Below are 72,089 nucleotides of genomic sequence, written 5' to 3' on the forward strand. Positions count from 1 at the left end.
TATATATACACACACATACATACACAATGGAATAATACTCAGCCATAAAGAATGATAAAATTATGGCATTTGCAGGCAAATGGATGAAATTGGAGAATATCATGCTAAGTGAGATAAGCCAATCTCAAAAAACCAAAGGACGAATGATCTTGCTGATAAGCGGATGATGACACATAATGGGGGATGGGAGGGGGTTAGTGTTAGGTTTAGGGTTAGGGTTAGGTTTAGGGAGGGGGGCAAGAATAGAGGAAGGAAGAACTGTATAGAGGGAAAAGAGGGGTGGGGGGAAGGGAAAAATAGCAGAATGAATCAAACAACATTACCCTATGTAAATTTATGATTACACAAATGGTATGCCTTGACTCCATGTACAAACAGAGAAACAACATGTATCCCATCTGTTTACAATAAAATAAAAGACACTCTCATTTTTCTATTTTAAAATGAGAACACTGTGTATAGCAGAGGCTCAGGTATCCCAGAAGATAAGCTCCCTGCGGTATAAATACTCTGAATATCCTGGGACTGTGAATATCTCATTACTATTGCTTTGTAAATATTTAAATTATTTAACCTCCATTTATTGTAACCCTGCCATATGTTAGGAATTCCCATGTATACTGTATGATGAACACAAAAGACTACCAATCATGGAGTCATAAGTATTAGATTTTTGTGATATTTAATACAAAGGAATACTTTTCTAATGTGTCGTCTCTTCAAGAAGCACAGATAATTTTATTAATATCTCAACTTTTCCTTTTGAACCCTTTTTGAATTGTCTGTCTTAGAAATTTAACAGTCATCATCCACTTATCAGGGAAACATTCAGCATTTGTTTTTTGGTTTAATTCACTTAGCAAGATATTCTCCAATTCCATCCATTTATTTGAAAATGTCATAATATTATTCTTCCTTATGGCTGAATAATATTTCATATACCACTATTTCTTTATCCCTTCATCTGTTGAAGGGCATCTAGGTTGACTCCACATCTAGCTATTATGAATTGAGCTGTTATAAACGTTGATGTGTCTGTGTTACTGTAGTATGCTAATTTTAAGTCCTTTGGGTATAAACCAAAGAGTGAGATAACTGGGTCAAAAGGTGAGTCCATTCCAACTTTTCTGAGGATTCTCCACACTGCTTTCCAGAGCGGCTGCACCAATTTACAACTCCACCAGCAATGTAAAAGGGTGCCTTTTCCCCCACATCAATGCCAATATCTATTATTGTTTGTGTTCTGAATAATAGCCATTCTAATTGGAGTAAGATAAAATCTTAGAGTTGTTTTAATTTATATTTCTCTAATTACTAGAGATGTTGAACTCTTTTTCATATATTTATTAATTGCCTGTATGTCTTCTTCTATAAAGTGTCTGTCCAGGTCCTTGACCCATTTATTGATTGGGTTCTTTGCATTTTTGGTGTAAAGTTTTGTAAGTTCTTTAGAAATTTTGGAGATAGGTGCTCTATTTGATGATATATAATGGGAGAGAGGGAGCGGGGGATGAGAACATGGAGGAACTTTAGATTACGTAAAGGGAAATGAGGGTGGGTATGAAAAATGGTGGAATAAGACAGGTATCATTACCCTAAGTACATGTGTGATTACACGAATGTTTTGAAACTACATCGTGCACAACCATAGAAATGAAATGATGTATCCCATTTGTGTGCAATGAATCAAAATGCAGTCTGCAAAAAAATAAATAAATAACTTTAAAAAACAAATTTAACAATCATGGTGATGTTATTAATGATGATTGTTAATGACCATCCAGTATGATTTTTTACTTTTCACATTTTGATCAGATACAAATGATCACCATGGGACAACTAGATTGATGGTGGGGTCTTAAACTGTAGCTGAAATTACTTGAGAAAAATTGATGGTGAACACTGAATATTGCCACATGGGTGTGGGGAACATAAAGGGGAAAATATTTGTATATCTATGACTGTTCTTTGTCATAATATAAGAAAAATGAAACTAAATAAAATAAAGTGAATAAGAATTATTAACCATTTGGACATTTTTTCTCGGGAAGGGAGCAATAACCAGGCTTCTAAGTGAGGAGAATCATGAAATAATGACTACATCAAATTTTTAACTTTATCTTCCTCAAGCAAGAGCATAAAGAAGAGAAATTTGAGTATAAATAAATGCCTATTATATGTCTATTATAAAAATAGGTTAAAGGAAACAGAATGTTTAATCATATTTATCATTTTTAATCATATTTAATCATACATAGATTTTAAAAGCATGATTGTCAGAGAAGGAAAATGACAATGAATTGACTTAATTATTTGTATTGTTTTTGAAAGATTGTTCAGGACTAAAGAGAAAGTATGAAATTGAAATAAATGGTATGATATAAAGATTATAAACTAAGAATAATTTTTCTATTATTCTGAAAGTAAAATAATAAATGAATCAAACTTATGAAAGGATATATTTGCAAGTACAGTGGAAAATTTTACCAAAATTTTATAGAATTAAAGTATATATTCATTTTATAAGATAAGCATATCACATCTTATTTTTAGCTTTATTCAATTGAGAGGATGTAACTTGGCTCATGGTGGAGTTGGTAAATTAATTGGACAACATTAAAATTGTATTATCTTTTTTAAAAATATTGTTTTAGTAGTAGGTGGATATAACTTTATTTTTTATGTTGTGTTGAGGATCGAACCCAGTACCTCACATGTATTAGACAAGTGCTCTACCACTGAATAACAACCTCAGCCCTAAAACTGTATTATTTTAATATCTGTAATGATGACTATTTGAATTGCCTCTTTAATTTTCTTATTCTTCAAATCTTAACTAAATAATTTAAGATGCTTTAATTTCTTATGTTTACATAATAATTATTTTTTATCGCTAAGTGATTATAACAGAAAATAGGACAAATGTCTTCTTCAAGTTTAGTTATATCGTACTTAAACTTTACAGTGGATAATGGTATATTAGTTTGACTACTGTCCAGTTGAGTAAAATGTACTTATATATTTAACAAATACTGACCATGAGAATCAAATCTATTAAAGATTTTACTCCCTACTTTTACAGGATCTGAAGTCTTCTTTGGGTTGGAGGTGCATGTCTCCAGTAAACATAATTATCATAGGTTCTTGATACTAGGTGGCAGATTTTCTCCCTGGCTCCCATCGACCCTCCTTCCCTTTCTTAGTCCCTCCATCCCCTTCTGTCTTCATTCCCTCCCTTCCTCCCTCCCTCCCTTCCTTCCTTCATGTGTTTAATAGTTATATAATTTTAGAGCTTCTGCCTAGATTAAAGACAAACAGCCACTGAACTCTTCAGATGATAGGGAAGGATGGGTTCTTCGAGACTAAAACAGTCCTATTTATTTTTATAACTAAAGCAAATTAATGAATTCTCCCTTCTACTTTATTTCCAGATGGTATTGTTAATTTTCCAGTAATGTATTTTCTTTCATGATAAGAAAACTTGACTGAGACATGTGCTTGTACAAGATTTCTAAAAGGGATGAAGAGAAATGTAAGGAAAATATTTTTGAGAATACTTTGAAGACAGTTAGAACATAGTGCAAATAAAAATTGTTCCAGACATTTCAGAAATTGTATTCTTTTAAACTTTCAACCAGAATGTAGGATGATAAATGTGACTATTTTCCAGCTTAAAATTCCTTTTGTCTTCTTAAAGTTTTACTATAATATCTATAAAAATATTCCTAAATTTAAATACTTCAGCCCTGCAATTTTGAAAAAATAAGATAAATTGATTAAATAACTATGTTATAATAGACTAAAGAACATTATTTAATCATTAAAATGATGTTATGAAAACCTAAAAATGTCATAATTTAATACTAGAAGAAAAAAGTATATTACAAAATAATAAACAGGTATATACATATGCATCTATATATAGGTATTACATCATCTACAATATCTACACACATATATACAGTGTGCAGTAGTATTTGTGTATACGTTTGTGTTCATATAACTAAACAACTATTCAAACACAAAATATAAGAAGGCAAAATAATAAAAGGCAAAAAAAATAGGGGAAAATTGGAAAAATTTAGAAGAAAATTATGGCCTTGATTTTCTCTATATAGTGATTATCCTTTATTTTGAATTTCTTAATTTTTCTTTTAAAATTTTCTAATTTGTTTAAATTTTCATATTAAAAATAGATAAAAACTAAATATATATCTATTAAATTTTTATGTATATATTTCTTAGTTGTAGGGGGACACAATACCTTTATTTTATTTTTATGTGGTCCTGAGGATCACACTCAGGGCTAATGCATGGTAGTCAAGCATTCTACCACTGAGCCACAACCCCAGCCCAAGATATTTATCAATTTTAAAAGTAAAAGATTACCCAAATTGTTGAAAGAATATAACTATCACTTAATACTTCATATCTCAATTAAAATAAAGGTTAGTACCATTCATCTTTCATCTTGACTCTAAATATTCATTACTATTTCATAAGTTTGCCTTATCTTGTGAGCAGTCAACTCAATCAGTCATTCACATTGGTTTTGAAGCCAATCAAAAGACCCTAAATTATTTCTATAACATTGTTATATTTAAGTGTTCCCATTTTGTTAACATATCATTTATATGCAATAAAATTCATCCCTTTGGTGTGTAATACTGTGAGCCTGGTAGTTAGTGCCTTTCTTCATCCTGTCCCTGTTAATAACAACACATCTGTTTTGTGTTCTGTAGTTTTTTCTCTTTTAGAATGCTATATGAATGTAATTGTATAGTATGTAGTATTTTGCATCTGTCTTCGATTATTAAGCACAATATCTGAGTTCAATTCGTGTTGTTGCCTGTATGCATTTTACTTCAGTTTAGAGTTCCATTGTGTGGTTTTTAGTTTATTTAATCATTGCCAACTTGAGGAACTCACAGGCCATTTTCAGTCTTCCATGATTACAAATAAGGTCATTATAAATATTTGTGTAGAGGTGTATGTATGAACCTAGTTTTTCATCTAAAAATATGCAAAGGGTGCAGTAGGTAGGGTAGGTCTATACTGCATTTTCTGGAATTTTAAAATTATGCTTAATTTATTAAATTTCTAAGAAATTCCAACTGTTTTCTAAAGTTGCTAGTATTTTTACTTTCACTAGCAGTATTTGAGAATTCCAGTTTCTCTGCATCCTCACCAACTCCTGGTATCAACTTTTTTCTATTTCTTAATGATTCTAATATCAGTGCCAAACCATGGTTTTAATTTGCATTTCCCTAATGACAAATAATATTGATCATGTATTTGAAATTTCAAATCTTAATCAAAATATTTTAGACATATCACAGATTTTCATATTTTATATTAATTTATTTCTGCATTTTCTCTTATATTTCTCCCATTGGAGAAGGTAAGTTTGTGCTTTATTTTCTCAGGTAAGGAATTTACGTTGAAAGCAAAGGTGTCTTTGAAAATTTACTGGTTTTCATGCTCCAAACCTAAACTTCTTGAGGATAGGTATTTTTAAAAAAAATTTTTTAGATGTCGATAGACCCTTATTCATTTATTTATATGTGGTGCTGAGGATCAAACCCAGTGCCTCACACTTGCTAGGCAAGCGCTCTACCACTGAACCACAAACCCAGCCCTCAAGGAAAGGTTTTGAGAAAGAACAGTAAAGGATTCCACATTAGAGTATTAGAGTTTTGTGGAGTCCTCGATAGTGAGAAATGGGATTCTTTCTCCAAAACATCCAAAGAGTTGCCTTGTTTAAAAGCAGACTACTTCTGTCATGTATTTAGAGTGGTTGGTCCCTAAGTATCAGGGTTCTCAACCTTGTAAAAGATCCCAGTTTCCTCAGTGTGACAAGAGGCTTGGAGCTGCAGGACTCAGAGGTGCCTTGTTAACGTAGACCTGTAGTTTAAGCTGCCAGTTGGTGACAAGTATACATCTCTGACTAAGGGAAAATAGGCTCCTTCTCAAAGATTTGATGATCTGAGACTCTAGAATCTTGACATGCCCACATCTCAGGGTTGAGTGTGCACCATGGATGAATCAGATCGAATATCTGTCAACCTGGTGGTGAAAATTTAATCTTATTTATATAAATTAAAGAAAAATATTTTTCTCACTTTGAGTTTCTGTCTTGTGATTCATAAATGTGTATCAAAAACTGACTTGTTTTTACTTTATCCAAATGTCTCAAAGAGACTTTTGTCTTTTTCCTCAAAGATAAATTTACTGGTAATTTACTTATTTTCCTCCTTGGAGAAGTGACAAATGCAGTTACAACAATGTAAGCTAGTCATGCACAGGTATTTTTTATGATTATACTTAGCAGTGGTTTATTTAGCATCATTCTAGATATCATTCTCTTCCAGTGTCAGGATGAAACTCTCAAACAGTTCAAAAGATGATGTAAAGACTAGCGGCTTAAAGTGGTAATTTCTGTTACTTACTATGCATCTCAAAACAGTTGTTAATTATAGAAGTATGAATATTTTAGATGATAAAGACAATCTATTAAAGAGTGCACCTTTTGAAAATGGATAACTGTTTTGACAGAATGTTTATTTCAGTCTGAAGAATTGGGAAATTATGGTTTTTAAAAATGAAACAAAGACCGTCTAAAATGTTCTACATATGCCAAGAGACTATAAAGTGTTGAATTTATATATTAATAATAAGGTTTTTTATTGAAATTTGCATGGAACCTGAAGAACATTTTGCAACTTAGCTGTTAATATTACTGCATTATTTTATAAACTACTGTTTTTTAAATGAAAACTTTAAGAAAAGAATATTTTTGATGTAGAAAATGATCCTGTATGTGAGTTAGACTTTACCGATGTTTTATCTTATTCTAATTGTTACATCAATGCCACTGTTAATGTTATGATACATGTAAAACATTTCCAAAAGTAGTATTTTTCTTTCTTGTACAATAGCATACATAATTAAAATTTTCTCTCTCATGACAAGTTGAGTGATCAAAATGAATCTTCATGTGACATAAATATTACTTGGACACAACAAACACATACAAACATGATAGCTTTTATATGTGTTTAGACATATTTCTACTTCAATAATGAATACTGGTGTTTACAACTGTCAGTTCTTAGCAATGATCAGAGTGACCACATTAAGAACCATGTGAAGACTTGTTAAAATAAAAGATATCTACTTCTGTAATTTTGGTTGTGATTCAACAGATGTGGTATGAATTAATAATTTAATAGCACTCCAGAGCTTTAAAGCTCTTCAGATGGTGTTGACAAACTGCCTCTGTTAACTTTTACTTATGCTGAATGTTATACAACAGACAGGTTTCCAAAATTGTAATTGTATAGCTACCTTGGGGAAAAATCTGGACAAAATAAACTACTGTAAACAGTTGGTAAATAAGCCAGATTCAACAGTTTTGCCTCTATTTGCATTAGTATCGATTATTACATGCACAGGAGCAGCTATCATGCTCATGAATCTTAATGGTCCAAATTCATTTCTGTAAAAGAAAGGCTTACAGTTGTCAGGAACATGGGTTCAAGTTTGAAGTGAGATCTAATTTTGTCTCACTCAGTAACTTGAATTTCAGAATAATTCATGTAACATTTTTAAGCCTCATTTTTCTTACCTGTAAAATGCAATATTGTTATGGAAATGCATTAGATGATTAATTTAAAGCATATGGCTTTACAAATATTTGTAAACAGAAACAAAATTGAAATATTTACAAATAGCATTAGATCAGTAAACTACTAGAATAGTATTAGCTGCTTTCATTCTATAATTATGTTTTTATGATAGAGAAACAACTCACATTTTTGAACAAAAAAATCTTTGATGGGCAGAAAGAACATCTGAGATAGGGTTTTCAGAATATAGTAGTCCAGGCTGCTCCAAAGAATTTCACAAACTAGGTGACTTAAACAATAGAGTCTGAGAAGTCTAAGATCCTGGTATCAGCAATGGTTGGATTCTTGCTGAAGTTCTCTTCCTCTTTTGACTGTGAAAGAGTAAACTATTTACATTTATACAAGAGTTGTCCAGGGAAAAAAATATGGTTGCACCAGTTAGAATTCAATGTTTTAATCTAAACTGCTATCTATATGGTTCAATCCAAAATATATATCCTTATTCTGGATATATCTCCAGTTCCGGATAAGTTTATCTCAGAGTTTATAGGAAATGAGTTCTAATAATCTGACAAGTACCTCCAGGGTTGTACCACCAAATGTACACTCTTCATTTACTTTACTTCTGCTCCTGCACTAGAGTAAATGATCTTTTCTTTTTCTATTTGCTCTCTCAGTGAATGAATTCAGTGTTCATTCAGTAATCAAAATAAATTTACTAGATTACACTCTTTTAAATTTTACTAGATATGTTCTCATACCTCTACTTGGCATGCATGATATGTTAGTTCTGTAATTCTACATTCTTAAAAACTGATTAAATTTCATTTTATTTTATGATATTGGAATTTGAACCCAGGGCCTTTTACATGGCATAGGTACCCTACGGCTAAACTATGTCTCCAGGTCATTCTTGAAGGTTTAAACTTTCTCTTCCAAAATATCCTGTTTGGGACACTCTTTTTTGTAATTTAGCTTTTAATGTTTCACAGATGCAGTTTGATTCATTGTACACAAATGGGGTACATAATTTCATTTCTATGATTGTACACAATGCAGATTCATACCATTTGTGTAATCATACGTGTACATAGGGTAGTGATGTCTGTCTCATTCCATCATTTTTCATATCCCCCTCCCTCTCATTTTCTTCTACATGATCTAAAGTTCCCCCATTCTTCTCTCACTAACCCCTGCCATTATATATCCTTCTCCACTTATCAGGGAAAACATTCAGTCTTTGTTTTTTTGGGCTTGACTTATTTCACTTAACACGATATTCTCCAATTCCATTCATTTATTTGCAAACGCCATAATATTATTCTTCTTTGTGGCTGAATAGTATTCCATTGTGTATATATACCAGAGTTTCTTTATCCATTCATCTGTTGAAGGGCATCTAGGATGGTTCCACAATCTGGCTATTGTGAACTGAGCTTCTATAAACATTGATGTGACTTTGTTACTGTAGTTTGCTGATTTTAGGTCCTTTGGGTATAAACAAAGAATGGGATAAGAGGGTCAAAAGGTGGGTCCATTCCAAATTTTCTTAGGATTCTCCATACTGCTTCCCAGAGTGGCTGCACCAATTTGCAACTCCACCAGCAATGTAAAAGTGTGCCTTTTTCCCCACATCCACACCAACATCTATTATTGTTTGTGTTCTTGATAAAAGCAATTCTAATTGGAGTAAGATAAAATCTTAGAGTTGTTTTAATTTGCATTTCTCTAATTACTAGAGATATTGAACACTTTTTCATATATTTATTAATTGCCTGTGTGTCTTCTTTTCTGTAGTGTCTGTCCAGGTCCTTGACCCAATTATTGATTGGGTTCTTTGTATTTTTGTTGTAAAGTTTTGTAAGTTCTTTATAAATTTTGGAGATAAGTGCTCTATCTGAAGTGCATGTGGAAAAGATTTTCTCCCACTCTGTAGGCTCTCTCTTCACATTCTTGATTGTATCCTTTTGTGAAGTAAAGCTTTTTAGTTTGAATCCATCCCATTTATTGATTCTTGCTTTGATTTCTTGTGCTTTGGAAGTCTTAGACTTCCTGTTTGGGACTTTTTAAGTTCTTATTTTCTGAACGTAAAGTCTCTGTCTTCATTTTGTAAGCTTTTGCTCTTTTTTATTCTCCTTTCAGAGCAGTCTTTCTCAAGCATAAATCTGATCATATTAGTTCCATGCTTACATGTCTGTGATTGCTTCACATTACCTGTTAAAAACATATTCCCATTTCTGACTAGATCAACATGTTTCATTACACCTGGTATGTTGGATTCTCAGGGTCACATTTGTAAAATATGTTTGTGTTATCTTCCCTTCTTCAGCTAATGCCTACAAAATCCAACTCAAGCAAGAGTTAGCTAAATGAGAGTATATATATATAATGACCTGTGATTCATTCAATAACTTATGACATGAAAATGAAATCATTTACTCATCTTCAATATTAGATACATTTTAAGAGTGAAGGTTTGCATATTTTTGAACATACATGCCCGAGATATAGTATTGCAACCTCAAAACAAGTACTTAGTAAGTATTTGATTAAAAAAATAAATTATTGCCCAAGAATGAAGGAAAATTTAGTCTCTGCCTATTATGCCTATGTGACAAATATACCTATACCTATATACCCACATAAATATTAAGTGAAAACAAGTGGTGGTTTCATACACAGCATATTTAGTTTATCCCACTTTAAAGATACATAATGTATAGTTGGAATATCATGTATCCCAATGAAAGATAGTGTACCATCAAATTAAAATTATTGCCCGTCCTGCTTATAGGGCAATTAGCCACACATACATCACTATAGATTATATTGGGTAGTGAGCAGTTGAAAACAGGTTTTCTCTCATAATTGTTTAGCATTTGCAGGAAAAATGTCAGTAAAATTCATATGGGGAAGCTAATTATGACTGCCATAGAAAAACAAACCCAAACTTGCCAAGGTATTATCTTTAGGTTCTCCCTAATCAGATAGTGGCAGGACAAGCAAGAAGAAATTACTTTCTTTACTGAATATTGTACTTCTTCGTGTCTAGAGTAATCTGAGTCACTCAGAGAGGAGATGACATTTTGTGTCTGGGATAGGATGCTTCTTATAAATTTGGCTCAAAATCTAACCTGTACAGTTTTCACAGAATTTGAGAGTTGGATGAGACTTTAACAATCAACCAAAGTAGTTTCTCAAACATGTCACCTGGGCTTTACTGACTAAAATTCTGGTTATAAGGCATCTTCTCTGGAGTTTAAATTATCACAGTTGAGTTGGGGACCAGAAATTAGTACCTTAGAAACAACCTAAACCAGTGTTTCTTAAATTTTAGTATTAATAAAAGCATCTGGGGTTCTTTTAAACCATGCAAATTGCCAGGAGCTTGAGCCCTAGGTCAGAACCTTTAGAATTAAGGTCTGTGGACCTGTGTTTAACAAGCTTCTGGGGTGCTTTTTATTAGGGAAGCCTGGAGAAACACTGGTGAATTTAATCAATTTGATTTATAAGCCAAGTACATTGACAGGTTAGAATAACATAATAAGGGAGTTGAAGAAAATCAGTCATTTTGTGAAGGAAATATTTTGATTCTTATTTAGAGTAAGAAAATCAGGCTCAGAAGGTTCAAGGTCTTGACAGAATAATGAAACTAGGCAATGACAGAGTGAGGATTCTTATTTTTTTTTTTTGATTTTGTAAGGCTATCCCTTCAAGATGTATCTTCCTATGATGCAATTAATAGGCATATCTTACAAATATGTTGTTACTATTAATTTTGTTAGCGTTGATTTGTAATCATTACAATTCTATATCAACCAATGACTTGGTTCTTAAGTAGGAGATAAAAAAGCATAGAGGCAAAGGTAGAAGACTGGAAACTGCCTGGGAATGCTCTCAGCATGTGTGGGTGAAAGGGAAGAAGGTAGTTTCTCTTGTGTTTCTATTTCTGCCTCCATGGAAAGGAACATTTCTTCCCAAGGTTGCACCAGTCTCCATTCCTCATTCCACACCTATTACCTCCCTTTTCTCAGTTGGAGATGTGACCAGTATAAATGGTCAGAATATGAGAGATTCTTTGAGGCACTTTTCATAATTGAATTGTATTCCTACTAAGAAAGGAGCTACAGATGTGGAAGCTAGATCTCTTGGATTGTTGCTAATTGGTCAAGTAAACTTGATGTTCTCCCCAGAGCCCAGGCATTTTAGTTTAAAGAGAAAGACTAGGAAGCTACGCTAACCATTGTTGTGTATGCTAGGGCTGCTTGGCTGAGTTGTACATATGACACATATAGGCTTGTCCATATAGCCTAGAATCCCATGCAAAAGAGTGTATCACAGGGGAATGTTTGGGGATATTTTTTTATATCCTCTGATAGGAGGACTATAGCTCCATGAGGCTCCAATTCATATTCCAGAGACTTTGTTAAAAAGAAAAAAGGAATTTCTTTAAAACACTGAAAACTGCCCTGACTTCCAAATTGGGTGCCAGATTCAGTCTCTGAAACTTCTATTGATTGTAGCTCTCTAGTTATTAAAGCTAACAGTAGTTGAACATTGTGTTAAATAAGTGTTCATATCTCACTCAATACTCAAAACACCCTTCAACACATGATCTCTATGGTTTGATTCCAGACAAATACATACAGAGTCTAAGAATGTTTCCCATTGTAGTATAACAATTAAATAGTATATATAGTTCTGGAACCCAGGCTGATCTAAACTAGTATCCACCAAAAGGGTAATCTCATATGGTTACACTTATAAAGACTTTTTGGAGGAGTAAAAATGTATCTTTAAAAATTAAAATAAGGCCGTACACATTAAAGTGTTATATATTCTGACTTGGCAATCAAAATTATATCCCTCACATAAAGTAATAGTATTTGCATAGGACACACACACATCCTACTTTATGCTTTAAGTCATCTCTAGTTACTTATAATACCTAATACAATGTAAATGCTATGTAAATAGATTTTGATTGTATTGGTTAGTGAAAAATGACAAGAAAAAAAGTGTACAGTAGAGATGAAATTATTTTTACATTATTTTTGAACCATGGTTGGTTGAATTCATACATGCATAATCCATGGATACAGAGAGCCTAAGATGTGTATGTACACACACATATATTTACACATATATCATGTACTTTACAATGCATATTATATTTACACATAATACATGCATATATATATATATAAACAATAAAGTGTCCACCAAAATTGTAATTTCAATGTTTAAATATATATTATTTTTCTTTATATACACACACACATATATATATGCTATCTACTATACACATGCACAAACCCACACACACATATATACCATTTTGGTGCTTAAACACACACACACACACACACACACACACAAATATACCATAGTAGATAGCATATATATGTGTGTGTGTGTATGTGCTATCCATCATACCACATATCCCTATACACACAAATATGCACACATACACATGTGCAATGAAATTTGGAAAAAGGAGAAAAAGTACTATTGTTAGCAGATGACTATGAGACCCTAGTCAGAATATTACTAATTAATATATATGTCTACACCTGATTTATATAAACAATATGTATCAAACAAAAAGGACATTTATCGATTGATTGATACATATTCTGCTTTTTGGTTAGTTTTGCTAGTTTTTATTTATTTATTGTTTTGGTTATTTTAACCTACATGAAGACAAATTTATCCATGTAGAATTTATCAAATGTAATGACTTTAACCAAATAGAATTTCTAGTAGATATGCAGAAAGTAGATGTACCCAGCATTGTTTTCTACATTCTTCCCAAATAAATTCAGTATATTTTCTGAATGAGGGTACGTTCATTACATGTTTTTGCTTGAGTTAGTATGTATTCTCCAAATTTTTTCAAATGATTTTCACAGGGTTTCTAGCCCCTACTCTAATCACATAGGCATAGTAGTTGTGTCTTTATATAAAGTAGCACTGAGTTTTCTTTTTTCTTTTCTTTTCTTTTCTTTATTTTTGTACCAGGGATTGAACCCAGGGCACTTAATCACTGAACCACATCCCCAGCCCCCTTTTTTATTTTTTATTTTGAGACAGGGCCTCACTAAACTTGCCTAGGCTGACTTTGAACTTATGATCCTCCTGCCTAGCGTTCCTAGCCACTGTAATTACAATTGTGCATCACCACACCCGGTAGCAGTGAGTTTTCTAAGGAAGAATCAACAAACTGTTATTCAACAATTCGAATACAAAATCATCCATGATATAGATGTAGTAGTACTTTCTTATAATAGATTATAAATTAGATAGCATATATTCTAAACATGTGATATTAAACTTATAATACTGTCTTTTTGAAGTCCTATTTTTCATTTATATGTTTATTCGGCCTCTTCCCAAAACCAGCACTTTAAAAGTCCAAGCATGTTGGGTTCTCTGGAAAATTTTTTTCTTTTTTTTCTTTTTTTGTGATCAACAAGAACTTTTAATAATGTAAAGGGATGGATTAAAAATTTGTATAATACATATTTTACTAAATAGACATTCAACCAATACAATTCAATGACAGTCCTTCCACATGTACTTTATGTGTGTGTGTGTGTGTGTGTGTGTGTGTGTGTATGTGTGTGTGTATACCATATACATTTCTGGAAAATTTCTGTCAAGGCATAGGGGCTTATTTTGTTACAAAAGTACAGATTTTTTTCTTTCTTATGTAAATATATTTTTATACTCTATGTAAGATAACTACTTACTTCACTGGTTTTTGAAAAAAGAAATTTGTGTACACAACACTCTGTTTGGCAATTTTGAATTGCCCCTGAAATAATGAGTAAATCATTGTTTTATCTGTTTTTCTGTCTTTTTTAAAATTAGAGCATTAGAATTATACATCATACCTGGGTTCATTTTGAAAATCACACGTGTGAAATTTGATTTACTCTATCTCGATCCCCAGGGCCTCCACTTTCCCCTCCCAGCCTCCCTGCCCCTATTCTCCTTCCTTCACTCTGCTGATCTTCCATTCATTTATTTCTTATTTTTGATTGGCATTTTATACATATACATGGAGGCAGAATTTACTGTGATAGATTTATACATGTACATAGTGCAATTTTGTTAAATTTGTTAAATTTATTCCCCATTTCCTCCCCTTTTCCGCCCCTTCTCCTTTAACTTCACTGATCTTCCCTGTATCTTTATGATATTAGATCTTCCCCTTTTCCCTTTATTTTGCTCTAGTTTCCATGTATGGGAAAAAACATTTGACCCTTGATTTTTTGAGTCCCGCTTATTTCACTTAGCATAATGTGCTCCATTCCATCCATTTACTGGCATATGCTGTAATTCCAATGTTGTTTAGGGCTGAGTAAAACTTCATTGTATTATATATTATATTTTCTGAATCCATTCATCTAAGAATGAGTATCTGAACTGGTACCATAACTTGGTTCTTCTGAATTGCAGTGTTATATACATCAATGCAGCTATGTCACTATGGTATGCTGATTGATTTGTTTCTATTTTCAGGAACTATTCTGTCTAATGACCTCCTTAATTATTCCAAATTCACATAGATTGAAATGTATTTCCCAGAGTACTTCAATATTCAAAATGAAGTACTTCCGAAGGAGCTTTGTAATCTTGCAGCCTGAAGAAGCCATATATACTAGCATTCTCAAGAGAGATTCTGAGAACAACTCATCTTCTTAAAAGTTGATGTATAGTTTTCTAAATTTACTGATAAATTAGCCTAGTGATTTCAAAGTTGTTTTAGTTAGAATAACCTTAATATATGAAGAATGTTCCCTGTAACACATAAGACAAGATAGGTAGTACTTATTTCCCAGCAAAGCATTTTTGTCTTCTTTATGTCTTCTGATGACCATTAGTTAAATTTTATGGAGATATTATTCTGTATACTGATGACTATTTTATGTGCATTTTCCCTATAATTTTTTTCTATTTTAACTCCAAAATACCTTACTTTATAAAAAACTGAGTATAAACTTAAATAATATATGATTAATATTCTTATTATTCTCCTTAATTTAGTAGGAACTCCCCAAAAATCATGTGGGATTTTCTTTTGTATCCCCAAGTTTTATTATCCTCTCTTCTAGTGTGTGGCAGTTTTCTTTGGAAAAATAAAAGTATTCTATTGTCAGTATTTGAAATCATCCTGAAAGAACAACTGATAACTCTAATCTCCATTTCAGGAAACATTTCCCATTGACAAAATACTATTTTGAAGTGAATTTTTAAAAAGTCATTTTGTTCCTTCTGTTGAATTGCTCATATTTAGAAAATCAATACTGACTTATGATTTTCTAACAGGCAAGACTGAGTTCTCTGGTGCTTAAATGTGGAGATATTTCTTACTTGGACTCACACATAGAAAGCAGTATCAGTGGAAAAAATTTGTAGCAGAAGAGAAATTTGGAATATCTAAAAACTGCATATGGTACATGTAAATGCATGCATATACAATCTTCTACTGGAAGCTAATATAAATGTCTTTTTCTAAAATTTAGAAATCTTTTCAAAATTTTTGTTATGTGTACTGTTGCTACAAAATTCTGTGTGCGTTTGTGTGATTGGTACATTATTAAATATTTCAAGCATGCATTTAAACAAGAAAATACTATTTTGATACAGAAGAAGAACTAAAGATATTTTTCATTTTCTCTGTATAGTCCTTGCCAATTAGATGCATTTATGAAGCATTTAATTTTGAAATAATTTTATTTGATAAAAATAGTGTGATGCACCATCATATATTAGACCTGGACTGGAGAGAATTCTTAAGACTGCAGTTAGGGCGTATACAACAAAAGACCGTGGGATATTTTGCACTAAGAAATGTCAAATTCAATATCTTTATTTTAAAGAAAAAAATTCCAAACCTCAGAAAGGTGAAGAGAATTGTCCACTTCTATTCAAGTTTAGACAGTTATAAAGACTTAAGCTGGGTTTCAGAGAAAGACTGGATTTAATGACTTGGTTTAAAAAAAAATGTTTCAGAGACAAGGAAGTCTGTGGGTAAATGGCAATGTGTTGAATATTTTTTCTGGTTCTAGTGGAGATAACTGTAGGTAAAGGTTGAGGGAAGGAGGAGACTCTGAATGTAAATGAAAGAATTTGCATAATGACAGAGCACACAAAAAAATTATGAATTGATGCAGTGTGGGCTAATATCATTTTGGTACCTCCCTCTTTTGAGGTCTAGAAAACATTGACTTCAAACACTGTTTCAACAAACCCACAGTTCCATCAGCATAGGGAAGTCCAGAGTCCACACTAATATTTCTGCACAGTTCTTGGAGGATGAACTGCAAGAATTATACTGGACTCTGAATTCCAGACTCCCTTTGAATTATTTGGGCTGTGGTTTGTCTTGCCTTTCTCAGTGTATTGTCTCTGAGTCATTGTTTTCTCAATTTTTACATTGCCAAAGACACATATAAATGTACTCTGAGAACATTAATCCCTTGCACCCCAAGTCTCTATTTCCAAATGAATTCATTTTTCACCATTTCTTTAAGGACAAAATTTCTCACATGAACATCAATTTAGATATTATTTCCTCAAAAGGAATCAGACTTTCTGTATCTTGTAATTTTCCCTAAATAACATACAAGGAAGTGTTGTTTTTCAGGATATATCAAATGACTTCATTTAAAAAGTTTAGCAAGTTACTTTATCTTATGTATGTTTATTTACTGGGAGTCTACTTTTGGGCAAGATCTTTTCTATGTGCTGATAGGTATGAGTCCAAGAGCATCTTTGTGTTTATTCTTTAACTAATTTATCTTTAGGTTAAATTTTTAGCAATATGGTGCTTGTTCAAAGAGAGCATTATATATTTTGACAGCATTGTCAAAATGCCTCCCAGAAAATTAGTGCTAATTTTTGACCACACCAAATGTGAATGGATACAAATTTACATACTTCATTGATGGAATAGATACCATCTCATATGTTAGGTGAAAAATAGCATTCAATTATTTTTATGTTTTTTCTCTATACTATTTGTTGTTATTCATTGCTTGTTTCTTATTTTTATTATATTTTCTAATTCACATGTATCAGTTTTCTGCGAATTAGAAATATTACCCACTTTTGGCATAACTTTAAAGAATGTTTTGTTCTCTAGGTCTTACATTTAAGTCTTCAATCCATTTTGAGTTATATGCTGTAAACATTATTTATTATTTAACCAACTTGATTTCTCTTGAGTTAACAGTGCTAATGTACATTTTAATATTATATATTCTTTGTTATATTCAGTTATTCTTGCATATATGTGATATTTTGTGAATTTTATCAATTATTTTTTATATAAATGTATTTATAATAGGTACCTTTTGGATTGAATTATTTCTTATTATAGAGACAACTTTTTGTGTAATTTAGTATTTTATACAAATTAAAACATAATAGTATTATTGTTACTCTTTCCAGAATTTTTAGTGTTTGGCAAATCTAATTTTAGTATTTTCTTCTTTATTTTTTCTCAGTCACCACTTTTATCAACATCTACTATAGAAAACAGATGCATTTTTGTCCCTTTTCATTTTATTTCTTTGCAGGTATCCACTACTGTCTTTCTTAAATAAGTTAAAAATAATTAATATTTTTTATTTGAACAACATTATATCAGATGTAAATTCCAATCCATACATGATAACTATGTGAGGTGACAGGTATGTTAATTATCTTGATTGTGGTAATCATTTCACAGTTTACATATATGAAAGCATCACCTTGTGTACAGCAAATATATACAGTTCTTTGTCAACTATGCCTCAATGAAACTGGAATTGTTTTGAGAAATGAAAAATGATTGGCTACTCTATTTATATCTTTAAATAATATACTTATATCTGTTGCTTTGTTTATCCACCTTCATTCATATGTGTTGAAATCATGGGTTTTTACCCAGTGTCCATTCTACCGTCTCCATTTCCTCGCACCTTCTGCCTTGCTAACAGATCTCTGTTTTGCACAATGCCATACCCTTACTATACCAGAAATGTGAAACTGAGAGTGCTCTGTCAGAATTAAGTTATTGAACCTTCTTCATCTATCTATGCTGATAAGCAAATGCCATTCCTTCTGATGGAAGTTATTAGTCCAACACAGAGTAGGAAAGCTGTCACTCAGACCTCAGTAGAAGGAAGGATTAATATTCACAGTTGTAGGTCTTGACTTTAGTGTCAGATGTGAGAGATGAAAAGAGAACATGACTTGGATGGCTCCTAGGTGTTTTCTTACAATAATAGACAGAAGTAGATTTAAAACTGACCCAATGCTGAAGGTCATAGAACACAGAGAGACCAAAAGAATCTGGATCTTTGAGGACATTACTAAGGTGCTGATTATACCAGATTTGGAGTCTTCACTAACTCTGTAGTTGTAGGTATGTGAGACAATTAACAGCATCATCATTTAAGCCAAATCAGATGGGACTTTGTGAAATTTGACAACCCTATATTAGAATTAAACTATATATGCATTAGTTTTGCCTCCCAATTTATATTGCATTTTTAATTTTACATTATTGAGATTTTAAGCTTCATATTTCACCATTATAGTTCTTACTTTTCATTGTTATGTAGACATAGTTTTTCTTCTACATGAACTTGATGATTACTCCCTTTCTGCGGAATTCTCCTTTTCACTTAGCTTATGGAATTCCTTCTAAGTGCAATAATTTTTGTTTTATTTATTTATTTATTCATTTATATTTAGTTTTGGTACAAGGAATCAAACCCAGGGATGCTTAACCACTGAGCCACATCCCCAGCCCTTCTTATTTTTTTTTTACTTTAAGACAGGTTCTCACTAAGTTGCTTAGGGCCTTGTCAAGTTGCTGAGGCTGGCTTTGAATTTCAATCCTCCTCCCTCAGCCTCCATAGCCGTTGGGATTATATGTGCTCCACCATGCCCAGACTATTTCATTGTTTAGCATGAAAAATATAGTTACTGTACTTCTGAGAATTTGTCACACTTTTATATCATTGAAAACACCCCTGGGCTTCAGAGTGTTCCTCAAATACAGCAACATGCCTGAAGAAGAGTGTATTTAATTTGAATTCTTATCTTTTTTCCAACATTCCAGTAGGAACTTCCATTTTCTAAGAGAAGGAGAAAATGTGCATTCAAATTCAACTGGTGCTACCATTAAGAGATAACAGGGTAGAGAGGGGTTATTCACTAGGGACTCTCAACTGGACCTCTCTTTCTGCTTCCTGTTTGCCTAAGTTATTTTCTCATTGGTTTTCTGTGTGGCTATATCTCTAATATAGTGATTCAATTGTTTACAGTGGGGCTTCTTCTTAAATTGAAATATAATATAATATAATGAGCTCTGGGCTCTAATGGTCCTTCTGTTTTTTATCTCCTGCTTTTTTTCTAAGCAGGGAATTCCCAGTATGTCAAACACTAACTGTCACATTCAGGACTCTCAGACTATGCTGCTGACCTGCTTTCCCAGGGGAAATTTCTTCCAATTCATGTCAAACCTTCAAACATGAGTCTTAGACACTGACACTATCTGATTCTCAAACAGTTTATTCTGTCAGCACTCTTAGAAGACAGATAGCAGGAGCAGGCTAGTTGCATGGGTCAGACACGGCCAAATGACCATCTGACTCAAGGGTCTCTGTTGGGAGACCATTCTCAGCTTTGGAGAGTCCACCTCCTTTCTTATATCATTATTCAGTCTAGATCAGTTATCAAGTGTTTCTTTCATAAAGGGAGTTTAAGCTATTGTTGTCAAGTTAAGTTTTAAAGTTCATGAAAGCTGTCTCTGTGCTGAGATAACTGTGTCTTCAGAGTTACTATGGCTTCTATGTCCTATGGTTGTCATAGAGAACTTGTAATGCCCAGGGCCAAGCTATTATACTGCTAAGAGATACATGGGGTAGACCTTGTCCATGTTTGAGCAGACTTTATGACTACAGTCAACATTATGGTCATGATCTCTCTCTCATAGTGCTATACTATGTGGCATACGTTGATCCTGGAAGTTCAATAATCGAAGAACTGCCAGAGTGTAAATATATAATCCATTATTAGTAAAATCACAAGAAATGGATCTTCTGTAGGAGAATGAGGAGGACTAGCAACACGAAGAATAATTCATGTTCCCATGGGGAGTAAGAGGAGATCTGACTATTGCTAGGGATCTGGAGAGCATCCATCCAGGTGAGTGGGTGGGCCACATCTGCTTTGAAGAATATCTAGAGGAGCTCACGAGGCTTGCTGGGGACCTCCATCTATGTAGCTTCCAGCAGATGTTTTTCTGCCCTTGCAGGGAATGGCCAAGCACTAGTGATTCAATTGTTTACAGTGGGGCTTCTTCTTAAATTGAAATTCCAGTGTGTTCTCCTAGGCCAGCTCATTGCATGATTCTTCAAGAAAGAAAGTATCAGTTGATTTTTCAGTATTTGTTTACTCTACATTTTAGTGTTCTTGTGGAAAATGTGTGCAGGACTGTGCACAGCTGTAAGAAAGTGTACCTTATCAAGCTATACATATCTCAGAAAACTATTCAATTCACTTATTTATTAATGAATTACCTTTTACTATTCATTCTTTTTAAACCCTTTTAAATACTTTATTACATGAAGACGTGTGAAAAAAAAAATGGTTGGAAGAGCTCCTTTTTATCCTTCATCTAGTTGTTAACCTTTCCAAGCCACTTGAGGGTAAGTTTCAGATGTAATGCTCTTTACCCTTCACACTTCAGTAGGTGCTTTCCCAAAACAAGGACACTCTCTTATAGATGTACAGTGCAATCTCGACCTCAGAATAATAATATTGGTTCATTTGAATGCGTTTAATCTCAAAATCCTTTGAAATTGCACTGATGCCCTTTATATGTTATAGATCCCATTCACAATCACCTGTTGCATTTAGTTGTCTTGTAGCTTTAGTTACCTTCAGTCAGGAACAATCTTTACTTTCTTACCCTGATATTTTTGAAGAATACAGGTCAGTTATTAGATTGCCTCTCAATTTGCATTTGTCTGATGTTTTCTTATCATATAGTCTTATGCATCTCTCTATATACATATATAGATATATATGTTCTTGTATATACACAGGTTTATATTCATATATATATATTCTTGTGCATATATGTGTATATACATATATATATATCAACTTGAACATATACAGATGCATAAGAATCTATGCTATATTCATCTCTATATGTTATTTCAGGAATTAACATAAAGCTGATTTGCTCTATTACTGGTTTTTATTGATGCAAATGTTGCCAGTTAATTAGATGATATTGTAACAGTGGTCTACTTCACCTTTTGAATATAACTGAGGCTTATTTTTTAAAAGAGACTTGTTTTTCTTTTTCTCTTCTCCCTCTCCCCCTCCCTAATCTGGGAGTGGTGAACAAGATTACCTTGAGTTATTGCCGGGGTCCAGCCCTAGCAGGAGTCCATGGGTTCCACACCGGTAAACGGGGCGCGGGGAGACAGCGTCGGTGGTGGATGGAGAATGAAAGACACAGACTCTAGTTTTGGTGCAATCAATCCCACTTTATTCTGGGGAAGGCTGGGTTTATATACATTTTTTCAGGCTATAATGGCAGTCATGTGGTTAATATTAAAGAAGTTTCCAAAGCATAGGCAGAAAACAACAACCTTACAGATCATCCTTACCTAATCACAATTGTTTTAAGAATATCTAACTACATTGATGAGCTAATACAATGTTTATTTCCTTAATATCTAAACTCTATGTGACCTAAGACTATTCTTATTTTTCTCACGGTTAAAGCGATAGACAAGTAATCTCATGTGACCATCTCTACTAGGTCCATCTGGTTAATATCTAAATTGCTGAGTTAAGGGCTACAGGAGGGCAGTGGTCCCAATGGTTATTGTGTGCCAACATTTATTATAGGGGTGACATATTCTTTGTAGGAAGGAAGGAATGTTTTGGAACCTTATTCTCTTACCTCACTACCACACATAAACAAAACCACTGTTAAAATTTAACCAGCCTGTTGGAGACAAAGGCAGATCTATAACTATTTTCTCCAGAGGCTTTCAGGGACTCATTGCATGGTTGCAAAATTATTTTTAATTTTGTTAGTGGTAAAGACTCATTGTTTTTCAGATTGTAGGTAATATTTTCTGGAATTTTTGTTGTATTCCCCTCGTCCCCTTAAGCAATCCGTTTAGACTGAAATGAGTAATATATTATCAGAAAAACACAGCAGAAAAAACACCATACTCCGGAGCAAAACATGCGGCAATTCCTTTTAGGATGAGCCTTTGCAATCATCCTCCAGAAGAACTTTGTCAAGCACTGGATGGAATTCCAAATGCCCCCGCTAGTTATCTGTGCTCCACAGGAAGAAGATATCTGCCAGAGGATCTAGGAAGTGAATGTCTCCCAAATAAAAGTGAATCCTAACACACCTTCAGGGCACCCTGGACCCCATGTCAGGGGACACCTGGAATCAGCCTTGAATGACTCCTTTAAAATCCCCCTGTTCCTGCTGATGGGCAAAATCACAGCCCCTGGGACAGGAGCCCCCTGTGCTTCTCCTTTGCTAGCAAAACAATAAAACTTCTTTTTCCTTTTTTCTCAAAACTGTGTCCTCATTATTGAGTTGACACTGGGGACAAGAACTTTTGGTTATAGTATCGCCCAGTTATTACAGTTTGCAATGTTAGCCAACAATTAGTCTGTTGCATTTTTAATAAATACTTAATAATATATTAGTGAGTATTAATTAATGAGCATATTTAGGGACATATTCCATGACTGTGAAAGAATGAATATCCATTCTTCATCAAACTTTTACCCACCAATTTTTGCGTTTATTCATAATTTTGGCCTGGGTCTATTACTATAATTATCAAGTGATTATTTTATTTTATTTTTAATTTTTTCTTTTTAGTTTTACATGACAGTAGAATGTATTTTGACATATCATACATACAAGGAATATAACTTCCCATTTTTGTGGTTGTACATGATATGGAGTTACACTGGTCATATATTCATATGTGAATATAGTAATATAGTAATATGTCTGACTCATTCTACTGTCTTTCCTATTCCCATCCCCCCACTCCCTGTCAAATCTTGTTTACCTCCATTTCCCCCCCAGCCCACTGCCAGTCAGCATCTGCATATCAGAAAGAACATTTGGCTCTTGTTTTTTTAGGAATTGGCTTATCTTACTTAGTAGGATGATCTCTAGTCCCAGTGATAATTTTATTTAGATTTTTTCAGCTTTATAGAGGTGTAATTGACAGATAGGAATTATGCATCTTTTAAGGTATATATCTTAACCTTTTGACACATGTCTACCTTAGTCACTTCTGTGAAATGATTTCATCAGTCAGGATAATTATCATATTCTTCATCTCATTACCATTTTCTTTTTCTTGCTATTTAGTTCTTACTGGTCTTAGTTATTAGGTGTCGTAGAAGGGTATAACTGTAACTTGGCTCTATTCTGCCATGTCAAGTAACAATGTGAGGATTTTGTAGAGAGATCATACTGCTTTGTTGAAATGACTGTTCTAACTCTGGGGAAAGAGAAAGGTGTGTATAATATGTTCGGGCATGCCAAAGGGTATGCAGTTGATTCTGGTAGAAATGCTGTTCATTTTCTCCAAGAAACATGCGTGAAGAATCCATTGAAATGGCAGAGGAAATAGTAATTGTTCATATGTTATCTAGGTTTTACTTCTTTTTAAAGTTTTTCTAGAAAGACAAAAACCTTTAGTGTATCACATATCCTTTATATTTGTTAGTGTTTTTAGAATTATGTGCATAATTAATCATATACCTTTAATGTCACGGTAAATTTGAAATAGAAACAACATAACCAAACACCATGTATAAAGTATCTAGACTGTTTAGAGGAACACAACCATAGAAACTAAATTTTGAGTGTGTAATGGTTTTCAGTTACAGTGCTTAGCAATTGGCTAATATTATATCTTTAAGTCTTCACAAAACTTCTGTAACTTAGGTATTAATGTTTCTATTGCTACTATGCAGACCAAGGCCAAGCAGGCTAGGACCTTGTCTAAGGTATGCCAAAACAGTTTAATGGGAGAATTATATTTTAATGGTACTATCACATGATCAATTCCAAACAAATAAAAATCAAGAGCTGGGGTGTAAAGAAGCATATAAAATAATTTTGTCAATAAAATAATAAAGATCCTTTCCCATTTCCCCAGTCTGAGTAATGTATTTGCCTCAGGTAGAAAGTAGGCTCTGAAATCCAAAAGTCCACCTGGGAAACTGGGAGTGGCCCATGGGACTTTAGGAAGAAGGATTGCATATGACTGGGTGAAGCTGAAAAGATTTTTGTCCCCATCACTAAAACCAAGTGTATGTTTTTCTCAGGGACCAGCTCAGCGGAGAGCTGACAATTTTCTGACACTGACGAAATTTTGTGTGGATCTGGGAGGAGATGGAAATCAGCCTATGCAATGGTATTCTGGGAAAATTGAAAGTTGAATGGAAACATGAGTACAATCCAAAGACTTGCAAGGAGGGTCCTGAAGGAATGAAACATTTGTGTTTGGGTGAAGTTGGTGCATTATGCAGCTCAGGCTTAGGCTTCACTCTGCATTCTATACTCACAGCATTTAATATTTAAGTTAATTCTTTTAGGCTCATTAAATTTCTTAATATAATTTTATGTAATTTTTCAGCAAATCAGATATTTAAAAGAATACCAATTTATAAGTAGTATGTTGAAAATATACCACAGGTTATTAATTCATAAAAGTAATTACCTGGACAAATTCATGTAAATGAATGTATTCAGTTGAGCATTATGTAACTATTAGTAAAAACTACTTAATGTTTGCCTCCACAAATGCCAAGTCTCTACTTGAAATATGTGAACCGTAAATTTATTTTCAAGTCTTTCTCCTTCTAGTATGTTCATCATTTGCTGGCTTCCTGCATTGCTTACACTTCCAGAAAAGTTTATACTTTTAGAATAAATATTGCATTAACCATGTTCCTTGCTTCTATTTATTTTATTCTTTAATATCTGCACTACATGTATTTATTAAACACTTCTTGCTTTGGACAAGCTGATGACATGCCTGAGTCACCTGGCCTTGGCTTCTTTCCACCTCATCACCTCCTCTCCCCTCAGATGGAATTCTCCTTCTGCAGATGTCCTTTCCAAATATAAATCAGCCAATCCAGAGCCACACATCAACCACTTCCTTTATGGGGTTTTCCTAGCTCCACCCTTCACCTCCCCATGTGCCCCAGAACCAGGTGCCAGACCACCAGAGACAACTGCTATGTCATGGGGTCAGTTAAAATTATCCAGAGTAGCCAGTTCTAAACCTGTCTACACTGCCCCTCATTTCTTCCTGCAGAAACCACAATTCAGGCTCTTGCCCACAGTTCTCCACAATCCCTGTGCCTTCATACAATCTCCATGCTTTCTCATCTTCCCTCTGCACCCTGTCCATATTTCCCCTACACTGAGGTGGTGGGCAACCTTCTTCTGTATCTTCGAGTAACAGTCTTGTTGAAAGCAAGTTTCTTTTTCTTTCTTTCTTTTTACTTTTTTTTGTTATTGGGATTGAACCCAAGGGTGAACCCACTGAGCCATATCCCAGGTTCTTTTTTTATGTTTTATTTTGAGACAGGGTCTTGCTTAGAACATTGCTAAGTTGCTGAGGTTGGCTTTGAACTTGTGATCCTCCTGCCTTAGCTTCCCAAGTCACTGGCATTACAGGCATGGCCACCTTACATGACTGATAGCAGTGTTTCTTGATCTATTGTCCTTATTATATCTCAAATTTTCTAATCCATGGTTGTTACACAAGCAGTTCATAGCATTTTCTTTTAGATTGTTAGTCATTTTAAAATGTATTTCTCCATTCTCTGCCTCATCTACATCTTCTCTAATACATTATGTTGAAAAGTATAGTGTGTCAAGTTCCATTTTTAGGAATAACTCACATTTTTTAATTGAAAGCATAAGATAGTTGTAAGCTTACATGAGGAATAATACACAGAGATCTTATGTACCCATTATCCTATTTCTGCTCTCCCCAAAGTGTCATTTATAAAAACTAGACTACGATATCACAAATAGCTTGTTGACACAGCCACAATCCCCTGGTCTCATTTTCTTTTTGTAAAAATATATTATTGATCATGATCCTAGATAAAAGCAGATATCCCAATGTGAAAAATATAGAACTTCCTGCAAGTTCCAGGAAGCAGCCATATCATATCATCTCATCTCTTTTCACCATCATTTTTTTTGCAACAAATCAGAAATATTTGTGTTTAATAGTTTTTATGTTAAGTATCTTGACCAATATGTATTTCTGCAACTATAGCAAATTCTCATTGTTACTATATAACATTATTGTTTTGTGGTTACAAGAGAAAGTACTTTGAAGAATTTTAATATTAGTATATTTGACTTATTCTCTGTATTATAAATTCCTCGCATTCCTGAAAATTCACATATAATATAAAAATCAGTTTTGGAACATTGTTTCAATAATAAAATTGTGATTTAAGACATTTATAAAAGTCTTTATATTTTCTAAGCACCATCCAGAGTTTCATATATAGCAATTCATTGACTTCCAACCAGACCCTACATGAGTTTGTTGGTATTATGCTTCATACGTTGCCGGTGAGTAAATTGAAGCAGAGAGATTCAGAGTCATTTCCAAGGTCCTTCTAATATAGCAAGTAATATCCACACACAGTCTAGATTCATTGTTTTTTAACAGTTATTCTAAACTTTCTTTCCTATTACAATTAAGATTTTCACATTGTTTATCCTGGGATGGCTACTCTTCTGTATTTATATTGATTTGTCTTGCTAACAATTCTACATGATTTTTTTTATTATTGTTAGCATCTTTATTTATGGGGAAAGTGAAGCACAGAGAAGTTGCATAATGGCTAATGTCACACATCTGGCAAATGGTATAGCAAGAAGTTGAACACAGATATTCATTTTCAGATTTTCCACATTTAACCACTTGTTCTAATTAGTATTGGGATATTAAACAGAGTATTCAAGCAGGCATGACTTCGGTATGAAAAATCTTCACTGATAGATGGACCTATAATCCATATCACATTCATTAATGAATAAGAAATTTTGAGCAATGCACTTCTTTTGTTTAGCTTTAATCTAAAGTAAATTTTGCAATGGAAAGTTATTTCCATCTAGTCTATTACAATTCTTAATGGTTATAGAATACTCTTCTGTTATAATTTGCAGATACGTACTCTTGGCATGTCTAGGTTTAATTGACCAAGTTCAAGATTCCTCATCCCACAAAATATTGATTAGAAGACACACTGGGACTGGGTTTGTAGCTCAGAGGTAGAGAATTTGCCTAGCATGTGTGGCACTGGATTCAATTCTGAGCCCCACATATAAACAAAGAAATACACAGTCTATTGGCAACTAAAAGAGTATTTTAAAAAAGAGAAGCCTCACACCTAGTACAGAAAACTAAGATACACAACTTTTTTGATCAGTACAATTTGCTATATGGCCATTGACAATTAACCTATTAGGATTAAATGGTGAACGTGTAAGTTAACCACTAGGTAAATAACCAAAATCTCCAAAACTGTATGGTTTAAATTAGTGCAATCCTTGAAGCTTCAGGAACATGTGTTGTGTTCCTGTGCAGTATTAGATTGATTCTAAACTTGTTACTGGTCTAACTCTACACCATTTGCCTGGAATTGCAGGAGAAGAGAGAGAAGCAAATGATATTACTGCTCCTACTCAAATTATTCTCAGACCTTGACATGAAAAACTAAATTTTCTTTTCTTTGAGATTTTGTTTTCAATATCATAACTGTTATTGTTTGGATCCGAAATGTCTCCCAAAAGCTCATGTGCTTGGATTCCCAGGCAGTGGTGGGATTTTGGGGAGGTGATTGGATCATAAGGGCTCTGGACTGCATCCATGAATTAATCCATTGAAGGATTCAAAATATAATGACTGTTAGGAGGTAGTGGAAACTTAGAAGGTAGAGCTAGTTGGAGGAAGCGGATCCCTTGTCCCTTTCACACTCTACTCCTTGTGAGTCCCTGTGCAGTGAGAAGCTCTGCTTCACCACTGACTCTCTGCCATTATGTCCTGCCTTAGCACAGGCCTAGAAATGGCAGAGCCAAATGACTGTGGATGGAAACCTCTGAAACCATGAACCAAAATAGGTTCTTTCTTCTGTTGTTTATCTCAGATATTTTGCCGCAGTGATGGAAAACTAACAGTACCCTTATGCTTTGTTTCTTTTCCTTTTGGTCTAATAACTCACTTTACAATTGGCCTATTTGATCTCACAGATTTAGGAAAACAGAAAAAACTCTTTTGTTAGTAAAAAATTTTCTCTTTCGGGCTTGATGTGAGATACAGCAGTATAAATAAAACTGCAAATTTGAAGGCTGATTAGTATTGATTTATGAATATTATTTATTGAAAGTGAGGATATTTTGGCTTTATATGAAACTAAGAGGATAGCACACACTAATAATACTTCTCACATATGTTTTATTTGCCCTTTTTATTCTATGATGAATGACAAATAAAAAGCTGTCCTAATAATTTGTTTTCTTATAGGTGTCAGAGTATTCACTTTCAAATGTTCCATGAGTAGAAATTAAATACATATGATTTTGGTGAGCTAAAGATAAATGTATGTATTTTGGTATTCTGATATAACTCTGCTAAAAGACAAGATTAAAGGTTTCTTTGTTTGATACTAGCTTTGAACAAAATTGGTTATTAGCATTGTTTGATGTAAAGGAAATAGTATCTTTAAGAGAAGCAAATGAAGTCTGGGAGCTGACATTATTGTTCTTCAAAGTAAATAAGCATCCTGGAAATATTCTTTTCCTAGAAAGATGTAAAATCAGAAGGATCTAGTTGTTAGGCGATTCCTTCCTCAGAACCCATCTATAATCTCATTGTTGTTACCTGGGTTTATTATTTGTGTTTTTGCCTTATTTTGGTACTAATAGAAAAAAAATCTGTGAAACTTACATATCAAAAAGTAGACTTGATTATAATATGCCTTGTGGAAATTATTTCTCATCTAACATCTCCCTACAAATCTGGCTAGTATGTTTAATTTAGCACTTCATAGTAATTTAATAGAAAGAGTTTCTTAGATACATTGTTTGTGCAAAGATTTTATATTACATCTAAGTTGCAACTTTTTACAGTTAAATTCTGATTTATGTGCTATAGTTAGTCCAATAAAATTATTTTTAATTATATGCTCAGTGTAATAAATATGGTATACTCATTTTCATTCAAGTTAAGAAAAATTTTAAAAAGTACTAACTACTCAGAAATTTCCTAACTGCTGCACTAGACTTCTGTATGCTAAGCATATGTTTTCAAGTTAATGAACTCCTACCTATTAACTGAATTTTTTTCATGGGTAAGATATTTTGTGTAGAACTAAAAACTCCATTAAGTCACTTAGTGCTTTAAATGAAGTCATCTTAAATGGATGCCTTTGAAAATATTAAAACAATTTCCCTGCTTTTTTAAAAGCTTGGGTGGGGAAGCACAATTGAGTTGGTTGTTCAAGTCATTTTAAAAATCAATGAACATGGATCATCTTGGCAGTCAGGGCAGTTTGAACTGATGCAAAATAAATCCCTCTTCCTTGAAGACAAGATGTTTGGTGCGTAGGAGAAAAATTCTTTGTCCTAGATAAAAAGGATAGCAATATCTACCATTGAAAGTGTGCTCCCCATTTAGTTCCTTTCAAAAGGGATAAATGAATTTCAATAGCCCAAAGTATTGAATACTTGAGGAGAAGACTGCAGAGATCATGCTGATCTAATTAGCAAAATTGCATGCTTTTTATATGCCATTTTCCTTTTTATTAGCCAACTGGAAATAATATATTATCAAAAGGAAACCCACTTTTCTTTTTTATGTAGTACTCCTGCCCTATGTTCATTGGTTCTGCTGCCAGAGTTGTGTAATAAGCTTTCTGGATGCGGAGGAGTTCCTTAATTCTTTGCTCCAGTTCACTTCCCTGAATAAGGGGGATAGCACCCCACCCTACTATTTAGTAAATTACTACTCTGAGAGACTGAATGCCACCAGAAAGCATTAAACCTCAAAGACTTAATGCACTTTCAAAGAACTAAGAATTATTTGCACACTGGAAACTTCAGGCAAGCTGAGAAAAAGATAACTAATGAAATTGTTCATAAAGCAGTTAGAATGTAAAGTATTAGGGTACTTCTTTGCAGCTTTGAATGGTAACACACTCAGAGAATTCAGGTTAATTTTGCTTAAACAATATTTCTAAAGAGTTATCTAAAACTGTTTCAGTCTGACTCCTTGTTTGGGACATTGTTCAGTACTATTGATGGGCCATCTGTGTAATGAACTCTCTAGATCCACTACAAGTCAGGAGGCTGATCATATTTAACTGGTCCCTGGTGTTGACTGGTTTGGTTTATTATTATTATTTTTGCCTCAAACAAGTACATCCACAATTTTCTATAGTGACTACCCTAAAATTTCTTTTACTCTATTCTCAAATCATATTCATCAGAAAGTGAGCTCACTAAGCTTAGAGGTATCAGTGACAATTTATTTTAAATATTCTTTCCTTATTAAACTCTCTGTAGACTCATACCTCCTTCCTCACTTCATTCATCTCTTTAAAACGTATGTTGCCTTCTTGTCAAGGGAACTTCTCCTCTAAATAATATTGATTTTGATTTTCACTAGGTTTTTACTTCATCAAATATCCACTTTAAACAATTTGACATTCTTTATAGTTGCTTCTTTATGGATTTTTTTCTGCATATAATATTCTTATCAAATCACTTCTAAAAATACTTGATCATTTTATTATTTTACTGGTGCAGTATTTTTTGCCTCCATTAAGTCACCAGTAAACCAAAAGATAACCATAAACAATGTGGAAGTTGAACATCAGGTGTTGATATGTATGTAATCTCAATAGTGATTTAGCCTGATTCATGTCATTATTTTCATTCAAATGACAAAAAACTAGGACTAATTCCCACTTTTGGATTTTATTATCCAGAAGTTGTTGACTAAATTGGAAAAGTGAATGAATGGAAAAATAAACAGAACTTTATGTTATAAGATGTGATCATGTGTTGGGACTACTCCAAGGGAGAAAATTTTGGAAAATGTTCAAAGCCACTGGAGGCTAGATGCTTGTTAATCAGATGGCACTATGTAACTTGCTTATAATGATGTAGCAGAGAAATTGGGTGGGTTAATTTCTCTATCATTGCAAAAATTTCCAGGTATCCCTCTATCTAACAATGCTTATCAGTGGGCCATTTGCAAAAGTATCTGGGATCCTATGTCTTGGACGCTGTATTTTAGAGAATCTTTGCTGAAATACTACTCTTAGAACAACTTTTCCTCAATTACAAAATCACTTCCTCTCAATGTCCTTTACTAATTTTTAGGCAGTAGAGCTCCTAGGGAGCTCTAAGACTTCCCTATTTTGATATACTGATTATAAAAATGACCCCAGATCTTCATCCCTTCTATCTCTATCCTGTCCAATGTGACTCTGCAGTTTCTCCCATCAAGAGGAAGAATCTAGTATTCATCCTCGTGAATTAGGCTGATATAGAGACTTCTTTGGCCAATATAATCTGGTAGAAATGATGATGTGTTAGTCAAAGACTTTGACTTAGGAGATCTTGAACATTTTTCTCCTTCTCTTAAAGCACTCTCACTGTCTGTGGACAGTGTATATGGACAGAACCATCCTTGCTGAGCATGTAGACCATGGATTTGGCGTATGATTCTTGTCATCAATGAATCATTCATGAGGCTAAGATATATCATACTTAAAATACATAATACTAATTTCAAAGGATTTCTCTGAAAATTAAATGGAAAAATAAATATAAGCCTCAGACACCTAGTAGGCATTGAACAATCACTTAAATTATGCTATTTTCCATTTCTGAAATCAGCCCATGTGTCCATCGATAAAGGAATGCAAAGAAGATGTGGTATATATACACAATGAAGACAAGTTATTCATAAAAAAAATCTACCATTTTCAAAAGTATGAATGGAGGACATCATCTTATGTGAAACAAGCCAGGCATATAAAGAAAAATAACAAATGATTTCATTCATGTGGAATCTAAAAAGCATTGATTTCATAGAAGTAGAGAGTAGAACAATGGCCAGAGGATGGGGTGATCAACAGGGGGATGACATGGGGAAACATTGATCAAAGTATACATAATTGTAGTTAGAAGGAGGAACAAGATTCAGGAGTTTAATGGAGTAGGATGACTCTAGCTAATGAAGTTATATTGCATTCTTGAAACATGTAAAGGACATGGAAGTGTTTTCTCACGACTGTGAGAGAATTCATGTTAATAAACGAGATTTAACGATTCCACCATGTACACATATTTTAAAATATCAGGTTTTGCATGATAAAAAAATGTAATATTATCTGTCAACCAAAAAATAAAATCTTTTTTTTTCTTAAAATTCTCTCACCTCTGTATCTGAGACCATTTCTTTGAAGTCCATTTGGAAGATGACTGGTTAGTGAGAGTTTGGATTAAGGGGGGCAAGATAGCAGATTAGAGAGAGGCAGCATTTCTCCTAGGTCAGCTATCAGAACTGGAGCAATGGGAATACTGTTTCTCTCTGAGGCTTAAAGTGGAAAATCCTGAGATTGGAGGGTCAGTCTGCCCTAAGCAGAACCAGAGACACCAGGGATTCAAGACTTCAGTTTCTTTCATTTCAAATTCAATCAGCAAGTGTCCTGTCACAGGAATGAAAACTGCAGATGACAATTACTTTTTTACTGGGGTCTCAGGCACCAGAATGTACTTCATGCCTATTAAAGAAAAAAGCTTCCTCTTCTTGCTAAATAATTTGAAGGACTGTTAAACTGTGAGTGGGCATGGTTGCTCTATCTCTGAGAAATCTAGACATGGATAAGATATCATTGTGCAGGGATCTTTGGATATAAGGAAGCAAAGGGAACAATGTCAGAGGACTGAGATTGCAGGAAGACATATGAGGGTTCTTTTATGAACTCTGGTCCATTTCCTCCCCAGAAGGAATTAAGGCTCTGCTAAGATATTTATTTCATCCTCCACCATGAGACTCATGTGAACCCTCTCAGAAATCAGAAAACAAAGATTTCATAGATACAAAAAAATTATATTTCATCAGATAATTTTCACCTTAAAAGAAATCCTGGAGAATATTGCCATTTAAAAACTACAGATTTCAGTTTTTCAAAAATTGCACAATATTTTGTAGCAGTTTGTCTGTTTGGGGAACACTGTGTTAAATGGATTCAGACTTGCAGGAAATTTGCAAACTGTGTACAGTTTGCTTGTTGTTCCATCACAATCCACTAATGTCCACTTCTGAGGTGGTCAAATTGTCAAGCTAGGAAATTTAACATTTCTTATTCAAATTTCACCAGTTCTTTCCCTATCGTTGTTCTGTCCCAGCAGTCTCACTAGAATTCTTTGTTACCTTTAATTTTTATTTCTTCTTAGTGTTCTCCAATTTTCAACAGTTCCTCAATCCTTATTTTCCATTTGTAATCTTGACTCTTGAAGAATTTCTAGTAAATTTGTAGAATGTCCCTCAATTTGTATGTGTCTACTGTTTCTTGAGATTAGAATGAGAGTTTATTAAGTTCTGATAAGAATACAAAACTAATGTATGTCCTCTTAAATGTATCTTATCAAAAAATCCATGAGACTGATAAATTGTATTACTTTGGATAGTAACTTAACAGTTGGTTATAATGGTATGTGCTGAATTTCTCAACTACAAGTTTTAAATTAAACTTTGTAGTAAAGATTTGGGTTTGTGTCTGTGTCCTCTATTCTGTACCATTGATCCACCTTTCTATTTTGGTACCAATACCATGCCGTTTTTGTTACTATTGCTTTGTAGTAGAGTTGAAGATCTGGTATTGCGATACCCCCTGCTTCACTCTTTCTGCCAAGGATTGCTTTAGCTATTCTGGGTTTTTTATTCTTCCAGATGAATTTCATAATTGCTTGCTCTATTTCTGTAAGGTACATCATTGGGATTTTAATTGGAATTGCATTGAATCTGTATAGCACTTTTGGTAGTATGGCCATTTTGACAATATTAATTCTTCCTATCCAAGAACATGGGAGATCTTTCCATCTTCTAAGGTTTTCTTTAATTTCTTTCTTTAGTGTTCTGTAGTTCTCATTGTAGAGGTCTTTCACCTCTTTTGTGAGATTGATTCCCAAATACTTTATTTTTTTCGAAGCTATTGTGAATGGGGTAGTTTTCCTAATTTCTCTTTCTGAAGATTCATCGCTTATGTATAAAAATGCCTTAGATTTATGTGCATTGATCTTATATCCCGCTACTTTACTGAATTCACTTATGAGATCTAAAAGTTTTCTGGTGGAATTTCCTGGTTCCTCTAAGTATACCATCATATCATCAGCAAATAGGGATAGTTTGTGTTCTTCTTTTCCTATTCGTATTCCTTTAATTTCTTTGGTCTGTCTAATTGCTCTGGCTAGAGTTTCAAGGACGATATTGAATAGAAGTGGTGAAAGAGGGCATCCCTGCCTTGTTCCAGTTTTTAGAGGGAATGCTTTCAGTTTTTCACCATTTAGAATGATATTAGCCATGGGTTTAGCGTAGATGGCCTTTACAATGTTAAGGAATGTTCCCACTATCCCTATATTTTCTAGTGTTTTGAGCATGAAGGGGTGCTGTATTTTATCAAATGCTTTTTCTGCATCTATCGAAATAATCATGTGATTCTTGACTTTAAGTCTATTGATATGGTGAATGACATTTATTGATTTCCTGATGTTGAACCAACCTTGCATCCCTGGGATGAAACCCACTTGATCATGGTGCACTAAACCCATATCTCTCACCATGCATGAAACTAAACTCAAAATGGATTAAGGATCTCGGAATCAGACCAGAGACCTTGCATCTTATAGATGAAAAAGTAGGTCCAGAGCTTCAACATGTTGGCTTAGGACCAGACTTCCTCAACAGGACTCCCATAGCACAAGAAATAAAAGCAAGAATTAATAACTGGGATAGATTCAAACTAAAAAGCTTTCTCTCAGCAAAGGAAACTATCAGCAATGCGAAGAAAGAGCCTACAGAGTGGGAGAAAATCTTTGCCAATCATACTTCAGATAGAGCGCTAATCTCCAGAATCTATAAAGAACTCAAAAAACTCTACACCAAGAATGTAAATAATCCAACTGACAAATGGGCTAAGGAAATGAATAGACACTTCTCAGAAGAAGATATACAAGCAATCAACAAACATATGGAAAAATGTTCAACATCTCTAGTAATAAGAGAAATGCAAATCAAAACCACCCTAAGATTCCATCTCACCCCAATTAGAATGGCGATTATCAAGAATACAAGCAACAACAGGTGTTGGCGAGGATGTGGGGAGAAAGGTACACTCTTACATTGCTGGCGGGGCTGCAAATTAGTGCAGCCACTCTGGAAAGCAGTGTGGAGATTCCTTAGAAAACTTGGAATGGAACCACCATTTGACCCAGGTATCCCACTCCTTGGCCTATACCCAAAGGACTTAAAATCAGCATATTACAGAGATACAGCCTCATCAATGTTCATAGCTGCTCAGTTCACAATAGCCAGATTGTGGAACCAACCTAGATGTCCTTCAATTGATGAATGGATAAAGAAACTGTGGTATATATATACAATGGAATATTACTCAGCCATAAAGAATGATAAAATTATGGCATTTGCAGGCAAATGGATGAAACTGGAGAATATCATGCTAAGTGAGATAAGCCAATCTCAAAAAACCAAAGGAAGAATGATATCGCTAATAAGTGGATGATGACACATAATGGGGGGTGGGAAGGGTTAGTGTTGGGGTTGGAGTTGGGTTTAGGGAGGGGGGCAGGAATGGAGGAAGGAAGGACTGTATAGATGGAGGGGAAGGGTTGGAGGGGAGGGGGGGAAGGGAAAAAATGGCAGAATGAATCAAACAACATTACCCTATGTAAATTTATGATTACACAAATGGTATGCCTTTACGCCATGTACAGACAGAGAAACAACATGTATCCCATTTGTTTACAATTAAAAAAAAAAAAAACTTTGTAGTAAAGAAATATATCTTGGGGGAGATATTTTGATTCTATTCAAATTGTGCTGCTCTTCAAACTTCCACCCAATTGTTTTTGTTTCTATATGTGGATCTATGAATTAAAAAATCAATGTCATTAATACTTATTTTATTGATCAAATATCTCAAATTCTGGTGCATTATGAATTTCTTTTTGCCATTATTTCTTGATTTTAAGTTTTTAATGTTTTCAATACTGTATTGTAGTTATACATAATAGTGGTGTTCATTTTGATATAATAATACACATGTGGAATATGATTTGCTCCTATTCAGTCACAGTACTTTTTCTCTCCCTCTCTTTCTCCTTCCCCCTTTTCCCATTGCTCTACCTTGCCTCTTTTCTGAATATGAGAGAAGGCATTTGACCCTTGACTTTCTGAGAATGACTTATTTCACTTAGCATGATTTTCTCCAGTTCCATTTACTAGAATATGCCCTAATTTCATTCTTCTTGGTGACTAGGTAAAACTTCATTTTGTGTATATACCCACTCTTACATGCCAGATATAAAACCCACTTTGCATCTATGTTCATCAGTAATATTGGCATATCGTTTTCTTTCCTTAATGTATCTTTGTCTGGTTTTGATATCAGGGTGATATTGGCTTCATAAGGTGATTTTGGGAGTGTTCCCTCCCTTTCCATTTCATTGAATAATTTGAGGAAGATTGGAATTAACAAGGGTTTGGTATAACTTGACAGAGAATTGATCTGCTCCTGATCTCTTTTTTTGGAAGACTTTTGATTGCTTTTTTATTCTCATTGCTTTACATTGGCCTATTTATGCTTTCTATGTCTTCATGGTTTAATTCAAATAGGTCATATGTGACTAGAAATATCACTATCTTCTGGACTCTTCTGTTTATTTTAGGATAAATTTGAAAAATAGTTTCTAATGACCCTCTAGTGTCTTGGCCAGCATGACCAAATTCTCGGGTCCAGTGAGGGGCAAAGGGGGGTTGGAAAATAAAGATTCACAGACATAGATCTTGAAGATTAAGGTGGGATCAGGTGGAGCCTGCCCTCTGATGGAGATGCAGATGTAAAGAATTACACCAGCCATCTTTATTTATGTATGTCTCGTTATCGGGTTAAACACTATGCAACCATTATTCTTTGTATTCAGGAAAGTTACAGAAACTAGGATATCCTATGTAGCTTTTCCATAGTGGCAATCCACAGTTGCAACGTGCAATGTTAGGAGCTTTGTGTAGCTCTCAAGAAAGCCCACTGTTTAAAGTTACTGTAATGCGGGCAGGAACTGGAGAAGTGGAGCTAGTGAAACATTGTGGTTGTCTAGCATAAGAATTCCTTTATTCCTTTCTTCCCAGGAGCTGTGAGATTAAGGTTAGAACCAATAGTGATCTTGCATGGAGTCTCCTCATGCAGGGCATTGCTATAGTAGCTATGATCTACCAGCTATGATCTCAGAAACTGCTCTCCCATCCTCTGTCACCACACTCAACACTCTGGATTTCAGAAGTGTTTGTGGTCATATCTCCTTTTTTACCTCTAATTTTGTTGATGAGGGTCTTCTCTCTTTCTTTTGGTTAGTCTGGATAAGGATTTATCAATCTTGTTTATCTTTCCAAAAAGCCAATTATTTATTGCATTGATTTTTATAAAATATTTTTAAATTTTTAATTTCAATAACTTTGGCTCTGATCTTATTTCTCTTCTTTTTTTGAAATTAGTTTGCTATTCCTTTTCTAGGAACTTTAGATGTAACGTTATATTGTTCATTTGGGTTTTTTGGGGGTTTTTAAATTTTATTTTATTATGTAGACCCTCAATGCTATAAACTTTCCTCTTAGAGTTGCCTTCATACTGTCCCAGGGCTTTTGATATATTGTACCTCTCTTCTAATTTGTTTCTAAGAATTTTTAAAATTTCTCCCATGATCTTCTACGATCCATTCTTATTCATAATTGTATTATTTTCTAGGTGTTAAAGTGGTGTTTATATTTTGTTGTTGATTTCTAAGTTCATCCACTGTGATCTGATAGGATGCAAGAAATTATTTTGTATTTGCTAAGACTCGTGTCCTAAAATGTGATTTATTTTAGAAAGTATGTACCTAAAAAGAATGTGAATTTGGTTGTTGATGAATGCAATATTCTATATGCTAGGTACATTTTGTTAATAGTATTTTTATAGTTCTAATGAACCTTTATTTAATTCATAGCTGTATAACCTATCTATTGGTTACAGCAGTGCTTTGAAATCACCCATTATTGTTGTATTCATGTTATTTAATTCTTTACATAGAGTAGAGCTTATTGTATGCAGATAGTTACACCAAAGTTTGAGGCTTAAATATTTAAAATCATTATATCTTGTTTTTGGATGATTCCTTTAACCAATGTGAAGTGCCCTTCTTTATCTCTACTGTTTAATTTTGACTTGAAGTCTACTTTCTCAGATATGAGAGTAGCCACTCCTATTTGCTTTTGCTCTCCTTTTCATGGTATATCCTTTCACCTTTAGCTTGTGGATGGCCTTGTAAGATGAGTCTCTTGTAAGCAACATATGATTGGGTGTTGTTTGTAAAATCCATTACAAACCATCTATGTTCTTCAATTTCCCTCTACACAATCCATGCTTCCTCCATTCTTCCCTTACCTCCCTCCCCCAATTAAGTATCATCATTCACTTACCAGAGAAATCATTCTGCTTTTGGTTTTTGGGATTGGCTTATTTCACTTAGCATGATATTCTTCAACTCCATCCATTTACCTGCAAATACCATAATTTTATTCTTCTTTAGTACTGAATAATATTCCATTGTGTATATATACCACAGTTTCTTTATCCATTCATCTATTGAAGGGCATCAAAGTTGGTTCTACAATCTAGCTATTGTGAATTGAGCTGCTATAAACATTGATGTAGCTGCATCATTGTAGTATGCTGATTTTAAGTCCTTTGGATATAGGCCAAGGGGTGAGATAGCTGAGTCAAATGGTGGTTCCATTTCAAGTTTTCTAAGGAATCTCCACACTGCTTTCCAGAGTGGCTACACCAGTTTGCAACCCCACCAGCAATGTATGAGTGTACCTTTTTCCCCACATCCTTGCCAACACTTATTGTTGCTTTTATTCTTGATAATAGCCATTCTAATTGGGGTGAAATGAAATCTTCGTTAGGTTTGATTTGCATTTCTCTTATTACTAGACAGGTTGAACATTTTTTCATATATCTGTTGATTGCTTGTAGATCTTCTTCTGTGAAGTGTCTGCTCATTTCCTTAGTCCATTTATTGATTGGGTTATTTATATTCTTGGTGTAAAGTTTTTTGAGTTCTTTATAGATTCTAGAGATTAGTGCTCTGTCTCAAGTGTGTGTAGCAAAGATTTTCTCCCATTCTGTAGGCTCTTTTCACATTGTTGACTATTTCCTTTCCTGAGAAAAGCTTCTAAATGGAGAAAAACTGAAAGCATTTCCCATAAAAACTGGAACAAGGCAGGGATGTCTTCGTTCACCAGTTCTTTACAACATCATCCTTGAAACTCTAGCCAAAGCAATTATACAGACCAAAGAAATTAAAGGGATATGAGTAGGAAAAGAAGAACTCAAATTATCACTATTTGCTGATGACATCATTCTATAGTTAGATGAGCCAAAAAATTCCACCAGAAAACTTCTAAAATTCATAAGTGAATTCAGTAAAGTAGCAGGATATAAATCAAGACTTATAAAACTAATGCATTTTTATTCATAATTGATGAATCCTCTGAAAGATAAATTAGGAAAACTATCCCATTCACAATAGCATCAAAAATATAAAATACTTGGGAATCAATCTAACAAAAGAGGTGAAAGACTACTACAATGAGAACTGAAGAACACTAAAAAAAGAAATTGAAGAAAATCTTAGAAGTTGGAAAATTCTCTGATGTTCTTGGATACGCAGAATTAACATTGTCAAAGTGGCCATACTACCAAAAGCACTATACAAATTCAATGCCTTTCCAATTAAAATTCCAATGATGTACCTCATAAAATAAAGAAAGCAATTATGAAATTCTTTTAGAATAATTAGAGACCCAGAATAGCTAAAACAATCCTGAGGAAGAGCAAAGCAGGTGGTTCCTCAATACCAGACCTTCAACTATACTACAAAGCAATAGTAACAAAAATGGCACGGTATTGGCACCAAAATAGGTAGATTGATGGTACAGAATAGAGGACGTAGAGACAAACACACATAAATACAGTTATCTCATACTATACAAAAGTGCCAGAAACATACAATGGAGAAAAGATAGCCTCTTCAACAAATGATACTGGGAAAACTGGAAATCCATATGCAGCAAAATGAAACTAAACCCCTATCTCTCACCCTGCAGAAAACTCAACTAAAAATGCATCAAGGACCTCAGAATTAGACCAGAGACTCTGCACCTAATAGACAAAAAGGTAGGTCTAAACCTTCATTATTTTGTCTTAAGGTCAGTCTCCTTAACATGACTCCCAAAGCACAAGAAATAAAAGCAGGAATCAATAATTGGGATAGATTCAAACATCTCATTTTTATTTTCAAGATAATTTACTTTGCTTTTAAGGTCTGAGAATCTGTCTTCTATGTGGTCTAATCTCTTGAAGCTTTCAACTGAAGTTTTAATTTGATTTATTAAGTCTTTTGTTTCTAGGATTTCTATATGATTCTTTTTCAGAATATCTTTCTCTGTATTGAAGTAACCTTTCACTTTCTTATCTTTCTCTCAGTTCATTCTTTATATCTTCTTTTAGTTTATTGACCCTTTTAACTATGGTTTTCCTAAATAATTTATCTCCACATTTTCTCCACTGTGGTGTTAATGGGATCCTTTTTGAAGTGTTATGGGCCCTTTGTGGTGGTTTGTTGTCTTAATTTTTCATATTGTTTGTATGTCTACCCATATGTTTGGATGAATTTCTCTTCTACTTTTATGCAAGGAACTTTTCTTTCTCTTAATTGTTACAGACTGGCCAAATATCCAAGTATTGATACTCTCACTCAGCAAGTATCCTGTGTTATACCTAGCATCACTTTAAGAGAAGCTACTAAGCCCTATTAACTGCAATCACTTCAGATCAAAGTCATGTATTAATAAACCTTAGGAGTGAAATGTATTGAAGATGTTTTTCAAAGTTCCTCTAATCCAAATATAATATTATAGTAATGTTCTTGAATAGATTGAGAAATTAGTTATTAAAGACAGTAAAATTATTAATACCCTAGAAGAATTGAAAGAGGGAGAAGAGAAAACATGGTCAAAGAAAAAATGAAAACAAAAATTTACAAACTACAATAAAAAAAAAAAGAAAAAACAAGTGAGAAATTTGAGGCAGGAGCAGGTAATGCAGGTAATGCAAGAGGGAAAAGAGAGACTCAGTACCAAGTGTAAACTTGTGGTAGAAAGCAAAGATAGAAAGAATGATTCTAGTTAGTGCTTTAAAACATTAGGAGAAAAGCAAATCCATTGGTTTGAAGGCTGTAATATTGAATAGCAGGGAAACAACTATCAATTCAATGTAATAAGTAAAATCTGTAAGAACAAAATTGATATTAGAGCTGTTTATGATGCTCTAGGTCCAAGTAGGGAGATTTTATTTTGAGTCTTTCTGATTTGGGTCGTTCAGATGATGCCTAAAACTCCTTGTCTTTGTCTCTGTGTTTCCCTGGGTATGGAGGTAATGATCCCCCTACCAGTTTATCTCTGATACAATTCCAGGAGGCCCCCTTCAATCTTTGGTGTTCCAGGTGCCTAATAACTTTCTTGTCAGTCAAAGAAAAGGGTCACTGATTGTCTGACTTAGCAGTCACATTACTCTCTGTTAGATAGGTGCTGTCTTGTGAAACCTCCTGAAGAAAACTCCACTTATTCAGTGCTTTCAAATCCAGTGGATCTGGGCACCCCATGTATATTTTGGAGTGTGTGGGCTGTGGTGGTCTAATGTAGAAGAATTGTATTCTGGTTGATGTGCTAGTGAGTAGCCCTTGGGGGTGGGTGGGGAGTTTTAGTGCTGTTACTCCCTCTTACAGTACAGAGGTCACAGGTCAGCAGTTTTGTAGATGGGCACACTGGGTGGCAACTGGTGTCTGTGGGACACTCCTCTGTTAGCCCCTTCATGGGATATACTGCCCTTCTGTATGCTTGGGATTAACTTCAGGTAATGCTTTCTATGGATCCACACAAATGAAAGAGAATTGAATTAACTGCCAACTCTGGGACTGGAGCTATGGACTCTCTTAGAGGTGCTGAAGCACAGGAGGTACTTCCCTGGTTGCTATGTTTTTCTCACCAGCTAATGTTAGCCTAGAGACCCAAGTATGTGTACTTAGGGGTGCTGCATCTGCTGGATGTTTCTGTTGGGTGTAGGGGTGCAGGGCACAGGGCTGTCACTGACTACTGTGGAATGCTGAGCCCTCTCTTCCCTCTGCAGAGACTTCTTCATAGTGGCATGGAGCTTAATGGTTCTCTGCATCTGTGGGGCCTGTAGATGCAGGCTTTTGTGGGCAGTCTGTGGAACAGAAGCCTCCACTCTGGCTGATGTAGCTCACTGGGGTACTGTCTCTATGACTGGGGTAGAATGGCAGTTTGCCTGCCTTCATCCAAGCTCCTATGGCTGTCTGTTTTGTGAATCTCTGTATGCCTGTTCCCCTCTGCCCGGCTTCTTTGTATTGGTGATATCTAAGCTCTTAGTGACTGTCTGAAACTGTGGGTCCTGAGTGCAGGCTCTCTGTGGGCAGTCTTTGGCACAGAAACCTCAATCCTGGCTTCTAGAGATCAATGGGGTTGGTAGGAACTGATTTTCTGAACTTTTACACTCCACCATCTTCTGAGTCCATCATTAATTTCTTCGTGTTGATTTGTGTATCCTTTCAACAAACTCATTTTAAAAAATTACTTCCCACCTGTGACAGCACAACTTGCTCTGAGCTCACTTTGTATGTTCCCTATCCCAGTCTTGGTGTTAAAAATTTCTCCAAAGTGATATGACCCCTGTTGAAAAATGGTGCTTCAGTCCAAGATCTGAGCACTAAAAATGTAATTATTAATGCACCTTCATTTTTCTACAACCTCTCAGTACACAGAGTTAGAAAATATATGTATATATACTAATTCTTATCTGTATAGATATCTATATCAATCTACCGATCATTGATCTATGTATATATTTAGCCATTCATCTATGTGTGTAAAATACACACCTATGAAATACTTCATACATATTTTGATGTTTCACTTCAACACCATTGTGTGAATTTTCTACTCTCCTTATGTGTAAAGATATGGAAGATAGAGTATACTCAGGAACAACAAATATGTTTTTGTCTTGAAGAAGTAAATGAATTTATCTTATTTTATTTTTCCACAGAGAAAATGGAGTATGACTGAGAATTGGAAATATATTTTTGAATATTGGTACGTTTAATTTTAGCTGACTATTGGATAGCCCAGGAGAGTCAGGAGCAGAGTATTAATCAAATTCTCAGGGGAGACATTAGGATTGCAACTATATTTTGTAATTATCAGCATATAAACTGTACTAGTTGTAGGACTAAATGCCATCACTTACTGAGAAAGTATTGATAGACATAAGAGGAAAATTTTGTGTTAGGCCCAAGACAATCTGGCATTTTGAGATGAGGGAGAGGAAGAGGGGAAAACAGCAAGGGATGCCAAGGAGCAATTGCCAGGGAAGTCAGATTTGAATGAAGTACGTTTGGTTTTTAAGAAAGAATTTCAAATGGGAATGATTAATCTATTTTGTCAGATGTACCCAAAATGCCCATCTAAATGACAGAGTCCCTGGATTTAACAAGATGGTGTTTATTTAGTAAATTTACTGCGGAAATGAAAAAGATCTACTTTTTCCTCTTATTTCTACCATTCCAATGACTTGCATCTTGCAGACTACATATCTACATATTTTCACTTTTAGCCCACTTTCTCTCCCATTCCATAGTTTTCAGTGGACTTAAGGACATACTGATATTAAATTCACATTTAAATGTCACTGAAATGAAAGAATCAACTTTGTAGAACTTACCAACTACTTTTGAAAAATATGTGCTTTCTAAAGTTTTGTAAGGCATGTGTCTGCTCTTGGAGATGTCAATGAAACAGATTTAATCTTCTGGCAGTGGAGATATATATATTCTTTCTCTACATTTTTTTCTGTTTACCTATTTCCTTGAAGATTCTCTCTCCCTTTTTTTGTTTTTAAATGGTGCTGGGGATTGAACCCAGGACCTTGTGCATTCAAGGCGAGCACTCTAACAACTGAGTCCAGTCCATGTTCTTACTTTTTTGTTAGGTTTCAAAGAGAAAATTGTGACAGGGACCTCTCTTTTTTTAAGTTTTAGGGACATCTTTTATTATATGTCTCCACCTAGGTAAAATAAAGTTATATTAAAATAGTTTCACATTGTTTTATTTCTTATTTTAGCATATGCCTTTATGTTAAGGACAGGAACTTAGAAGTAAAGCTCAATAAATATTTGTAAAATGAGTGAAATACTTTACTGAAAGTTCAGTTAATTTTAAATTACATTTTCAATTCCTAGTTATTATTTTCTTAAGATGTACTGTTCCCTTAAGTATTTATTGTTATTAATATAATTTCTACTTTAAAGATTTTATTTTCTTTATAAAGCTTTTCTCTTAAGTGTCGATTTTTTTCTATTTTATCTTAGTACATTTCTTTTGAGGTCTTTCTAATGTGTGCAGTCACGGGCCTAGAAACTTTTTATTTAAAAAACCCAAATTTGTAGTTAAGTTAAAATAATACTTAATGGCATGGCATGGTGGTGCACGCCTGTAATCTTAGTGACTTGGGAGGCTAAGGTAGGAGAACTGCAAGTTTGGGACCATCTTCAGAAACTTACTGAGGACCTAAGAAACTTAGTGAGACCCTGCTTCAAAATAAAATATAAAAAGAACTGGGGATGTAGCTCAGTGGTAAAGCAGCCCTGGGTTCACTATCTAATAACAAAGGAAAAAAACAAAACAAAACAAAAACCAAAACAAATTTTTTTAAGAAGTAATAAAACTTCTTACTATACAAAATATAATATGATTTTTAATTCTGCATGATTTCATATACATTATAATTCATTAACATTAAAAATATCAACTGAGTATTGAAAAGGACCAAAATTTCTTTTCTTTAGAAAATCAAGAGTCTTAGAGTTATCATTATCTTTTAGTGGGTTTTGCTTAGTATTTTATTTTCCTTCTTACCAGGAGGAATAAACACTACACTGTAAAAGCATACATTTCAAAGTTTTGTTCTGCAAATAATATTCCATAATCACCTCTCTGATATAATTATGAGTGTTTTAGTAAATCTACCTTCGTATCATTAGGTTAATTTTTAAGTCCAATCTATTGAATTATAGGAATTTTATTCTATAATTGTTTGTATAATTTTTCATGGAACTATAAATATATACAAGTGTCCTTAAATATATAATTCCAGTATTGCAACATGTCAGAACATATGTTAACAACTTTAAGATTGCCTGTGGTCTTCCAAAGGCCACACATAATTTTATATTTGAGATCCAAAATTTGATCAAGTGTAGGATTTCTGCATGGTACTATTTTAGTTCAGACAACATTATGTTCTTTTTGACCCTCATTTCAAGATTGAGATTATAATATTGTATCCATTTATTTATCTATCTACCTATTGATAATAGTTATATATATTTTGCAGTTCTAATATTACATATCACTATATAACATTAAACATGTTTGCAACTTGTTTCTAAAAACTGAATAGTCTAGTGGCAATTTTCTGTTCTACTCTGATATCTCAATTGTGCATTTCAATTTAGTTTAATAAATATTATCTCTGATGGGGTTTATACATTTAAATAGATGGTGAGACTAAAAGACATTTTTGCAGGTAAAATATAGATGAAAAGATGTGGCTTAGATGCTATAAAATAGTGAATTTTTGAAATTCAGATCCTAGAATTAGACCTAGCTAGGCAGTTATTGATGTTGCTGGTAAACTACTGGTACCCCAAGACATAGCTGGCATGCTGCTGAGTTCACTGCAGATAATAATCTAGACAGCAGATTCTTTAAGCAAACAGATCCCACAAAGATAGAAAGGGAAGATTCAGGGGCCATTTATGCCAATTTCCTTAGCTTCACTCACCTACTAAATAATATACTCCTGTTTCCATGGGTAAGTGAGGTGGTCAGTAGATAGCAAGCATGTTAAACAAATATTCCCTCCATGTGAAGGCAAAGGAACAGAAACTATGGCTTCCTTTTCAACAGTTGGAATTAAATATGTATTTATGTGTTAATTTCAGATGATTTAAAACATTTATGTCTTTATTATCCATCAAAAAGTTGTATCTCTTTATTTAGTTAGATTATAAGACACTAAAAATTAATTTGGGTATTTTCATTAAATCATTTGGACCTGCCATCTAATTTGAGTTTCACTTTTTAACAAATTTTGATTCTTTTATGATTGATAATGATTAATTTTTTAATTCCTATAAAATTATTTGTAATTCAAGTTTCCTAAATCTTGTCACACCATTTTTATCCTCAAATTTATTGACCTAGAGTTGTACATTCTGTTTTTCATAATTTTTAAAATCTCTTCCATATCTGTGGTACCTTGTTCACATTCATATCTTGACTTACACTTATTTACAAATTCTATGAGCATATGCAATTTGCTTTATTCTTCTGTGTATTCTCAATGTCTAGACGCTGGCACATGGTAGTAATCTAATATACATTTATCTATTATATTTGTTTTCAAACTATATTCCAGCATCAGTTAAGGAGGATAAGACAGATTTTGTTCGCCTTGGCATCAACAGATTTCTCATAAAAGAAACGTAAGATTTCATACTGATTATTCATCCTACATTGCATACCTGCCAAATACTATTGTTAAAGGCAAAAATAATTTTAGCAACAGGGATACTGTATGAGAAAATGGATTTGATGATAAAATATTTATGAAACCAATATGATTGTGACAATGCAAATAATCTATTTTGCTGTCTACTTCATGTATTGGAGAGAAATATTGAGAATAGTCTCTGGATACAAGTGAAACATTTCTCTTTTTACCTTTCATGGAAAATGTTAAAATCAAAGTCATCCAGTATTTTATCTGAAATTGTTTGGACACAAGTCTGAACTTACTAGGTATATTTTTTCTCCTTATCCTTCTCCTTTGTTTTACTTTTTGATATCATTTCTTTATAGTCCACCTCTTCTCATGATCCATAATTCAGTATTCCAAATGATAAAAGATCAGCTTGGGAATGTATGTAGTTAAAGAAGTAGGGAGATGAAGAATAGAAGGATCATAAAAAGGGAAACTGAGTTTAAGAAAATATCCAAGCACTTTAGTTTAACCACAAAGTGTCTCCCATAGACATGTAGATGTGTGAAGGACTGATCCTAAAGTGCTGCAGGCCTGGGAGCCTAGGTAAGATCCATAATTCATTTTCACATGATGTTAGTTGCTTCTTTTACTGTAGTCAGAGATCCTTCACAAAGCAGTAGATGAATCCAGTTTGCAGCTTTTTACCATTCTTAAAACCAACCTCATTGGTAGTGTTTGCCACCTCTGTGATACCCTTCAGTTTTTAATTACTTAAGTATCTTTACATGCAGGTAGCAATTCCTTATACCAAACTCTCCCTCTTTATATGACTGATGCGATTTTGTTTTTGTCTTCTTACCATTTCCTGACTGTTAGAAACACTGATAAAGCATATAGAAAATTTGTCTATTACTTTGTCTTCGTGATATAATGAACCATTCTGCTGTGGGGAATATGTGGAATCAGAGTTCCTAACAGCCTTCACTGTCTTCAAGGAATAAGATTTCAGAAAATATTCATTAGCATTTTAGGACGTTATCCTTAACTGAAAATTTGCACTTACCTCACAGGTTTGTGAGGGTTAAAGGAAATAATCTTTGCAAATCATGCAGGATGCTCTCAGTAAATGTTAGAGGCAATGATTATGATGAAAATTGTGATCAAGGCAGAGAGATAAATTTCAAATAATTAGAAGTAAAAGTTTTGTACTTAGTTTACTTGTTTTAAGGTATAAAATGCTGAAATCTAGAGATATTCACACATAAAAGTTACAAAATTAAGGACCTCTCAGACTCCTAATTATACCTATAAACATTGAATATACTCATCCACTAAAATCTTCAGAGTAATATGTAATTTCACATAAACTTATCATTTAACAGAGGAATCCTGGCAGATAACCCTAAGTTAAGGTGACTTACTTTCAAGGATTATGATGCTATTTATGAATGTAAAGGTAGATGGTATAATTTATAAAAAAGAAAATAGTTTATTTCAAAACTACAAATAGTTTGCCAATAAGAAATTTAATTTTTATGTAGTGTGCATTTGCAGATAATTCCTTCTTTAGAGAATTAGTAGGGTATATTGTTTAGATAATAGATGATATCAGACTGCCTGAATTTTAAACTAGACAACACTCTTGCTAGTTCTGTGAACTTGTCCAATTTACTTGACTTCACTACCAGTTCTCTAATTTACAAAATGTCCTATGTTCTATGTCCATGTCCTAAGACATAGGGTTAAATGATGTATGACAAATAAAACACTGAGATCATTGCTTGTCATACTGAAAAAAAGTTTGCTTTTTTTGTCAAATTCCAACATTCTTTTAAATAGCAATAGGTCACTAAAAAGTGTCACATTTCTGGCTGTTTTGTGCTGTAAAAGTAGCTTTTGTTTATGAGGAATTTCAAATAATAATTTCTACTACATGTAGTTTATAAAATATATAAGGCTACTACTACCCGAAAAGCAACTGTTGTTTTCCTACCATCTCCTAGCACAACACTGCAATAACTTTGAATTTTATAGGATTATAGTTTTACATAAAGTTTTCATCAATAACTAAATTTTGTACTGTAATTAAAACAGATATTCAAGCTGAAATAGAGTGTGAAGACTTGGTCGGTCCATTAATTCAGCCTTGTGCAACTGTTTCTTATCCCTTTTCTTTGAATTTTTCTATGTGATGCCCCATTGGCTAAGAAGGAATCACCCCTTATAAAGAGGATATTGATCACAAATATGTTCTATTTGTGAGGAAAACAATAGGAACAAAAACTTGCTTAATGATGAGCTCTATCACAAGGAAAATGCATCCAATTGCTTTGGTCAACATAAATGAATGTGGACTGAACACTAACTTCTCTTTGGAAAGATGGTTGATCTCAGTTTAATCACAAAGGGAGGACAGTGATAAAAGAAGGGTGAAAAAAGAGCTGAGATGAGTTTTTCCAGAGCACAGAAATAGGTAAAGTTGATTGATAGTGTTACTCTCAGTGTAAGACTCCATCAATATAATTAAATTAAAAGTGAAGAGTTGGTTTGGAATTTCTCATCCTTTCTCAAAATCACAAGGGAGTCTGTTAACAAAGCTGCTTTCTTGCACACAGGAAAGTTCAAGGGAATAAAGAGCAAATAAGACCAGAGTTATGAGATTTTCAAACTCTTGTCTTCATTATATTTCATCAAGTTCTGACTTAAAGGGAGACAGTAATAATAGAAAGACCATATTCCATATGAGAAAGAGAGATTTTATCTGATTTGGGTTATAAAGTATCGTGCATATTAGTTAGACTCAAACTACCTCTATTCATTCAGAAAACATGCATTGATCCCAAGTGTGTTCCAGGATAAGAAACCAGACAACATCTGATGCTTTATAAAGAAACAAAATGGAATTTCTTAGAAATGTCTGATTTCTGCCATTGGGAACAATAAAACTATATAAGAAAAGAATAAGGCAACAAAGGAAAAAACAATATTCAAGATAATTTATGGATATTCATTCATTATCATGCTGGCTAAGTCAATAATGGAATGAAATTTTTCAAAAACACAATGTGGTTTTGGGAGAGCTCAAATGTCAAAGAAAGCTTCCTGGTGGTCAAGTGGCAAGGATTCAGTTTTCTCACTGCCACATTCTGTGGAGATATGACAAGTTGAGAAAATTTTCTCTATAAAATGTCAAGAGTTTATGGGTAATAATTGTCCCATTGGACAATGTGCGCTGAGGACACATCCAGGTAATCCACTCAATTTTGTGTCTTATACTTCAAGAGGAACCATGCCACTATGTAATTCTAAGTTTACAACTCTTATAACTGAGAAGAACTAAAAGAATTGTAAATGGTAAAAAATTAGAAAAGAAATTGGACTTCAATGACTCTCAGGGGAGGTTAGGGAATAATGAGTAATATTTATGAGGAAAATTAATAGTACTAATGAATGTTGAGCTTATCCCCTTGAGAATTGAGACCATCCTTCTCGTGCTGAGAGCTGTTGGGTGTGAGGGTGACTCCTTAGCTGCAAAGAGCATTCTCATCAACAGCATGTCTCCTCCCTGGTGATAGCCCAATTCTAATGGCTGGTTGATGATTGATACAGAACCTCCCCATCTTCTTTCACTCTAGGCAGGAAAACTTAAAAGAACCATCGTAGCTCTATATCTTCACAAAAAGATCAAGAAAGATTTCTGTAACCACAACTGACTCTCCCCTCTGCTTAACCCTGCTTCCTTCAGCCCCGCAGGAATGTTGATGTAAGGGTCACTTTTCAATAAATCTGTATACAAGTCTTCATATCAGAGTTCATTTCTGGAAACCTAGTTCAAGACAGTGAGATTTGGGTTCCACATGAGGAAGAACTTTCTTATAAGTAGAATATTCTCAAAATAGTATAGACTGCCTTCTGAGGTTGTGAGTTCTCCATCTTTGGATGCAGTCAAGCAGAGACAAAGGTGCTCATGACATGAGGTATGTGCAGAAAAATTCTTATTTTAAGAAGAATTGAACTTAATGATTTGATGATTTTTAAAAAGTTGCTTTTAACTCTGATTTTTAATACATTTCTGTAATAATATAGTCACTTTCTTTATAAAATTTATGTCTGTGGTTCTTTATACAGTCCTCAGTTACCTATTTGGGAAGATAATTATTTATACCTCTTGGATCCCCACTTAACTTCTGGAAACGTATGTAACTTACAAAATGGACCAACATCTCCTAAACTAACAACAGTGCAATGCTACCAAAATGATTAATTTAAAATACAAAGGAAAAATATTTTGTTTTCCTAATATTTTGGATTATATTCCATTATGCACATAATGAACAATTTTGAGAGACCCACAAAATCTCTCATGTGTCTCTAGGCCTTGTTTACTATGTCAAACTCACTGAGAAATACTGGGGTAGCAGTTTACATTCCTTCAGCTCCCTACATCTGACTGCTCCTTCCTATGTACTGTGATGTTCAACATACAAGGCAGAGTTTAACTCTCACCACTGAAAATAATAATCTAATATACTTATTAATAATCTTAGATAACTCATAGAAAGTATAAGCACTTACTACCAGATGCCACCAATCAAATATATCTACTCAATATTTTCATTCAGAAGTTAGTGAAATAACTCTGGACCAATTCAAAATATAGGTCATAGTAGTACCAGAAGGTGTGTACAGTTTCCAGGGTGCAGTGTCATTAGAGTTAGTGTCTTTCCAGTGTCATTGAGTTTGATATATAAACTCCATCTTGTGCTCAGAAGTGTCAATAAGAGAACCAACACACTGGCTGAATATCTTCTCAGCTTGGTTCTCCAGTTCTCAAATAATTCAGTGAGCTAATTTTATTTATTTAGTTATTTTTAAAGGAATTCAGTTTTCTGCTTTAGGTGCTCAGAGGGAACAGATTCACTGGTTTTCTGGTCTTGCTTGCTCTGAAGACTGTGAACATTGAGCTGAGACTCTGGATATTCATAGGAAAGAGTTCAAAAATAATTAGTCAGAAGAACAGGGGACATAACCTGGAGGAAAAGTACCTATTGAGGACTAGTCTTTGAGAATCACAGGAATTGCTGACATGGAACTCTGTAAAGAAGTTCTGTGGGGGTTGTGTTATTTCTAGTGATAGTCAGAACTTAAAGAAAGGGATAGACAAGCTAGACATATCATAATCTCTATTCAAAACTTGGCCTGAAAGTCATGGATAGTCTATGATAGTGCTGTAGATCCTCAATAATTGGTATTCTCACTTAATTTTGAATGTATTTTCTACACTCTGATTTGAGAGGCTGAGTCTAACACTCAGTAAAACACATTTCTACTTTTTCTGTTAGCTCCCATTTACGCTTTAAGAAAATAAGCAGGCTGGAGGAGAGAGCAGGTGCACGTATCCTGCTCCACTGCAGAGAATGACTTTTGTTTCTCTGGTGCAGTGGTGGTATTTCTGTTACCACACATGACACCCATTGTACAAGTACATGTGACATCCATTTACCCTGTCTAAAGGTACTGTGATGTGAATGGTGACATGGTGGTCAACAGTCATAACAGATAAATTAGTATTTTTGCTGATTTTGATTACCTTAATCAACCACCGCTATGGTTTCAGTTTGGTTTATTCTCCCAAATTGATGCTGAATTAAATCCTCTTTGTGAGTGGTAAGAGTGTGGGCGCTTAGTCTTACTGGGGTGTTTAGAAGTGGGGCCTTTCAGAAGCAATTAGGATCACATAAGGTCATCAGGGTAGAGACTCTATGATTGTATACTGGTGGCATTATAAGAAGAAAGATAAGGACCAGAAAACACAGGCACTCTCCCCATCCCTTGCCATGTGATGCTCTATACTCTCAGAATTCTGCTAATAAAATCTATAAATAATTGCAGTTCCTAGGTCTTGGATGAAAACTATGAGCCAAAGTAAACTTTTTATTTCTTTATAACTTATCCTGTCTGTGCTATTGTGTTAGTAGCAACAGAACATGAACGAAGAGAACATTTTTTGTTATATGTCTCCTTGGAAACTACATTTCTTTTTCCTAATCATAATTATACTTCTGGCTGATATTTTTTAAAATATTCTGTCTTTGTCCATTAGAGTAATATAGAAAGGTAGGTATATTTAGAGTAATATAGAAAGGTGGGTACATTACCAGTGATCTATATGAAATAAATAGCTGTGAAATGAATGGATAAATGGATGCATATTTGAATTAATGCAGTTCTATCAAAGGAAAACATATCAAGAAGGATGAAGAGAAGATTAATGGTAGGTAGGATGATTCCAAAATGAGTGATGAGGAAAATTAGTAGGAAAAAATATAGTAGTATATAAAAGACCTTCTCAAAAGTACTAGATGTTATGGGGGCTGAAGTTATGGATGCTTTATTCTCTCTTCCAGTGTCTGTCTGCTCTTGAAATAACTTCTAGCCTTGCTCTGAGTGGATAAGAAAAGTAGTAAGGCTTCTGTAAAAAATTATTTTCATATTCAACTCTTATAATGAAAAAGATCTAATAGATTTATGCAAAATAGATATGGTTAGTTATGAAATGGCCATGTTATCTTGTAATTATTCCATCCTGTGGATAGACTGCATATAAGATATGTAATTGCACTGTGATACACAAAATGAAATTACTTCTTATTCAGCCTTACCTTTGAAGCTATCTACGAATTACTAACAAATGACAGTGTCTGCACCCAAACAATGAAAGCTAGAGAATGAATGACATACCAAGCAAGTCACATGGATCAGGTACAGTAGTTCCATTTTCTCTTGAACACTTTACAGTATAATTAATGCATAGGGCTCTTCAAACATGAAGCATAGAATCCAAAAATATTTTACTTGTATACTAGCTGTATGAGCTTTTTTATTCTTTAGAAATATCAATTAACAAAACACACCATGTAGATATCTTAACTTGTTTAAAGAATAATTATTTTTTCATACATTTTTCATTTTATTTCATGATACACTTCAGTTTGTCAAACAAGTCTTTCATATTTCTCAGATAATCATTAAAATTTAAACTGTGGCTGTTGTACTTATCACCATGTAATGGAAGAAATGAACCCAAGAAGGTTTAAAGAACAATAATAGCCAGGAATTTTCTTCTGTTCTGTCATTCAGACTATTTTCTGGGGATCTATATTCAAATCCAAGAGTGGCATTGATGGAACAATTCTTATGCAGCTAGCTATGTGTCATATTTTATAAAAGAAAAAATGATATCTGCTATCATACCCACTCAGTTCCACTAATATCATTGATAAGTGTGCAAGGCTGACATGGCATGAGACTCTTTCAGCTGTGAGAGGTTTAAGACACATACCTGCATTCAGTGACTTAAAATAATTATAAAAATCACTGATAAATAAGATGTCATGGGGCTGGGGAGATAGCTCAGTCGGTAGAGTGCTTACCTTGTAAGCACAAGGCCCTGGGTTCGATCCCCAGCACCCAAAAAAAAAAAAAAAAAAAAAAAAAGATGTCATGAGGCAAATTTAATTTATGTAGTTCCCAAATCAAAGACAAGTAGTTGTAGTTTTTAGAATAAACTCATTAAAATCCTATAGTTGTTTTTAATTATTAGACATGCAGAAGGCCCTGTGCTTGTCAAATAGGCCAACTCTCTGAGGAGTACTTGGAAGACTTTTCTTTTTTAGAAGAAATGTTTAAAGTACTATTTATGGAGATGAACTCATATGTGCTAATTTCTATTTGAAGATATGCTTGAATTGCAAATACAGAGAAGTAGATGCCTATTTCTGTGTTTCTAAGATATAGTTCTAGGTTTTATTATTTTAGTTTGTGAAATTGAGGTGTCTTTTAATCAGTATGTATGTCTAATGTGGTAGAAGATTTTCTTTTGCAGAACTCTTATTAAATCGATAGTGTATTCTATAATTAAAGGTGTTTTAGCATCTAGGAAATATGGTACATCGACAGCAGTCAAAAATGCACTTCAAGTAATTAGATGATTAATCTGAAATGTCCTTTTGTTTCTTTAGCTACTTTTAGTTCTGTGTTGAAGACCAATATATTATGTGGGACATAGGCAGAGGAGACAGAAAAATCTCTGAGAACTTTACTCCTGTCTGTCAGGAGAGTGTGGTTGAACCTTATGGAGAAGAGACTGGTACATTAAAGTTTGAATCACTTGTGCAAAACCACCATGCTTCTCCTGCTCCCTTCTGTACCATCCCTCTCCTCATTTCCTACTCTATCCTCATGCAATCCTGATTTTATTTTGAATCTTAGGATCTGGTTCCTTTACATGTTGTCTGAATAATTATTTTGTGATATTAATCTTGCAAAATACCTTTGACTTCTTCAGAATTACTAATACACTTTCCTTACTGTCTGGACATTATTCTATTCTATTATCATTGGCCTATCTTGAAATTTTAAAAATCTATAATTGTGCTCTGAAAGAATGTTTTGAAACACAGTCTTTGCCTTGTTCTCTTCAGAAAGGCCCTTTTTGGGTTTAGGGTGACATATGCCTTTTTTTAAAAAAGAGTTTAGGAATATTAAATGTTGAAAGGCTATAATTGTATTCCCTTATAGGATTTCAGATGTTGGTAGCTAAATACATAATTCACCATTTAGTTTCCACCATAAACAAGAGATTGAAGAAATCTTTCAGGAATCTGACCAAGTTTCTAAAAAAGAATTAGAGAGAAAGATTAATGGCATCTCAATAAGAAGGACCAGTCAAGTTTTGTTACAAGGAAGTCCTGGGTCTGAGTGGAGCCTACTAAAATTTATAAATGAATGAATAGCTAATGATTTCTGACTGAGAAAACATCTTATATAACAATCAGAGACCTAAATGAACAAAGGATAAAAACAACTAAAGAAAAATAGGACAGACTGGATGTTTTTTTCCCCTCCCTAAATTCATATGTTGAAACCTAACCCCCATGTGATGGTGTTTGGAGGGAGGGACTTTAGAAGAAGATTAGGTCATGAGGGTGGAGTCTTCATTAATGGGATTGGTGTTCATATTATAAAAGAAGCTCCATGAAGATCCCTCACACCTTCTGACATGTGAGTTTATAGCTAGAAGATGGTCCTCATAAGACACCAAATATACTGGCTCCTTGGTCTAGGAATTTCTAGCTCCCCAAACTGTGAGAAATAAATTTCTGTTATTTATAAACAACCCAGTCTATGGTATCCTGTTCTAGCAACCTCAATGGACTAACTCATAAATTGGTCATGTGAAGTGGGAGTGCTGCGTAAAGAACACATAAACATTTTGGATTAGATTTGAAAGGGGCTGATGAGCAGAGGCTGGAAGAGTCTCGAAGTGCATGCAGGAAAACGCCTACCTTGCTATGAATATATCACAGTAATAATTCTAGAGAGAGCTCACATGATGGGAGAAAAGCTGCAGAAAATGTCTCAGTCTTCTTAGAGACTTGCTAAGTGATCCTGAACAGAATGAAAAGCACAGGCAACTCTGATGAGGTTTGAAATGGAAGTGAGGATATGTTATCAGAAAAGAAAAGAAAGGCCATCCTTGTTGTAGAGTGGCACTGAGCTTGGTTGAGTTGTACTACTTTTGAGTGTTTTATGCAAAATAAACTTACGTAAAATAAACATGTAAAATAAACGTATTAAAATAATTCAGCTATTTGACTGAAGAAATTCCAAAACAAAATGTCGAAGGAATGACCTGGTTCCTTTGATTTCTTATAGTAAAACTTGAGAAGAGGGAAATGATTTAAGGAAGAAATTATTGCTCAGAAAGGAGTAATTTTATGGATGATGTGGTATAATATACAATGGACTATTATTCAGCCATAAAGAAGAATGAAATTATGGTATTTGCTGGTAAATGGATGGAACTAGAGAATACCTTGCTATTGAAATAAGCCTGTCCTCAAAAACCAAAGGCCAAATGTTTGCTCTGATATGTGAATCTAATTCACAACAAGGGAAGATGGGGAGAAGGATGGTATGGGAATAGGAAAGTAACTTTCCTTATATATGAATACATGACTGGTATAACACTACATCATGTACAACCACAAGAACAGGATCCTAATTAGAATAAATTAAACTCCATGTATAATACTTGAAAATACAATCTACTGTCATGTATAAATAAAAAAGAAAACAAACCATTTTAATATATAGAAAATTTTTAGCCTATCCATGTGCAAAGGATGAGAGAGCTTATTCAGAACAACATAAAAGGTGTGCACAAATAATTGATAATTTCAAGGGGAGTTTTATAATTCCCAGGGGTCTTTAATATAGAATTGGTGCTAAGTATATGGAAAACAAAATAAATACATTAAAGAATAAAAATGATTACCGCTAAGGAAAACAACAAAAGCAATCATCATGTAATACCTTACTATATTGTTTGGATGTAATCAGCACTGACATAACTGTTAGGTGGTATTGAATATCGACCTAATCATGTAAGATACAAACATATTAGATATATTAGGTATATTACATACTTTAGGTAATTGAAACATGTCCATGGGTTTCTAGGGACAGGAGGTTGAAGGAGAGCTAGACTGTCATCTCCCAGAATGGAGGTATAAATTGTTAGACCTAACTTATAGGAGAAAGAAGGAGTGGGATTGATGGTGTTTAATATACTCAGGCTATTTTTATATTTGTGATTAAAAAGGAACTGATCTACTAGAAAGATTTGAAAAATGTTGCCACTATGGGCCATGAAATAGTGAAGTGGTTTGTGATACCTTCCTTTTTCTTTCTATTTTTTAATAACAAATTTGCAACACATTTAGACTTTAAATTTAGTCTGTGATGGTAAATATAAAATGAAATTAGACAGTAATTAAATGTATAATAAAATATTAATAACACATATATTACTCTTTTTTTTTTTTTGCTGCTGTTAAGGCTCCTCTCTATACTCATCCTTTTACCATCAAATGATCATGGTTTTAATGTTGGCCTAGAATCTGACTTCCTTAATAAGACCCCCTAAAGTACAAGAAGTAAAATCAAGAATCAATAAAAGGGATGGACTCAAAGTAAAAAGCTTCTTCTCAGCAAAAGAAACTTTCAGTAATGTGAAGAGAGCTTATGGATTGGGAGAAAATTTTTACCACATGCATCTCAGATAAAGCATTAATCTCTAGGACATATAAAGAACTCAAAAAACTTAACACCAAAAAACAAATGACACAATTAATAAGTGGGCTAAGAAATGAACAGACGCTTCACAAAAGAAGATATACTATCGATCAACAAACTTGAAAAAATGTTCAACATCTCTAGCAATTAGAGAAATGCACATCAAAACTATTCTAAGAGTTCATCTCACTCCAATCAGAATGGCCATTATCAAGAATACAACAACAATAAATGTTGGCAAGGATATAAGGGAAAATGTACACTCATACACTGCTGGTAGGAATGAAAATTGGTGCAACCATTATAAAAAGTAGTACAGAGATTCCTCATAAAACTTGGAATGGAACCACCATTTGACCCACCTATCCAACTCCTTGGTTTATATCCAAAGGACTTAAAATCAGCATATTACGTTGATGCAGTCACATCAATATTTATAGCAGTTCAATTCACCATAGCTAAACTAGGGAACCAACCTAGATGTCTGTCAACAGATGAATGGATAAAGAAAATGTGGTGTATATATACGGTGGAATATTACTCAGCTTTAAAGAAGAATGAAATTCTGGCATTTGCTGGTAAATGGATGGAGTTAGAGAATATTATGCTAAGCAAAATAAGCCATAACCCAAAAACCAAAGGCTGAATGTTTTCTCTGATATGTGAAAATTAATTCACAGTAAGTGGGGGGAGGGTAGAGAAGAATAGAGTTACTTTATATTAGGTAGAGGGGAGTGGAGGGAGGGAAAGGGGTATGGGAATAGGAATGGTAGTAGATTGAAACACACATTATTACTTCATGTACATGTATGACTGCATGACCAATGTGATTCTACAATATGTAAATCAGAAAAAATGAGAGATTACACTCCATTTATGTATGATCTATCAAAATATACAAATGCATTCTACTGTCATGTACAATAATTAGAACAAATAAAAAAGGTTTAAAAAGACCATGGTTTATACTCTGTTTTGAATAAATTTTTACATGTAGGTGGTTTTACTTACATGTGACAGAATAACCCAAGGTGATTATTATTTCAGTAATGTATAGATGTGTTAATTGCTTTTATGTAAACCAAGTTCAGAGTTAAGTGTCTCTGCAAGTTAGAGACTTAGGCTTCTGATTGCTGAGTCATACTTTTAGCCTATGACCACATGGTCCAGAGGTGTGAGAATTTCATTCATTACTTTCTTATTCAGGCATCTGGGTGGAGGAAAAGGGAAGAACAACCCGGCCAGCTTATTCTTATGGGGATCTCCCTGGAGTAACACACAACCCATTTGCTTAAGTCTAATTGCCCACAACTAAATCACATAGTCTCATCAAGCTGCAAGGTAGACTAACAAATAGATCCTTTGTGTTTGTTCTATGCTGTGCTAAAAAAAACTTGGAATTCTTTTATTAAAGAAAAAATGGACAATGGATTAGGTAAAAGTCTCTACCACTTGCTGTATCTGATCTTTATAGTTATTTTGTTTCTCTGCCTGTGAATTCAATGTTTTGTAAGCTTTTTGTATAAAAATAATAAGCCAAACTCTCATATAAGAGAAAGTGGCACTGATATTTTACTCTTCAGAATACTGAAACCCTACACTGAATCATCAGCATGTGATGAGAGCTATATATTATACATCACATATGTCATATTTCTCCTATTATCCCCTAAGGCAAGGGCAATTTGCCATCTTTTCTCTGTAGTGCCCCTCGAGAAGGTTTCGAATGTAAGTTCTCACACACTAACTCCAGTGCTTGGAACTCTGTCAGTGCTGCTTACAGTGCAACAGGAGTGCCAGTGCCAGGCTGTGGAAAGGTTGTCACAGGTCTGTAAGAAGAACAGAAAGTCAGGAGAAATGTAACATGTTAATCAAGCTGACATTCCTGTGAAATCCCTCTTGTGATTAGAGATATGTCTACCTGAGCAGAGTACAGGCCTGTCCAGGTGTTGTTCAACTTGCCTGGTGAGTCAATTGGGCAAGGGTGTATCTTATTCATGTGCAACAGAACCAGTAGACAATGTGTGGTGTTTTAAGATTAGTTTATCAAGTGCAATTTAATGAAAATAAGAGAAAATATGTATGCTTATTGATTTCAGAAAGCATATTAACTTTTCCTCACACATTTTTAATATATAGCTTACCATTAATGAATATATTAAGGAATTAAAATTTAACCTCAATTGTTGCAGAAGGCAAAAAAGATTTAAAAATATTTTTTTCTGTTTTTGTCAAGACATAATACACCTTTCTTTCAGTGGTAGCCTAAGAAATGGTTAAAATAGTTATTTCAAAGATGAAGTGAGAAATTTTAACCCAAATTTAAAGATGATCAAAGAGGATTCAATAGACTGTTTTTCCTATTAAGTGCCTTTTTAAAATTTTCAGTGGTATATGTATTAAACAGTGTTAATAGAATTTATTTCAAATAAATAAAGTCTAATTTGGATGTACACCTATAATCCCAGCAACTCTGGAGATTGAGGATTGAAGATCATAAGCTTGAGGCCAGCCTCTGCAACTTAGTGACTCAATATACAAACAAACAAACAAACAAATAGGGAGGTAGGTCAATGGTAGAGAGCTATGGGAATACCCACTTCCTACCTATCTAAATAAATAAATAAAATTGGAAAGAAAAAGAAATGAAGACCAAAATAACTCAAACTAGTTTTACTTGGAATTAGTATCCCTCAAATATTAATTTTGCCTTATAATGTAATTGGTGATGAGGCAATTAAAAAAGAGTTTGCTGTTTGTGAAGATGAATTGGCTACTGAAATAACTAAACCATTAAAACTTTAGTGGCATTTACACACACAATATAAAGAAATGCTTTTAAAACCACAAGAATTCTGTGAAAGAAAAAAAGTATTGAAGTAGAAAGCTGACAGTAACAGAGGTTCACTATTTCACAAATAAACATTTCTCCTTTGCAGCCTTCATATAACATAACACTTCAGTTTCCTAAGAATAAAATCAACATATACAATTACCAAAAACCTAGAGAATGTAGTAAAGAATCTGTCTGTAAATGTTGTTGTAGCAAAGTAATTGACTCAAGTATCACTATCCAGTAAAACTATACCTTGGAAAATTCAGGAAATGGCTAATGATAGAAAACACCAACCTACAGAGTAAGTAAAAGATATCATAGAATTATAATTAATATTATAACTTGATAAATTCAGAGCTTAGCATGCCAATTCTTTTCAAATATATGAAATTTAAACATGATAACGATATGATGGATCTCTTTTCACATTGATTGTTGACAAACAGAACTAGCTCTGAATTATGTGAAACTATGAAAGAAAGCATTGTTGGTTTCCAGAGTGGTGCAGAATTTAAGCTTTTATGTGGGAGCATCTTCTGTGGATAGCCAGCCAGAATAAAAAGCTTGTACCAGGATGCTAATGGATGCCCTGCTTCACAGAGAAAGTTTTACCAAAAAAAAAAAAAAAGTCAGCTGTCAAGTATATAGTTTAGATATAAATTATGCAAAGGCAAATGCTTTAATAACATGATTGCATGAAAGGTGATCATAAGTGAGTAGTATTGCAGAAGAATGATGGTAGAGAATATTTTAGTGAGAGTGCTTGAAATATGGAATAAACTCTAAATTATTATTCAACATGAACTGGTTAGTCACAGGTTTTTTGGAAGTAAATTAATTACCAAATTGGCTTATTTGTCAGATACACAAATTTTTTAATTTACTTTATTACTTTCTGTAATGAAGAGATTTTAAATGTATCAATGGACATTAAATTATCATTTAAATTATCAATTGTACATATATATGTTAGAAATTTGAAATAACTTGATATAACTATTTATAGATATTTATGACATGTTGCATAATTTAACAACAATTATAAATGAGGTAGATGATGACCTTGATATTACCAGTTTGCAAAAAGATAATCAATGAATACATGAACCATTTGATAGATCACTTGGTTTTGTGTTTATCAAAAGGACATATATATATATATATATATATATTCACACACATATATATGTACACATATATATACATGTATGTAACTCAAACTATAGAATTAATTTGCTTCATTGAAAGATAATCTAAATTGAATTATGAAATAAGTTTTATGTGATATGTTGGTGGAACTGGTTGTTGACAAAAAAATCAAGATAAATTTTGAAAACATAGAATCATTTTCATCATTTTGAATAAAAGTTAAAGATGACTATCCTGAACTTCCTAATAAAAATGTAAAACTGCCTTCTTCCATTACTATCAATATACTTCCATGTCCTGATTATTCTACCATAAGCATCATTCCAACAACACATTTATGTATTTAAATATGTTGTTCTGTGCAAGTAGTGCAATCACCAGTTCAACCCAGATTAAATAAAAGAATATGCAGAAAGTTTTTGTCACATCAAAAACTTTAAATATTAGAATATACAATGTTCATTCAAAATGTATCTTTTATGCATTTATTATGAAGAATTTCTTTCAACTTAAAACTTTTTACTTAGTTATAATGGATAACAAAGTTGATAAGTTTAATAACAATTAACTGTATTAATTGCTTATATACATTTAAAGAACAATATATTCTGTTTACAATTATTTTTCTTTTCCCTATTGTTATTTGTTCTGAATATGTTTATTAAACTGTAATTTAATGACTGTTAAATCTAATAAGACAATTGGAGATTAAATGAGAATTCTTAAAATTATTGAGCAATTTTCTGATAATTTTGCTGAATTTTATTAAAAGTAACAATATTTGATGGGCTGGAACTAAAAGTCTTCACCACCAACAATTTGAGAAGCACTGGGGTACATTTCTAATGCTTTCTGAGCTTCGTTTTCTCATTGGTGTAGGGAATATTGTTAATACCTGTGTTTCAAGTTGGTGGTTATGACTAACAATAGGAGCCCTAGTCTGAATTAAGGTAAGATCCTTTTTGTGGCTTCTCTCTTGCCTCCATCACAGTCTCTCTAATGCAGGTGACTTTTCCCATAACCAATCTTTAAACCTGAGCTAAACAGATTACCAGTGGCTTTACTCCCCACCCAACTGCATTCATACAACACTCAAAACAAGTAAACTGCTTTTTCACTGAAATTCTTATGTGTCTTTTTCACATTAATTGAAAGAAATCATTACCCTTCTAAGCATTTTCTATAAATAATAACAGCTATGTTAAGTTTTTCAAATGCAATCTTATGTAATTCTTATTATTCCAATGAAGTGCATGTGCTGTGCCACCATATTGTAGACAAATAAGTTAAGAAGCAGAGAGGTTAAAGCCATTTGCTAAAAGTTGTACACTGGAGAAAAAATTAATATGAATTCAGTTAAAATTCAAAACTTTAATATTGTTTTAATATATTTTTCAACTTCTTGTCTTTAGCATGGGATCCAGTGATCAGTTCCCATTGCTGGGTTGTCTATTAAATAATTTATTCAGTGAATGTAGGAATGAATAGGTATGATTTAAAGTAGGAATTATAACTTCACTGTTATATAAATATTCAAATCAAAAAATATTTTCAGTATTATTTTTTCAAAATTAGTTTTGTTTACTTTGGGTAAGAAAATAGCAAATTATTTTATCAATTTGGAGAATAAGTTGATTAAATCGCCTTGTAAGTTCAATTCTACTTGCTAAAATATATGCATGAGTTCTAATTTGTTCACATGAAAAATAAAAGTCATGGCAGTATTCCTTTAGGAGTCTTTGATCTTCTAATTGCAGTTAGAAGTTGAACAAGGTAATCCTGGTCCTAATTCTGATGCCTATTCTATAATACCTCTTGAGGGCAATACCTTTATCTTTTAAATTTCTGCATCTTATACAGTTTCTAGTGTAAGAACAATTCCAAACTAAAAATAAGATGTTCTATTTTCCCTGATAAAAAGGAAAGAGACTTCTCTTCTTTTTCCCAGACCATTTACAGTAAAGAACTACATAATAACATTTTGGTCAGTGACATCATTGATAGGGGTCTCTTCAGATTATAGTGGGGAGAAACATTTCTTTTACAATGTATTATTACTATACACTTCTATTTTTAGATATGTTCAGATACAGGAATACATTGTGTTACAGTCCCTTAAGATATTCAGTACAATCACATATTGTCTTTTAGGAGCAATGGTTTATACCAAACAGATTAAGTATATACAATATGGGTTAGGTGTGTTGTAGGCTAAACTGTCTAGTTTTGTGTATATATGTACTCTTTGTTGTTTACTCAATGACAAAATCTTCTAAGCATGTATTTCCTTGAATATATCTCAGGCATTAAAAAATGCATGAATATGTTTTAGAAAACTTGTAATATGAGTACTTTCTCTTTGTTTTGAAATGTATATAAATGTTTTTGAAAAGTAGATGACCCTTTTGTTAGCTTTATGACCAAGAACTTTCTTTTTTTATTTTTATTTTTATAGTTTTTTATTTTTGTTTTTATTTTTTATTTGTTCTAATTAGTTATTCATGACAGTAGAATGCATTTATGCATTTTGATAGATCATACATAATAGTGTATAATTTCTCATTTTTCTGATTGTACATGTTGTAGCTTCACATTGGTCATGCAGTCTTATCTGTACATAAGATAATAACATCTGTTTTATTCTACTATCCTTCCTAACCCCACACCCTATCCCCTCCATTCACTCCCCACAACCTAATCTAAAGTAACTCTATTCTTCCCTAGAATTTCCACCCCCACACTACTTGTTGTGAATTAGCATCTGTTTATCAGAGAAAATATTCGGCCTTTGGTTTTTATGGGACTGGCTCATTTTACTTAGCATGATAGTCTCCAACTCCATTCACTTACTGGCAAATGCCATAATTTCATTCTTCTGTAAAGCTGACTAATATATATACCACATTTTCTTCATCCTTTCATCTGTAGAAGGGCACTTAGGTTGGTTCCATAGTTTAGCTCTTGCGAGTTGAGCTGCTATAAACATTGATGTGGCTGCATCAATATAATATGCAGATGTATAATATATAGTCCTTTGGGTATAAATAAAGGAGTGGGATAGCTGGGTCAAATGGTGGTTCCATTCCAAGTTTTCTGAGGAATCTCCACACTGCTTCCCATAATGGTTGCACTATTTTGCATTCCCACCAGCAATGTATGAGTGTACCCTTTTCCCCACACCTTTGCCAACATTTATTGTTGCTTGTATTCTTGATAATTGCGGTTCTGATTGGAGTGAGATGAACTCTTAGAGTTGTTTTAATGTGCATTTCTCAATTGCTAGAGATGTTGAACATTTTTTCTTATATTTGTTGATGGATTCTATTTCTTCTTCTATGAAGTGTCTGTTCAGTTCCTTAGCCCATGTATTGATTGGGTTATTTGCTTTTTTGGTGTTCTTTATATATCCTAGAGATTAATGCTCTATCTGAGGTGCATGTGGTAAAGATTTTCTCCCAATCTGTAGACTCTTCACATTATTGATGATTCCTTTTCTTGAGAAGAAATTTTTTAGTTTAAGTCCATCCCATTTATTGATTCTTGATTTAACTTCTTATGCTTTAGGAGTCTTGTTAAGGAAGTCAGATCCTAGACTGACATGGTGAAGATTTGGGCATACTTTTTCATCTCTTAGACTGAGGGTCTCTGTTCTAGTGCCCAAGTCTTTGATCCACTTTGAGTTGAGTTTTGTGCCAGGTGAGAGATAGAGAAGAACTGACATTCTTATGGACTTAGGAGCCCTCTCTTTGAGTCTATTTCTGTGGGCAATTTGCTCTAAAACGGCTCTTCCAATAAAAATAAGGGAAGGTTTTGTTTTATTTTGTTTTGTTTTTTACTCTGGATAAAGTCAGTTAAATAATGCAGATGGTCACCCTAACTACCAGGTAAAATTATCATGAATTGTGTGTGACATATGGTACTGTCAAGCCCACTTTCTTGAAAAATTAGTTATTGTTGGTCTTGAAAATATATATGTCATGGGTGAGACTTCTTTTTGTCTTTGTACTTTCTTTGCTAATTGTGATGTGTATAACCTTCTGTTTTAATGCCCATTCAATAATAAAATTATTTTCTTTTCTCTACTACCTTTGTGGAGATATGTTATGGGTTGACAGAAGATTTTGCTTTTAATTTTATTTGCACAACACTGACAATATGCCTTACAGATAAAGGACACACAATATATACATATATATATTTATACCAGGCACTTAACCACTGAGGCACCTGTCCAGCACCTATTACTTTTATTTTTATTTTATTTTATTTGAAACAATTTCTCGTTTTCTTTTCTTTCTTTCTTTTTTCTTTCTTTCTTTTTTTTTTTTTTTGAGACACAGCTTGCTAAGTTGCTTAGGGTTTCACTAACTTGCTGAGACTGGTTTTGAACTTGCAGTCCTCCTGTCTCAGCCTCCTGAGATACTGGGATTATAGGTGTGTGCCACAGTGCCTCATCAATATTTTTAAAAAAAATTTATTTGTGCAACTTAAGTATACATAATAATGGGATTCATTGTAATGCATTCCTACATACACATAACATAATTTGATCAGTTTCATTCCCCAGTACCTCCCCTATTGCTCTTCCCTCCTAACTCTGATCTCCTTCCTCTATCTTACCAGTCTTTCTCTATTTTCATGAGATCCTCTTTTTCCTTTTTTTTTCTCTTGCTTCCACATACAACCCTTGACATTCTGAATCTGACTTTCAATAATTTCTTGAACTAGAGAAAAATGCAAACATATTTAAATTTGATTTCTATGTTCTTTAAACACTGAGAAAATAGTAATTGCATAATTGCAATTGTTTTTGTATTGATAATTATTTTCTATTCAATTCTACTTTGTGGTCTCACTACCTCTGTGCTTCTAACCAAAGAAACTGACCCCAGCTCCATACAATTAAATAAATACAACCAAAATGCCCTTTTTCTCTTATATTTTATTTTTGTAAAAATTACGAATAGTGATATTTTGTGATTTAATTCCTTAACCATTCCTGATTTCCTAAGCTCCAATACTTTCCTATTTTCAAATGTGTGACCTCAGATCTGGCACTGATTCTAGTCCTGAAGCCTGGGCTTTCATTTTTCTTTGAATACCTATCACATTGCTTTTTGGATTATGTCTGTTGTCTATTTTCAGGTCATGTGCTTAGTGCAGTAAAGATTAATTTTAATCCCTAGAATGTAAATATTCTTTCAGGATTTTTCTCCAAATTTCCAAACAGGAACCAGAGACCATTTTCAATCATAATTAGTTATAATCATATTATAGCAAACTGAGGCTTACTTATAAAGTCACTCAGTTATTAAGTAGTTAAACAACAGAAGGAGAGCAGGCTTTTAACTTGTATTTTACTTGTATTAAGTCTACAAGTACATTTAATTCCTTAATTCACTTGCTTTTCAACCCTTAACTAGAAAGCATAATGTGGTTTGCAGAAGCAGATATATATATAAATACATATCCCCTTCAGTATCAAACCCGGGCCAACTCTCTTTTAAATGTGTATGCTTATTTATTTTCATTTACAGATCCTGTCAAGTCCTTAATAAAAACTGAACAAAATATTTAAAAACTCACCTCTAGGCACAAGTAGAAAATCAAAACATTAATTGAATAGAAAACATCAAAATAAGTGGTAATTGAAAATATTTTTTCCAACCCTCCCACTCTTATCCCAAAGGGTTTGTTGTTAGCTTTGGGATATTTTATTTCTCCTGTTGGCAGAGAGAGGCAGTCTTAGTTTATGACATAGACCTTACCCACCTTTTGTCACAAATGCTTAGATTTCTTAGAGAGGTATTTCTTTGAAGAGGTAATTGACATAGAATTCATATTGATTTAGCTTTGCTAAATGAAGATGTTAAAAATATTCTTAAATGTTTGTCTTATATCATCATATTTTTGAAGATGAAACAATTCTACTAAAGCAAAAGCAAAACAAAAAAAAGCATAGTCTCAACTATAGTTCATATGTCAACTTTAGTTAAATTTAATTGTGTAACATTTGATTGTTGTCTTTGTTGCTCATAATTTTTTAAGAATAAAGAGAACTTCATTTTAGCCTGTCTAGACAGACCAATAACAGAACTTCTTTCCCAAACAGTTATTTTCACCAAATCCCTTCCCATCAGTCTTGATCCCTATTTTAGGTTATACATTAAGAAATAGCTTAAAAAATATAAAGTGAGTTATCTATTTCCAAACCATAATATTAAGAGAAAAAGATACTAGCAAAATGTTTAGGAACATATTAGGGAAAGCACAATATGTGGGCTTAAATGGAATGGTGAGAAATCTGTCTAGCGGGTAACTTCAGCAGATTTGAGTGAGAACTTTCTCTAACAGACAAGACTGCCATTATTCATTACTCAGTAGGATAACTTTGGAGTGATAACCACAGAATCAGGTGGGTTGGTAAAATTCTATTAATGTAAAAGTTTTTCAGTGGTGGGTAGAAGGTCAAATAAATACAACCCACAACTGGAATAGTGAATGATATCAGTGATAATTTTGCCCCATTAAAGACAAACGATTTCTTTTAGTGATATTTAGAAAAGATTTAATATGACTTCTTGTTGTGGACAAACGTTTAATCCCAGGGCTATAGCCAGTGGTCTATTTGTTAAAAAAGCAAGCAATGGGATAAGACTATCAACTTGCTTAACACAGATTGACAAAATCTTCTGTTTTTCTGTAGTGGTTAAGTGTATATTAAACAGGAGAAACACAAAATCTTTAGAATGTTGTGATGAATCTAAATCTTAACATTATTTACTATGCTAGAACACTCTGTACACATTGGTATTTTAAATACTTTTAACACTCAAGAAAATTTATCCTACCAGAGTATCTAAGAAAATCAATCCCAGACTTTAAAATCTACAGCTAAGTGAATTAGACTTGTGATTTTATATTTAAATAATTCTAAATTTAAAAACAATATTGAAATATTTAAGAAAAACCTAATCAGTTTAAGTTTAATGTAACTGATTTATAAGATTTACTTTAGCACTTGGGAAGATTTAATTTGTTAGTTAAACAATTTAAATAATTAAAAAGAAATTGAATATATTAAAATTATAAATTTATTTTTAAATGTTAATTTAGTTTAGTTAATTAGATTTCACAATGAGGCCAAGCATTAATCAAAGCCTCCTTAAAAGTAGATATTAAAATTCCCTGGATTTAGAAGTAGGCTAATTCAATTTCCAAGTTAAAAGTTTTACAAAATTATTAGATTAAAATTTTAACTTACAGTTGAATGGTGTCATAAAATATGTGCCTCTTTTCTGAACACAAAACCAGCTTTCAGTATGTCAGGTGGCACAGATTGTCCTCATTCAGAGCATTTGTAGTAACAGTGAGCTCCTTATCCACCTGGCCTCACAAGAGGACACATTGTTTTGCCTATTCAATACTTTCCATAGGAAATTCCCTTAAACTTGGCAATTAGTGATTTTTGTGGAAAAAAATAGAGGTCTTGTTGTCCACTATGCCACCCTTTCTTTTACTAGCTCTCCATTTTTGGTTTCAATGTCTTTATTTTTTACTCTGTCTTTTCCCCTAGCCCACCCCTCTGTCCTTTTGGTACATATACCTGATGCTTCTACTAGCTCTGTGATCTTAAAACTGTGACTTATTTGCATTCTCTAATGGATATTTTTGCACTGGCATGACTTGTTTGGACTCACTCTGTGGGTCACTAAAATGCTAAAATTTGATGACTAAAAACATTTCATTTTATTTTGGGAACACATAGGCAGAATTTCAAGTTAATCCTACTTCTTATTTCAAGACAAAATCATCATCATTGGCCTATGCAAGGTCCCATCTTGTATTCCTTTGTGGATTTTGTTTTCTTTTATTCATTCACTCTATTTTATCCCTATTACCCATCCACTTCCTGCTCCACCTCAACTATACCAACTACAGACAACTATATACATATTCTATGGTATTTTTCATTGTTTTTATATACTTTTGCAAAATACATATTGCTCTTTTGAGTGCATATGACATATATATATATAGGTATATTCATATATAGTGTTATATGTTTATACATACGAATGTGTTTACACATACATACAAGTGACTCTTCATGACTGTGGGCTACATAAACACAGATTCAATAAATCACTGATCAAAAATAGTTTTAAAATTACATCTGTAATGAATATATATAGACGTTTTGTCGTGTCATCATTCACTAAAAACAGTACAACTATTTATATAGCATTTGCATTATATTAGGTATTATAAAAATCTAAGGTACTTTAATAAAGACTATATGCAGAAGATTATATGTAAATATTACTACATTTTTTTAACAGACTTCAGCATTCACAGGATTTTAGCATATTCAGGGAGTACTAGAACCAATTCCCTATAGATATTGAGAGATTAATGTACATGTGTGTTTGTGTGTGTATAATGCTGTTTCTTACTTTTGTCTCTCAGCCCTAGCTTTAAAGAGCATCATGTTGTTATGTGATATTGTGTGCATATATGTACATAATTTTTGCTTCTGCATTATATACCAGTATATACATGTAACCCATTTTGTCTATCTTTTCTTCTAATGATGAACATCCCATTTACCTACAATTTCCCATCTCCACAAATCCCACAGTAAGAAACATCTTCACATTTGTCTTCTATGAAACTTCTGTGAAAATTTCTTTGGGCTATATACACCTTGGAGCAGAATTTTTGGTGCATAAGCATACATATAATGAATTTGACTATATGTAAGATTTAACCACTTCCAACACAACAAAGTACATGTTGGTCCCTATATTAGCAAATATTCAGTAACATCTGGAATTATATAAATTTATTTTTTTTTTTGGACAATGGGTACAAAATAACATCTTAGTAACTTCATAGTAACTTAATTTGCAGTTAGGCCATTTACTAATAATATTTTTAAAGTCACTTTATGTGATCTTTGATTTTTTGAGTTTTCTCTTTTGGAAATTAATTGTTACAAAAAGTTGAAAATTTACTTTCTTATTCAGACATTTATCTTTAACTTTGAGAAGAGTGCCTTTCATTGAAGAGAAAATATTATTTTATGTCATCAAATTACATGATTTCTTATATATATACATTATTCTTTTTATCTTGCATATCACTTAATATTTATCCATAAGAAATGGTCATGTTTCTTTAAACAAGTCATAATTGAAAATATAATGTGTTGGGCATGGTGGTGCATGCCTGTAATCCCAGTA

Source organism: Sciurus carolinensis, chromosome 5 (assembly GCF_902686445.1).
Source record: "Sciurus carolinensis chromosome 5, mSciCar1.2, whole genome shotgun sequence".
In the NCBI taxonomy this organism is placed as follows: domain Eukaryota; kingdom Metazoa; phylum Chordata; class Mammalia; order Rodentia; family Sciuridae; genus Sciurus; species Sciurus carolinensis.